Genomic DNA, 60,766 nt, shown 5'->3' with positions numbered 1-60,766 from the left:
GAATAGAATGGTGGTTGTGGAGAAGACAAAAAGGAGAAGATAGTCTCACATCAACTAGGCGTATCAACGGGCTATGGAGATGCCCATCAATAGATATCAATGTGAGTGAGTAGGGATTGCCATGCAACGGATGCACTAGAGCTATAATTATATGAAAGCTCAAAAAGAAACTAAGTGGGTGTGCATCCAACTTGCTTGCTCATGAAGACCTATGGCAATTTGAGGAAGCCCATCATTGGAATATACAAGCCAAGTTCTATAATGTAAAATTCCCACTAGTATATGAAAGTGATAACATGAGAGACTCTCTACTATGAAGATCATGGTGCTACTTTGAAGCACAAGTGTGGTAAGAGGATAGTAACATTGTCCCTTCTCTCTTTTTCTCTCATTATATATATATATATATATATATTTGGGCCTTTTCTCTTCTTTTTTATGGCCTCTTTTTATTTGGGCTTCTTTGGCCTCTTTTATTTATTTTTCATCTGGAGTCTCATCCCGACTTATGGGGGAATCATAGTCTCCATCATCCTTTCCTCACTGGGACAATGCTCTAATAATGATGATCATCACACTTTTATTTTTCTTACAACTCAACAATTACAACTCGATACTTAGAACAAAATATGACTCTATATGAATGCATCCGGCGGTGTACCGGGATATGCAATATGACAATGATGGAGTGTGTCATGATGAACTAGATGGTGGAAAGTTGCATGGCAATATATCTCGGAATGGCTATGGAAATGCCATAATAGGTAGGTATGGTGTCTGTTTTGAGGAAGGTATATGGTGGGTGTATGATATCGGCGAAAAGCGCGCGGTATTAGAGAGGCTAGCAAAGGTGGAAGGGTGAGAGTGTGTATAATCCATGGACTCAACATTAGTCATAAAGAACTCATATACTTATTGCAAAAATCTAGAAGTTATCAAAGCAAAGTGTTACGCGCATGCTCCTAGGAGGGTAGATTGGTAGGAAAAGACCATCGCTCGTCCCCGACCGCCACTCATAAGGAAGACAATAAATAAATAAATCATGCTCCGACTTCATCACATAACGGTTCACCATACGTGCATGCTACGGGAATCACAAACTTTAACACAAGTATTCTTTAAATTCACAACTACTCAACTAGCATGACTTTAATATTATCACCTCCACATTTCAAAACAATTATCATGCTTCAATCTTTTCTTAGTATTCAACACACTCAAAAGAAAGTTTCACAAATCTTGAATACCAAGCATATTATTATTAGGAAAATTACCATGCTATTAAGAGACTCTCAAAATAATTTATGTGAAGCATGAGAGATCAATAGTTTCTTTAAAACAAATCCACCACCGTGCTCTAAAAGATCTAAGTGAAGCACATAGGGCAAAATTATAACGCTCAAAAGATATAAGTGAAGCACATAGAGTATTCTATCAAATTTTAATTCATGTATGGCTCTCTCAAAAGGTGTGTACAGCAAGGATGATTGTGGCATACTAAGACACAAAGACACAAATAAGACAAGACGCTCCAAGCAAAACACATATCATGTTGGTGAATAAAAATATAGCTCCAAGTAAATTACCGATGGAAGTGGACGAAAGAGGGGATGCCTTCCAACAAGCGCTGTCGTTTAACGCCCCTAGCTAGGCATAAAAGCGAGGATAGATCTAGGTATTGCCATCTTTGGTAGGCAATCCATAAGTGGCTCTCATGATAGTTTCATATGGTAATTTTATTTTCTTTCTTGGAAAGTGTTCCATGCCCTTTTTTAATGGAAATTGAAATCTAATATTCCCTTCCTTCATATCAATAATCGCACCAACCATTCTAAGGAAAGGTCTACCAAGAATAATAGGGCAAGAAGGATTGCATTCTATATCAAGAACAATGAAATCTACGGGCACATAATTCCTATTTGCAACAATAAGAACATCATTAATCCTTCCCATAGGTTTCTTAATAGTGGAAGCCGCAAGATGCAAGTTTAGAGAGAAATCATCAAAATTAGGGAAATCTAGTAAATCCACAAAGTCTTGGGAATAGTAGAGACACTAGCACCCAAATCACACAAAGCATAGAACTCATGATCTTTAATTTTAATTTTAATAGTTGGTTCCCACTCATCATAGAGTTTTCTAGGGATAGAAACTTTCAACTCAAGTTTTTCTTGATAAGATTGCATCAAGGCATCAACAATATGTTCGGTGAAGGCTTTATTTTGACTATAAGCATGTGGAGAATTTAGGACAGATTGCAACAAGGAAATACAATCAATTAAAGAGCAACTTTCATAATTAAATTCCTTGAAATCCAATATAGTGGGTTTAGCAACATCTAGATTTTTATTTCTTTCAATCCAACTTTCATCAATTTCATCGTTAAGATCTAAATACTCCAAATTTTTAGAACGCCTTCTAGGTAAAGGGAGATCATATTCATTTTCATCAAGATTCATATTGCAAAACAAAGATTTAATAGGGGACACATCAATAACTTTTAGATCTTCATCTTGATTTTCATAGGAATTGGAGGAACACGCTTTAATAAAGTCATCTTTGGAAGCACGCATCCTAGTGGTTCTTTCCTTGCACTCATCAATGGAAATTCTCATGGCTTTGAGAGACTCATTGATATCATGCTTAGGAGGAATAGATCTAAGCTTTAAAGAATCAACCTCAAGAGAAAATCTATCAACGTTTCTAGCCAAATCATCAACTTTAAGCAATTTCTCCTCAAGCAAAGCATTAAAATACTTTTGTGAATTCATAAATTCTTTAACACTATTCTCAAATTCAGAGGACATCTTATTATAATATCCATAAGAGTTGTTGAAGGAATTCCCATAATTATTAGAAGGATTACTAGGATATGTCCTAGGATTAAAATTCCCTCTATAAGCGTTGTTACCAAAATTATTCCTACCAACAAAATTCACATCCATAGATTCATTGTTATTCTCAATCAAAGTAGACAAAGGCATATCATTAGGATCAGAAGAAACACTCTTAGTAGCAAATAATTTCATAAGTTCATCCATCTTTCCACTCAAAACATTGATTTCTTCTATCGCATGCAGTTTTTTATTAGAAGATCTTTCAGTATGCCATTGAGAATAATTAACCATAATATTATCTAGGAGTTTAGTAGCATCTCCTAAAGTGATTTCCATAAAAGTGCCTCCCGCGGCCGAATCTAAAAGATTTCTAGAAGCAAAATTCAATCCGGCATAATTTTTTTGTATAATCATCCACAAATTCAAACCATGAGTAGGGCAATTACGTATCATTAATTTCATTCTCTCCCAAGCTTGTGCAACATGTTCATGATCAAGTTGTTTAAAGTTCATAATATCGTTTCTAAGAGAGATGATCTTAGAGGGAGGAAAATACTTAGAGATAAAAGCATCATTGCACTTGTTCCATGAATCGATACTATTTTTAGGCAAAGACGAAAACCAAGCTTTAGCACGATCTCTAAGCGAAAATGGAAATAGCTTCAATTTAATGACATCATTATTGACATCCTTTTTCTTTTGCATATCACATAAATCAACGAAGCTATTCAGATGAGTAGCGGCATCTTCACTAGGAAGGCCGGTGAATTGATATTTCATAACAAGATTCAACAAAGCAGCATTAATTTCACAAGATTCAACATCGGTAAGAGGAGCAATCGGACTGCTAAGGAAATCATTATTATTGGTATTGGTGAAGTCACACAATTTAGTATTATCTTGAGCCGTCGCGACAAACAAGCAAACTAGCACACGAGCAAACAAAAAGCAAACGGGCAAAAGAGGCAAATAGAGAGGGAGGATAGAGAGAGAGAGAGAGGGCGAATAAAACGGCAAGGGTGAATTGGGGGGAGAGGAAAACGAGAGGCAAATGGCAAATAATGTAATGCGAGAGATAGGGATTGTGATGGGTACTTGGTATGTTGACTTTTTGCGTAGACTCCTCGGCAACGGCGCCAGAAATCCTTCTTGCTACGTCTTGAGCTTGCGTTGGTTTTCCCCGAAGAGGAACGGATGATGCAGCAGAGTAGTGTAAATCCCTCAGTTTTTGAGAACCAATGTATCAATCCAGTAGGAGGCCACGCTCAAGTCCCTCGTACCTGCACAAAACGATAGCTACTCGCAACCAACGCGATTAGGGGTTGTCAATCCCTTCACGGTCATTTACGAGAGTGAGATCTGATAGATATAATATTTTTGGTATTTTTGGTATAAATATGCATAGTAAAAAGTAAAAGCAAAGTAAAAAAGCAAGGCAAGATTAAAGTGATGGAGATTGATATGATGAAAATAGACCCGGGGGCCATAGGTTTCACTAGTGGCTTCTCTCAAGAGCATAAGTATTCTACAGTGGGTGAACAAATTACTATGGAGCAATTGACAGAATTGAGCATAGTTATGAGAATATCTAGGCATGATCATGTATATAGGCATCACGTCCGTGACAAGTAGATCGAAACGATTCTGCATCTATTACTATTACTCCAATCATCGACCGCTATCCAACATGCATCTAGAGTATTAAGTTAAAAACAAAGTAACGCCTTAAGAAAGATGACATGATGTAGAGAGATAAATTCATGCAATATGAAATAAACCCCATCATGTTATCCTCGATGGCAACGATACAATACGTGCCTTGCTGCCCCTTCTGTCACTGGGTAAGGACACCGCAAGATCGAACCCAAAGCTAAGCACTTCTCCCATGGCAAGAACTACCAATCTAGTTGGCCAAACCAAACGGATAATTCGAAGAGACTTGCAAAGATAACCAATCATACATAAAAGAATTCAGAGAAGATTCAAATATTATTCATAGATAGACTTGATCATAAACCCACAATTCATCGATCTCAACAAACACACCGCAAAAAGAAGGTTACATCGAATAGATCTCCACAAGAGAGGGGGAGAACTTTGTATTGAGATTCAAAGAGAGAGAAGAAGCTATCTAGCTACTAACTATGGACCCGAAGGTCTGAGGTAAACTACTCCCACTTCATCGGAGAGGCTATGATGATGTAGAAGCCCTCCGTGATGACGGCCCTCTTCCGGCGGAGCTCCGGAACAGGCCCCAAGATGGGATCTCGTGGATACAGAAATTTGCGGCGGTGGAATTAGGTTTTTGGCTCCTGTTCTGATCGTTTGGGAGTACGTGTGTATATATAGGAGGAAGAAGTACGCCGAAGGAGCATCGAGGGGCCCATGAGGCAGGGGGCGTGCCCCCACCCTCGTGACCGCCTCTTTTGTTCCTTGGAGCAGGTTCCAAGTCTCCTGGATCATGTTCAGTGAGAAAATCACGTTCCCAAAGATTTTATTCCGTTTGGACTCCGTTTGATATTCCGTTTCTTCGAAACACTGAAATAGGTAAAAACAACAATTCTGGGCTGGGCCTCCGGTTAATAGGTTAGTCCCAAAAATAATATAAAAGTGGAAAATAAAGCCCAATATAGTCCAAAACAGTAGATAATATAGAATGGAGCAATCAAAAATTATAGATACGTTGGAGACGTATCAAACACCGAACAGAGCATCAGGGGCTACTATCTATGCGGTAATATTTTTTCTATATTTCAAAAACTTACCTCAAAGCCTGTTAGAAGGCCGGCACAGGCTTCAGTCAGTCCGCTCTTGGCGGACTGAACCTTCTGGACCACCGCACTCATAATAGTGCGGTGCTCTTCGTGGATGGAAGCGCTGCGAAGCGCTCCCAGTAGATTGTCCGGTGCCTCTGGATGGACAGAGGTCACCGGCACAGGCGTCTTGCCCCTTTTGGAAGGAGGCCGCCTGCCCGAGTCCAGAACCACTGGGGGTTCCGGCGCGGTTTTCGGTTGAGGGCCGAACTCGGAGCCCTCGGGAGTCTTGCTCCCGGAGTCCAGAAGGTCGCCTTAAGGCGCCTCCGGGACTGTCTCCCCTCGACCCGGTGCCTCTTGAGACGGAAGGAGAGTTGAGGGAGTCCTTGATTAGGGGGTGGCGGTCAGAAGTGGATCGCTATCCATATCCGACGAGCCCAGGGAGCCGTCCGACGATACGTCGATACGGGCTCGTGGCGGTTTGCATATTCATAATTTGGCGTTAGGAGAGGTAGTGCGACAAAGGTATGCTATGAGTTACTCTGGCATCCGAACACTTACGACTTCGCCAGGGGCTTGGCCCTGAGCAGCCACTTGTCTTCGCCTTCGGCGGCGTTGGTGGAATAGTCTGGAAGGAGAGTTGAGGGAGTCCTGGATTAGGGGGTGTCCGGACAGCCGGACTATATCCTTTGGCCGGACTGTTGGATTATGAAGATACAAGATTGAAGACTCCGTCCCGTGTCCGGAAGGGACTTCCCTTGGCGTGGAAGGCAAGCTTGGCGATACGGATATGCAGATCTCCTACCATTGTAACCGACTTTGTGTAACTCTAACCCTCTCCGGTGTCTATATAAACTGGAGGGTTTTAGTCTGTTGGACAACGTACACATCAACAATCATACCATAGGCTAGCTTCTAGGGTTTAGCCTCTTCGATCTCGTGGTAGATCTACTCTTGTACTACCCATATCATAAATATTAATCAAGCAGGACGTAGGGTTTTACCTCCATCGAGAGGGCCCGAACCTGGGTAAAACTTCGTGTCCCTTGTCTCCTGTTACCATCCGGCCTAGACGCACAGTTCGGGACCCCCTACCCGAGATCCGCTGGTTTTGACACCGACATTGGTGCTTTCATTGAGAGTTCCTCTGTGTCGTCGCCATCAGGAAGGATGCCTCGCCCCGTCTTTAAAGATGGCACCGTTGCTAAGGGAGCTTTGGCTGTCGGCCAAACCCTCCGGCTAGGTGGTTTTCTTATGACCTCCTGTTTGGCTTCTGCGCCGACGATGACCTCTCGAGCCATCGAAAACAATCTTCATGTCAGCTCGGAACTCGCCGAGCAGTTAGATCCAATGGAGCTCTCCTCCATAAACGAGCTCTTGGATCGCTTCGCCGCCCTGGGAGTCGCCACGGATTACGACCAGATTGGGCCTAAACCCGATCTGAGAGAGATTAACTCTCCCCAAGTCACCCATCACGTTGCCGTGGTAGAGGGACAGTGCGGCGACCCTTCATCTATCTTAAGGACTCGCTACATCCGGATTCCCGATCCCTCCAAGCCGGATACCCGCGGAGGGGAGGATATCACTCAAGACCTGAATTTAGAGTCAGGCGATGGGCTGGATTCATTGGACAACATCTAGGAATCCAATTTTTCGAGTTCGGAGATTCCTCGGCCTCTGAGCCTTAGATGGGGTGAGGCTTCGGATTTAATTCCACCCACCCACCCCAACATAAGCGATCTATCCAAAATCAGGCAAGAACCCGATGAAACAGTACATCATTACTGGGCCAGATTCCTCCTGGTTAAGAACAGGCTAAGGGACCGCCGCGAGGAAGACACAATCTCAATCTTCTGCAATAATTGCACGGATAAGGGAATACTCAACACCATAAGTCGCCGCGATATTACACGCTTCGCTGACTTGGCGTCCATTGTACGAAAGTACTGTGCGATGGAAAGCGCCTGGAAAACCGAAATAAAATTTTGGGACAATCCGGCCCTGAATACAAACCCAGTCCAGAATAAAAGGGTGCATCATCACCAGTCACCCGGGTCAAGCATTAAAAAGCAAAAACCCTCTACAGGGCATGGAACCGTACTAGAAGGATGGCTTAATGGACCCTGTAAAATTCATAGTACAGAGGACGCCACACCAACTCACAGCCTCAGAGCATGTTGGATACTCCGGCAAGTGGCCAAAATTGGCAAAAATCTCCTAATTCCGGAGGCCACAGAAAGCCACCCCAGAGACACCAATATGGTATTAACAGTCTTCGAGACTTTCGCATCAAATAATATGTGAAAAATGACACTTCGTAGCCTTGCCGAAGTCTACCAAGTAGCAACAATAAACCCATGGAGTGACATGGCTATTACCTTTAACGCCAGTGATGAACCTAAATCCCGAACAGCCCGAGCACCAGCCGCATTGGTCCTCAGTCCAATAGTGGACGGCTTTCGTCTTACCAAGGTACTCATGGACGGCGGCAGCGGATTGAACCTCATTTATGAGGAGACCCTTCAAAAAATGGAAATAGACTGGAACCGCATTGAGCGAAGCAGAACAACCTTTAGAGGAATAATCCCCAGTCGGGAAGCGCCCTGTACAGGAAAAATCACACTAGATGTGGTGTTCGGCACACCGGATAATTACAGGTTCGAAGAGGTCACATTCTAGGTGGCTCCGTTCAGCAGCGGTTATCACGCTCTGCTAGGGCAGGAAGCGTTTACAATCTTCCAAGCAATACCCATTACGGGTACATGAAGCTCAAGATGCCCGGGCCTAAGGGGATCATCACTCTCGCTAGTGATCCGGACATAGCACTCCGCGCCGAAAACAAGACAGCCGCACTGGCCCTCGAGGCACTATCCGAAGCCCTAGCGGCTGAGGAGCTAACTGCGCTGCGCTCTACGGTGAATAGGGACGATGTGGTACTCGACAAAAGATCCAAGTCCACCTCCTTTAAACCGACGGACGAAATAGTCAAATTCCAAGTCCATCCAATGGACCCCAATAAAACAGCTTCCATCGGGGCACAGTTAAACCCTGATGTCGACGCCGCATTGCGAGAGTTCCTACGAGAGAACTGGGACATTTTCGCCTGGCACCCTTCAGACATGCCAGGAATCCCACGCAGGCTGGCCGAGAACAGCTTAAATATCCAATCAGGATTCAAACCTGTCAAACAGGCTCTTCGGCGTTTTTCTGAACCTAAGAGATAGGCCATCGGAGAGGAGCTAGCAAAGCTATTGGAGGCCGGATTCATCAAAGATATAAAACATCCGGACTGGCTAGCAAACCTGGTGATGGTACCAAAGAAGGACAAATCTTGGCGCCTGTGTGTTGATTTTAAAGTCCTTAACAAGGCTTGCCCAAAGGATCCCATCCCCCTCCCCCGCATCGATCAAATTATCGACGCTACCGCAAGACACGATTCGTTGTGTTTCCTCGACGCATATTCTGGCTACCATCAAATCAAGATGGCAGAACCAGACCAAGCCACAACGGCATTTATCACACCATACGGGCCCTTCTGCTTCAACACAATGCCCTTCGGGCTCAAAAACGCCGGCGCAACATATCAGCGCATGATTCAGACATGTCTGGCAAGCCAGATCGGCAAAACAGTGGAGGCATATGTAGATGATGTGGTCGTCAAAACAAGACATGTTGATTCTCTAGTAGACGACTTGAGGCTCACATTTGATAACCTCCGAACATACGACATCAAGCTCAACCCGGAAAAATGCGTTTTCGGCGTTCCAGCCGGAAAGCTCTTGGGCTTCATAGTATCCGGTAGAGGAATTGAAGCAAATCTGGCCAAGATCCGAGCTCTGTCACAACTGGATATCCCAAAGGACCTCAAACAAATACAAAAGTTAACCGGATGCGTGGCGGCTCTAAGCCACTTTATCTCCCGCTTGGGAGAAAAGGCCCTACCCCTTTACCGCCTCCTTCGACGCACCGAACACTTCAAATGGACGGATGCAACCACGGCCGGACTCAACGAAATAAAAGCCATACTGGCAACAAACCCAGTCCTGGCCGCACCAAACATTGGCGAACAAATGCTATTATGCATTGCAGCAACACATCAGGTTGTAAGCGCAGTGCTCGTTGTCGAACGAGAAGCGGACGGATACAAATTCCCCCTTCAAAAGCCGGTCTATTACGTGTCCATTGTCCTCACTCCCTGCAAATCACGGTACCCACATTATCAAAATATTGCGTACGCGGTATTCATGGCATCCCGGAAGCTACGACACTACTTTCAAGAGTGTTCAATAACAGTAGCCTCGGAAGTACCACTTAACGATATTATAAACAACCGTGACGCAACAGGCCGGATTGCAAAATGGGCCATTGAGCTCCTCCTGTTCGACATAACTTATAAGCCACGATGAGCCATCAAGTCGCAAGTCTTGGCCGACTTTGTCGCAGAATGGACGGAGGCCGAACTCCCTAAAGAATACGGCACATATTCAAATTGGATCATGCATTTCGACGGCTCCAAGATGTTGGCCGGACTGGGGGCTGGCGTCATTTTGACGTCCCCCACAGGAGACACAGTTCAATACGTACTACAGATTATGTACACAGACTCCAACAATGCAGCCGAATATGAGGCCCTTTTACATGGTCTCCGGATGGCAGTATCCATGGGCATCCAACGCCTAGAGGTGCGCGGGGACTCGAACCTCGCAATATCCCAAATCAATGGAGACTTCGATGCCAAGGATCCAAAAATGGCAGCTTACCGCAACGCCGTCCTAAAAATGTCAGCTCGGTTCGAGGGGCTTGAATTTCACCATATAGCCCGGGAAGATACTCAGGCGGCAGATGTCCTGGCATGCATCGGCGAAAAACGCGATGTAGTCTCCCCCAACATCTTCTTGGAAAGGCTGTTCAAGCCATCCGTAGTATGGGAAGGGGAGCCGAACAATAACAGCCCGGACCCAACCGCACTGCCCGACACCGAACATTCTGACACAATCGGAGGCTCTGCCAATGAAATAACACCTTCAGCCCACGTAATAATGGCCGTCATCGCCCCGTGGACAGAACCATTCCTCGCCTACCTTACTAGGCAGGAACTCCCCGAGGACCAAAATGAGGCACGCTGCATAGTGCGGCGATCCAAAGCCTACAGAGTCCATGAGGGAGAGCTTTATAAGAAAAGCACTACCGGAGTCCTTCAAAGGTTCATCTCCGAAGAGGAGGGACGGAACCTCCTGGCTAAAATTCATGCCGGACTCGGCGGTCATCATGCTGCAGCCCGGTCCCTTGTAAGCAAGGCCTTCCGTACAGGCTTTTATTGGCCGACGGCCCGGGCAGACGCTCAGGACTTAGTCCAACGATGCATCGGTTGCCAGCTCTTTGCAAACCAAAGCCATATGCCACCCACCGCCCTCCAAACTATCCCCATTACTTGGCCCTTCGCGGTCTGGGGGCTTGACATGGTTGGACCCCTTAAAGGCGGAACCCACAAGCAAAAATATTTACTGGTCATGGTGGATAAGTTCACCAAATGGATAGAAGCCAAGCCTGTTAAGACGGCCGAATTCGGACCGGTGATAGACTTTATATCCGAGGTTGTACACCGTTACGGCGTCCCCCACAACATCATCACTGATAACGGCACGAACTTCACGGCCAACGAGGTAAAACTCTGGTGCAAAAACATGGGCATCAAGCTCGATTATTCTTCCGTCTATCACCCACAAACTAACGGCCAGGTCGAACGTGCAAATGGTCTTATCATGAGCGGCATCAAACCCAGATTAGTGCGGTCCCTCAAGGAATCTAACACGCACTGGGTAGAGGAGCTCGACTCCGTACTCTGGGGGCTGCGGACCACACCGAATCACACCACCGAATACACACCATTCTTTATGGTGTACGGCGCAGAGGCAGTTTTGCCTTGCGACATAATTCATGACTCACCTCGAGTGCGCATGTACGAAGAAAGAGAAGCCGAGCTCGATCGGCAGGACAGCTTGGACGCATTGGAGGAGAAGCGTGACGTGGCAAAAGCCCGTTCCGCATTCTATGAACAACAGGCTCGAAGATACCAAAGCAGAGAAGTACGGGCCAAAAATTACAACGTTGGTGAATTAGTTCTACGACTACCGGGCAAGAAAAAGGACAAACTCGAGCCCAAGTGGGAAGGTCCCTTCATAATTGACCAAGTCCTGACTGGTGGAGCGTACCGCCTGCGGGATGCATCGGATAACCGACTCGAGCCAAACCCATGGAACGCAGCCCGTCTCCGAAGATTCTATGCCTAGCGCTGGACTCTGTGTTCGTCTCCTTCCTCTGTCCATTTTTTATATATTTTCTATCTTACATTTCTCTTCTTCTCTCTCTCTCTCTTATAGCCTCTAAAGGCTCATAAAGTGACGCGCTATCCGCGCACATTAAACCTGGGGGCTTCTTTAAACAGAAGCTTATTCATACGGGCTTCATGCCCAACACATGTGTCACACTTCCGCATGTACCTTTTATTCACCATTATATGCATCGATATGACTTAAGTTTTGGCCAAGCTGGGTTGCCTGGCTCCTGTGCTTACCCCTACATTCCCGATTGTTCGGCTAGGTGGTAAAGGGAGCACCTCTGCGATTGTTACTGCCGGGTCAGCCGGACGTGTACCTCAGACTGGGTGAAGCCGAAAGCTAGCGTTCTTAAGGGAATATTTGGTTGGTGAACTAAAGATGATCTTTTTTTATTTTTATCTATACGCCCCCAGATGTTTTTCCTGCGTTTCTTTTCGTAGCATGGACATCCACCTTAGGGCATGCCTCCCAGGGAAAGGAACCCCTAACGGAACTATTCTCCCTGGAAGATGTTTCTTACTAACCATGTAATATAACATAACTAGTCGGGCACTTGTCTGTTCAAGCCCTAATGACCCCTACGCCTAGTCTCCATGCATTCCCCGGTTCCTATATAACCGCACGGGAATTCGGACACACTCCGGACCGTCAGGTCCCGAGGCTGAAGTGAAAAGGTCGGCCATGACAAATGATCTACAATCCGGCTAGAAGGCATTATAAATGTCAATTAAATTACATAGTCATTTTGACTGATTGTATTCCTCTTCAATACCATCTAACAGTCTGTCTAATTTACAGTCCTGCTGGGAATACTTTGCGGCCAACTCTACTTGGCCGTATACTAATCTTACAGGGATCTCCTTCCCATCAGGCCCTACAGGACCGACCTCAGCCATGTGGTTGGGGTCAGCCTTTGCGTACCGCGTCTTCACCATGGCCCAGGCCTCCCTGGCGCCTTGACGGCAGGCTGATATCTTCCACAATCGGAAGCGCCGCCGTGCTCCCTTTAGCTTCTCCGCAAGCTCTCCAAGACCTTCGGGCATGGAGACGGATGGCCACAGGGCCTGGGTGACGCCTTGCATCACCTGCCGAACTCGATCGAGCAGTTGCGAGAGCTCGGGAAGAAGGTCACCCGTAGAACCGGGCATCTCCTCTGCAGGACGACCTGTTAGCACACCTACAGACATTGCTCTGTTAGTTGACTTCCCCGCCGAACTTTCTTTCAAAGGTTCGTTCAAGCACTTACTAAATATGCCGCGCCGAAGCCGCTGATTCTCCTTCACGGAGTCTGACAGCTGGGCACGAACATCTTTTAGCTCGACGCCCAGCTTGGTGTTGGCATCTTGGAGATCGTTCTTCTCCCGCCTCACCTTTGTCAGCACCTTCTCACTAGCCTTTAGCTGGCGTAGGAGGTGTTGCCTTTCCGGATTCAATCCGACGCCATCTGCAATTTCCTTTGTCAAATTCGCACCAATGCCGCGCTTCGCAAAATACTTATCTTTCGAAGTGTATATTACCAGAGGGGGTCTCCTTGGGCTCCCCTGCCGCGGCTAGTGCGGCCTCAAGTTGGGCTTTGCACTCTTCCAGCTCCTTGGACAGTAGGGAATTCTTAAATCAGTTATTCTAACCGTTTCAAGTCTCGGGGGCTACTGGTATATACATATAATTACCAGAATTTTCTTACCCGTATGTCTTTTACATACTGCTCCGTGGCTCTGGCTAGACCATTTTGAGCGGCACGGAGGTACGCATCTCCCGAGTTGAAGGAATCTAATGCCCCTTGGGAGAAGCAAGCGTCACGAAGAATTGTCCGGCGACGCCTGTGGTTCATGGCACTCTCCACCTCAGAGTTGGTGGCAGACAACCCGTCCACATCCTCCGTCGGAGGAGCGTCTGGCGCGCGCCTTGCGTTCGCCTCCGCCTCCGGACCAGGCTTTGGAGCCTGGCTGGTGGAGGCCCGATTGGCAGCCTCTCCGGATATAGTCCGGCGAGGTCTCTTTGTCCTGAAAAGAGCGCGAGTGTCAATATGCCTCCAAGGTATAACACCTGGGATAAGGGGGCGCGCCATACCTTTGCGCTGACGCCTCGGTCCGGACTGCACTTCTTTTCTGCCCGCGGGGCCCTACGGCCCCTCGTTGGCTTGTCGCCACAGGTTCGGCCTTCCGCCTTAAAAACCTCCCCTGTAAAGTTCGGTTGCAATCAGGAAACTGAACACGAGTGGGCGGACACCTATTCGGGGTATTGGGACTTCGATCTTAGGTACCTGGGGGGTCAGGATTAGCCCTGGGTAATCGGCCGTAATGGCCACCAAGGCGTTGTCCTTGCTCAATTGATGGAACACTCCATCAATCAGCTCCACAGATATGTCCGGATCCTCTTGAGAGGCCGGGTCGAGGGACCGTCCTGGGTCCTCGGGTTGTGGAGGAGGGCTGCTTATTTCCTTAACAGCCCGGCGCAGTTCCTGCGTTGAAGTCGTCAGACTGAATATTTAACAATGGGAATATAAAACGGATGGACAAGTAAATACGGCCGCTTACCCAACTTGGGGGATTGTGCATGGAGAATCCACCCTGAGGGTTGACGCGGAGAAATTCCTCCTCTTCTCCCTTATACAAAGTGGACAAGATCTTTAGTAGAGCGGCAGCTGAATCCGGCCCCTTACGGCCTTAGCGGATGGCGTCGTCCTCCCCGTTGAAGTCCCACATGGGGTGGCTTCTATACTGAAGCGGCTGCACCCCCCGCATAATGCATTCGGCCATAACCCCGATCATGGTTTGTCCGGAATGGGCTAACAATCTTATTCGGCCCATCGGGTAAATGATGTCCCTGTCACCTCCCCTTTGAGGGCTCCGTGGGCGCCAGCTTAGGCGCTTCTTTAAGGGAGCACTGTTGAATTCAGGGAGGCCGATCCAGACAGGATCCGGCAGCGGGACGTCTTCTATATAAAACCATTCCGAGGGCCAGTCTTCGGACGCCTTCTTTGGGGTTCCGGACAGATATCCGGTCCCGGCGATGCGCCACACTTCGGCTCCGCCCACTTGATACATTGACCCCTTCTTAGAACGGGGCACGAGGCAAAATAGCTCCTTCCACAGTCCGAAATGAGCTTCAACACCCAAGAACAGCTCGCAGAGGGCTACAAAGCCCGCGATATGCAATACTGAGGCAGGTGTGAGATTATGTAGCTGGAGGCCGTAGAACTCCAGCAGCCCCCGGAGAAATGGATGGATTGGAAATCCGAGCCCCCTTATTAGGTAAGGGATGAGGCACAGCCGCTCTCCTTTGGAGGGATTAGGGGCATTCTCTGCTTGCTCTCCACCATTGTAGACGGCAAGACCGGCTCGAACCGGGACCATATAGGCCGGGGGGAGAAATCCCTTGGTCTGGAGCGTCACTAGCTCGCTATGCGGGATGGAACATCTCTCCCAATATCCAGGCTTAGGGCTGGAAGGGCGAGGGGAGGAGTTGCGACGGCTGGCCATGGTGGAATGGACCTTTGTCGGATGCGCTCTGATGAACACTCGCAGAGGGGAGAAGGTGTGGATTGGATCTAAATCCTCGTCCCCTTAAATAGGGCAGCTCATTTACGCGGCTAGAGGTGTGAATGTAAAAACACTCAGACTTTTCATATTCGTTTGACACGTGGGAAGCGGCCATTATTGGGTGTAGAAGCCAAGGAGCGCAAACATCTACAAGAAACCGGACTTAATTCAACAGGTAGACGGAATTTGGAGGAGAACCCGCCTTGCAATGCCGAAGACAATCTGCGCCAGACTCATCGTCATTGAAGCCTGGTTCGGGGGCTACTGAGGGAGTCCTGGATTAGGGGGTGTCCGGACAGCCGGACTATATCCTTTGCCCGGACTGTTGGATTATGAAGATACAAGATTGAAGACTCTGTCCCGTGTCCGGAAGGGACTTCCCTTGGCGTGGAAGGCAAGCTTGGCGATACGGATATGCAGATCTCCTACCATTGTAACCGACTTTGTTTAACCCTAACCCTCTCCGGTGTCTATATAAACCGGAGGGTTTTAGTCCGTAGGACAACGTACACATCAACAATCATACCATAGGCTAGCTTCTAGGGTTTAGCCTCTTCGATCTCGTGGTAGATCTACTCTTGTACTACCCATATCATCAATATTAATCAAGCAGGACGTAGGGTTTTACCTCCATCGAGAGGGCCCGAACCTGGGTAAAACTTCGTGTCCCTTGCCTCCTGTTACCATCCGGCCTAGACGCACAGTTCGGGACCCCCTACCCGAGATCCGCCGGTTTTGACACCGACAAGAGTCCTTCCCTTCTTGGACCCTTCGTCCCCCCTGGTTGGGACGGCCTTCCTTTTCTTGTATCCCCCGACTGGAGGGGGAGCATCTTCATCCTCCTCCTCGTCTTCGGGGGAGGAGTGCGTCGCGGAGTTATCGGACGATGAGTCCGATAACACCTGGCGTCGGGAACTCTTCCGGGTTCCCTTGGCCTTCTTGGTCTTCTCCGGCACGTTGTAAGGAGCCGGAGTCAGCATCTCCATCAGGAGAGCGTCCGCAGTGTCTTCGGGCAGAGGGGCCGGACAGTTAATCTGCCCCGACGTCTCCACCCAGTCCTGTCAAAGGCATGGAGCTCAGACCCCGCACGTGGTTAAGCTAGGGGAAATAAATATCCTACCAGATGTATGGAACTCACCGAATGCGCTCGGCGCTTCGTGCTTAGCCCACAGTCCTCGGTGAGAGAGGGAGGGACCTCGGCGCCCTTGAACAACACCTTCCAGACGTCCTCGTGCGTTGTGTCAAAGAGCTCGCTCAGAGTCTGGTGCTGGGCCGGGTCGAACTCCCACACGTTGAAGTCCCGTTGTTGGCACGGGAGGATCTGGCGGATGAGCATGACCTGGACTATGTTGACAAGCTTGAGCTTCTTGCCTGCCATATTCCGGATACATTTCTGGGGTCCGTCCAGCTCTACCGATGAACCCCAGGACAGGCCCTTCTCTTTCTAGGAGGTGAGCCGCGTGGGGATTCCGGATCGAAACTTGGGGGCAGCCACCCATTTGGTGTCGCGCGGCTCGGTGATGTAGAACCACGCCGATTGCCACCCCTTTATGGTCTCCACGAAGGAGCCTTCAAGCCATATAACGTTGGGCATCTTGCCCACCATGGCGCCGCCGCATTCTGCTTGTTGGCCACCCACCACCTTCGGCTTGATATTGAAGGTCTTTAACCACAGGCCGAAGTGGGGCCGGATGTGGAGGAAAGCCTCACACACGACGATGAACGCTGAAATGTTGACGACGAAGTTTGGGGCCAGATCATGGAAGTCCAGCCCATTGTAGAACATGAGACCACGGACGAATGGATGGAGGGGAAACCCCAGTCCGCGGAGGAAGTGGTGGAGGAAAACTACCCTCTCGTGAGTTTCAGGGGTAGGAACGATCTGCCCCGCAGCGGGCAGTCGATGCGCGATATTCATGGCCAAGTATCCGGCTCCGCGCAGCTTCTTGACGTGTCCCTCCGTGACGGAGGAAGCCATCCATTTGCCTCCCGCTCCGGACATGATTGGAGAAGGTTGAGGGGAAGGATGTGGGCTTGGGCGTTGGAGCTCGAGTGCGCAAGAGTGGATGAGCAAGGAGGAAGAAGGAGCGGGTAGAAAAAGGTTAAACCTTGTCCCTTTATAAGGGCGGCCGAAACTATGTGCCCCCACTAGCCTGGTAAAACTCGCTTATCCCCCAAGCATCATAATCAATGGCGCGGTTGGGTTACCCACGCCCGTATTGATGAGAATCCCATAATAAGGGGGACACGATCTCTGCTTTGACAAGACGTGTCAAAAAACTGCCTCGTGTTATGTGCGGGGCTAGTTAAAGGAAACGGTTTGAATAATCACCGGGCCATGGCATAATGTCATGTTGCCAAAACATGTCGGTAGATTAGATTTGTGGAAATATTATTCTCTCTATGGTGGTATGTGGAACTTATTTTGAAGGGTCGGACACTATCCTTGTATTTAAATTCTTCCGTGGTGTATTCGGAGGAGGAACCCGCCTTGCAATGCCGAAGACAATACTGCGCGCCGGACTCATCGTCATTGAAGTCTGGTTCAGGGGCTACTGAGGGAGTCCTGGATTAGGGGGTCTCCGGACAGCCGGACTATATCCTTTGGCCGGACTGTTGGACTATGAAGATACAAGATTGAAAACTTCGTCTCGTGTCTGGATAGGACTCTACTTGGCTTGGAAGGCAAGCTAGGCAGTATGGATATGTATATCTCCTCCTTTGTAACTGACCTTGTGTAACCCTAACCCTTTCCGGTGTCTATATAAACCGGAGGGTTTTAGTCTGTAGGACAACATACAATCATACCATAGGCTAGCTTCTAGGGTTTAGCCTCTCCGATGTCGTGGTAGATCAACTCTTGTAATACTCATATCATTAAGAATAAATCAAGCATGACATAGGGTTTTACCTTCATCAAGAGGGCCCGAACCTGGGTAAAATATCGTGTCACCTGCCTCTTGTTACCATCCGCCTTAGACGCACAGTTTGGGACCCCCTACCCGAGATCCGCCGCTTTTGACACCGACAGCCAGTATGCGACCGAGGGCCAGAAACTATTCGCCACCTACTTGAGTGCCCTGTGGCGGTCGAGGTGTGGAGACTTCTTGGACTGCTTGATGTGATCAGACAAGCATTAGAGATGGACAAATCTGGTAAGGTTATCTTGGAGGTTCTTCTTAATTTGCCAGAGAATCATGTTCATGTTCTAGGACTGCCGAAGCTAAGAGAAACGTTGGCCACATGTTGTTGGTATTTGTGGTGAGAAAGAAGGAAACACACACATGGGGCTGTACCTCAAACTGCATCTCAGATCAGTCTATCAGTACGAGCAATGGTGGTAAATTTTATATCTACATGTGCACCAAAAGGCATGGGTTCATGTCGATGGCTGGACAAGACCAAGGGCTGATTATGTCAAGTTAAATGTGGACGCGGGATATGATCCAGATTCGCTCGAAGGCTCGGTCGGATCCGTCATCAGAGACCACAATGGCAAGTTTGTAGCTGCTCCAAATGAGAAGCTAGATATCTGCTATGATGCCTTTATCGCGGAAGCTATCGCAGTAAGGTTTGGCTTGAATCTTGCCCGCATTGCTGGGTGTAGCAAGATCGAAGTGAACTCGGATAGCTTGGAGGTCATTCAATGCTGAAGGATGGTTATTCATCCTTGGTGGCCAGCGCCATCTTCGGCGACTGTTATTACATGTCCCTAGATTTCAAGTATATTTTGTGTGAACATTAATTGCTATAGAGAGAGTAGCCCATGAATTAGCTAGGCTAGCAAAAATTTCTCCTCCAGATGTATGGCTGGGTGCACCCCCTAGGGCTGTTATCCCATTGATTGTTTCTGATGCTATTATTGTAGCGAGTTAATAAAGGAGGAGGATATTGGCAAAAAAATCCAAGCTAGTCTTTCCTAATTTTTTTTGGAAAAGGAGGATAACCCCTGCCTCTGTATCAATCGATGCATGCGGCTATATTATTAAATAAAATCGTAACAAAGTCTTAAGGTCCAGAGAAGCTCATAATCTGAGCATAAGTCAAAAAATAAAGAGGAAAAGTGCCACATCCAACGATAAAGAACAGATTACGATACCTACACACCTAGCCTATTATTAGCTTGTCATCCAAATCGGCTGAAGATAGGCTAGCAAAAATTTCTCCTCCAGATGTATGGCTGGGTGCACCCCCTAGGGCTGTTATCCCATTGATTGTTTCTGATGCTATTATTGTAGCGAGTTAATAAAGGAGGAGGATATTGGCAAAAAAATCCAAGCTAGTCTTTCCTAATTTTTTTTGGAAAAGGAGGATAACCCCTGCCTCTGTATCAATCGATGCATGCGGCTATATTATTAAATAAAATCGTAACAAAGTCTTAAGGTCCAGAGAAGCTCATAATCTGAGCATAAGTCAAAAAATAAAGAGGAAAAGTGCCACATCCAACGATAAAGAACAGATTACGATACCTACACACCTAGCCTATTATTAGCTTGTCATCCAAATCGGCTGAAGATAGGCTGTGCTACCGTCTCCCAGCGGTTTCTCCCAATAACCAAAAGCTCCCTGAAGCCTGCATGAGTGAGCAGCGACCACATATGGATCTAGCTAAACCAACACGTGGAGAAGAACTCGCCATCTTAGAAGCCATGTGTACATAAAAAATTCGAGAGCCAAACCATCTCATGAACAAAAACTTCTACCATCTTCACAATGACGGTGGAGGAAACATCAATGCGACACACACACAGAGAGAGAGAGAGAGAGCATGACTCGCTAGAGAATGATATGTCGCATCAGGGAGACACTCAAGGGGAGAAAAGAAGGCCACGGCCACGTCACTGCCGCAAAAAGATTGTCATCAACATCATCGGGTGCCCATGTTAGAATACATTGTAACATGTATATATGGTATAACTATAAACCGTATATACGCCTGGTACGCCCGGTAGGCTAGCGTGTTGCGTGGTGTTGTAACCGGTAGTTGTGGTTGGTTAGGATTCATCCTCATCTTGTGTTTCTTTCTTTCCAACATAACCTAACTACCAAATCTTGTAAACCTCTTTGCCTATATAACATGCAACGCGTCCCTGCCAGAGGCATACGCTTCATCCAATCTTTCATGGTATTCAGAGCCAACTTCCTCTCCAACATCCAAACCTAGTCATGGCTAGCTCCAGCTCCGCCGCCACCGCCGCCTTTGCCCTCATTCCCATCGCTGACAAGCTGCACCGGGGCAACTACCTGGTCTGGCGCGCACAAGCCCTAGCCACCATCCGTGGAGCACAGCTGGTCGATCTCCTCAGCCCTGATCACCCGTTCCCGGAGCCCAAGCTCGCCGATAAAGACGGCAAGCCGACAGATGCGCCAAACCCGGAGTATCTTGTCACCATGGTGCAAGACTCACAGGTACTCAGCTTCATCTTCAACTCGATCTCGCCACCTGTGATGATCCAAGTCGCCCACTGCACCAAGGCCGCCGCAGCATGGACCACCATCAGGGAGATGTTCCTCTCCCAGACACAGGCCAACATCGTCAACATGCGGATCGCCTTCTCCACCACCAAAAAGGGCACCGCGACCATCGCCGACTACATTGGGCGCATGAAAGCGCTGGGTGACGAGATGGCTTCAGCAGGCAAGCCGCTCGACGATGATGACATGGTCTCCTACATCCTTGCCGGACTAGACTACGACTACATCTCGTTTGTCTCGTCCATCTGCACCGCAAGGACTGAACCAATCAAGGTAGCTGGACTTTACTCTCAGTTGATCGGTTTTGAAGCGTCTTGCTATGTTCGAAGGTGGAAACCACTCCTCCCAGTCCTCCACCAACACTATCTCTCGTGGCCGCGGTGGAGGTGGCCGCGGTAACGGTGGCCACGGCAATGGAGGAGGTGGCCACGGCAACAGAGGCCGTGGCAATGGAGGTGGTGGTCGTGGCAATGGAGGCCGCGGCAACGGCAACAGCAACGGAGGAGCCGATGATCTTCCTGAGGTCGTCTGCCAGATCTGCAAGAGACCGAAGCACACCGCCCTCGAATGCTACCGGCGCTTCGACATCTCCTACACCAAGAACGAGAAGAGCGCCGGATCTTCCACAACCTCGTCCTATGGAGTAGATACCAACTGGTATCTGGACACTGGCGCCACCGATCACATCACCAGCGAACTCGACAAGTTGACCGTCCACAACAAGTACCACGACAACGATCAAGTCCACACTGCAAATGGAGATAGTATGGAAATTAGTCATATTGGTCACACTACCGTTCGTACCCGTACTCGTGATCTTCATCTTAAGAACATATTGCATGTACCCGATGCCGCCAAAAACCTTATCTCCGCCCATCGCTTATCCACTGATAATCATACTTTCCTTGAAGTTCACCCAACTTTTTTTCTCGTCAAGGAACAGGGAACGAGGAAAACTCTTCTACGCGGCAGGTGTAGACAAGGTCTCTACCCCGTATCATCGGCTCCCTTTAGCTCAAGCAAGCAAGCGTTTGGTGCCAATAAACTGCATGTTGAAAGGTGGCACAGTCGGCTAGGGCATCCGTCATCTACCATAGTGCGTCATGTTCTTAGCCAGAATAATATTCCCTTTTCTAGTAGCGAGTTGAATAAAGAAGGAGTGTGTGATGCATGCCAAATGGGCAAAAGTCACCAACTTCCTTATCCTAGTTCAAACAGTGTGTCTAAAGCTCCTTTAGAGCAATTTTTCTCCGATGTATGGGGGCCTGCCCGTGATTCTATCAATAAGAAAAACTATTATGTGTCTTTCATCTATGATTACAACAAATTCACGTGGATATATCTCCTTAAGCACCGATCCGAAGTTTTTAAAGTCTTTCATGAATTTCAAACCCTTGTTGAAAGGTTGTTCAATAAGAAAATAATCACTATGCAAACAGACTGGGGTGGCGAGTATGAACGTCTAAATTCCTTTTTTCGTCAATTAGGAATCACTCACCATGTCTCATGTCCCCATGCTCATCAGCAAAACGGATCAGCAGAAAGAAAACATCGACATATTGTTGATGTAGGGCTCTCTCTCTTAGCCCATGCCTCCATGCCCTTGAAGTTTTGGGATGAGGCTTTCCTCTCTGCTACATATCTGATAAATCGCACCCCTAGCAAAGTGATTAATTTTGAAACTCCTCTGACACGTTTGTTTCAAGAACAACCCAATTATCATTCTCTTCAGGTCTTTGGATGTGCATGTTGGCCGAATCTTTGCCCTTATAATTCCAAAAGGTTAGAATTTCGTTCCAAACAGTGCGTGTTTCTTGGCTACAACAATCTTCACAAAGGTTTTAAATGTCTAGATGTTGCTGCTCGACGAGTATACATATCCCGTGATGTTATTTCCGATGAGACAGTTTTTCCCTTTGCAAATCTAAATCCTAATGCAGGCACCCCTCTCCTGTCAGAAGTCCTTTTACTTCCTGAGTCTACACCTTTTGATCATGGGGACGAACCTGTAGTTGATCAACAGGCTAATTTTCGCCCTAATCCTGTTGCTAACAGTGGAGAAAATCCAATTTTTGTGCATGATTTTATGCAGCCAGAACAAGACGAAACTGTTGCAGAACACGAGGAGGATTCAGGTGCTGCGGGCAGCGATCCCGAGCCTGCAGCGTCAGCAGGCGCAGGCGACACAGGTGGACCAGGGGGCGAATCTGCCTCGATTGCGCAGACGCCACCGCGGGAACGACGCGTGGCGCGCGCTGGGCCGCCCGCTGAATCTCCCGACAGCGCGTCGTCAGGTGGGCCAATCGGCTCCCCTCTCGCGGGCCGCCAGGTGGGCCAACCAAGCGAGGGAGACGTGCGCACAGGCTCCCACGTCGATCTGCCCCGACAGGATGAGATATCCTTTGTTGCTGGCGACAGATCCGCTACGGGATCGCGCGCTGACATGGGATCGCGTGCGGATCCTCCCTCCTCCGGCGGATTTTCTGTGCCGCATGCACCTGCAGCTCCTGATGTGCCAACCCGGCGAACACGGTCACAACATGGCATTTTAAAACCTCAAATTCGTACAGATGGCACAATTAGGTATGACAAGTTCAAACCTCGTTTTGGTGGTCCGACGACTACTGGTGAACCTCATAACTTGCAAGAAGCTTTGAATGATACAAATTGGAACAGGGCCATGAATGATGAGTATGATGCTCTTATTAAAAATAAGACTTGGCACTTAGTCCCACCAATAAAAAAATATCATTGATTGTAGGTGGGTCTATATGATTAAAAGAAAGGCAGATGGTCAAATTGGCAGATACAAGGCAAGGCTAGTAGCAAAAGGTTTCAAACAGAGATACGGTATAGATTATGAAGATACCTTTAGTCCTATTGTTAAAGCAGCTAATGTCAGACTTGTTCTTTCTGTTGCAGTATCCAGTAACTGGAGCCTCAGGAAATTGGATGTTCAGAATGTGTTCCTCCATGGCGTTCTAGAGGAAGAAGTCTATATGAGACAACCACCTGGCTATGAAATTAGAGGCAAGGAAAATCATCTCTGCAAACTTGACAAAGCGTTGTATGGTCTAAAACAGGCACCTCGGGCATGGTACTCCAGGTTGTGTGACAAATTTCAAACACTTAGTTTTAAACCATCAAGAGGGGATACCTCTCTGTTCTTTTTTAGAAGAGGAAAGACTATTATGTTTATGTTAGTCTATGTTGATGATATAATTGTTGCTAGCTCATCACAAGATGCAGCTGTAGCTTTGTTGGCAGATTTGAGAAGAGATTTTGCCTTGAAGGATCTAGGAGATCTACATTATTTCTTGGGAATTGAAGTTAAGAAGGTAAAAGATGGCATCCTTCTGACCCAAGAAAAATATGTCATGGATATATTGAAACATGCATGTCTGACAAACTGCAAGATTTCAAACATGCCTCTCTCAACTTCTGAAAAGCTGTCAAAGGAACAAGGAGAACCTTTGGGGGCGAAGAATCAACAAGGTATAGAAGTATGGTAGGTGCTTTGCAATATTTGACATTGACAAGACCGGATATTTGTTTCCCAGTGAACAAAGTTTGTCAGTATTTGCATTCTCCTACCTCTCAACACATGACAGCAGTTAAAAGGATTTTGAGATATCTCAAAGGTACTATGAGTACATGCCTAAAATTCACTAAGTCAGCTTGCAACATTGTTAGTGCCTTCTCAGATGCTGATTGGGCAGGATGTCCTGATGACAGGAGATCAACAGGAGGTTTCTGTGTGTTCTTTGGTCCCAACCTGATTTCTTGGAGTGCACGTAAGCAAGCTACTGTTTCAAGGTCAAGTACTGAGGCAGAGTATAAATCATTAGCCAATGCAACTGCTGAGATTATTTGGGTCCAAACTCTTCTGCGTGAACTTGGAGTTGCTCATTCGCCAGTTGCTCGTCTTTGGTGTGACAACATTGGTGCCACATATTTGTCAGCAAATCCAGTGTTTCACGCAAGAACTAAACATATAGAAGTTGACTATCATTTTGTTCGAGAGAGAGTAGCTGAAGAAGAATACTATTGCCGAGACACCAACATGAAGACATGTGAAACGACCACCTAGATTCGTAGGATCCGAGGCGGTGTAGACACTGCCTCCCAAATCAAGCTCCATTAACCAAGAGAGCCGCTTCTTTGATGAGAGATCGTTAGAAAACTTATTTGCCACCCACCAACACCACCACCCGAGATGAAGCCATGGACTAACAAAGCCTCCTAGACCACTGAACTCACAATGAAACAGCTTTCTCGGTTTCTCCTCCCTCCCGCCACCGCTGGAGCAACCATCGGAGGTGAGGAAGTCCCTATGACATTGGAATCTGAGATGCCCTGCTTGCTCCTCGTTGGATCTGATGTAACATCTAGGGTTTCACAGGAGGAGGCTATTATATATTAGCCTTAATTCTAGTCGATGAACACAGGGGGCAGTGGCAACCACGCCAACACCTTTGTTGGCATGAAAGGTCCAACGAATCAAACAGCCTTTCTTGAGAAACGATTAGGGTAGCAATGAATCAAACACTAATAGCATGAAAGGTCCAACAAAGACCAGCTTAATCAAGCTCTCCTCGCTAGGCAAGCTTGGCGACCCATAGCATTCCCCGACAGTCTATATGCGAGGGTTATGAAGGCTACATATTACACCGGGGTTGATCTGCTAGACACAACACGTGCGAGGGTTAAAAAGGCTAAACATTACACTGGGGTTGATCTGCTAGGCATAACATTTATTTGAAATGCATCTCGGCATCATGCATGGTTTGGAGTTTCTCAAGAAAGGGTGTTTATGGCGTATTTGTGACAGCCTGTCCGCAATGTTTGTTTATGGAGGGACAACTGGACCCCGAGTAGAAATCTGAAAATTAACAAAACCCCGACAAAATCTCGTATTCGATGGGTGGCCTACTTAATAGACCATGACACCCATACTTGAAAGGAGGACAAGGTCAAACAATTTTGAGCTCTTTTACAGTGCCCATGAATTAATATAAGCCGTCTATTTCTGGCAATCCAATGGCCAGTATGCTCCGGTACTCCATCTTTTGTTCCACGGAGTACTGAGTCGATGAGTCACGGAGTACCCTAATCTAAGGGGCAAAGCAGTAATCGCATCAAAATCATTTTATGGTTATTTATCTTGAGGGTATTTTGATATTCCCCCCTGTAACATCTGGTTCGTACAAATGCCGCGCTGCACTCGTTTCCGTCCACGAACGCCGCCGCCACTGCGATCTGCTTCGCCTGCGACCGCCGCCGTGCTTGTGTCCTCCACAATCAGGTCGGAAACTCGCACGTTCTAATCCCTGAACATAATGGATGGATTTGTGAAGCCCAGTAGTGCATCCTCGAGCTGGAGGAATGCAGCGGATGGATACACTGTCCCAGGCTTTTCACCAGACGATGCACCAGCGGAGAATCAACGGAGACATCGAGGGCAAGAGCCGAGCGTGCAGCCGACGGTGCGATTGCCACGGGCGACGACAACAATTCTGCTGGACTGAAGAGAAATTTTCAATCTGGCTGGCGGCGGCGGCACCTACTAGCCTCACGGCTGGGATGCAGGATCGATCGACAACTTTTTTCTATGAAACTGAATGATCGGGCCTCTATCGTAAAAGGTCTAACTTACCCTTCATCATGGACGGCTAGATCTGTTTGGTACTCCGGTTAATGCCATGGGAGTACCAGGGTACTGTAAAAGAGCTCCAATTTTTCATGCCTCAAGACGCAGAAGATATCCTTAGTATTCAGAAAACTTCCTAACTATGATGAGAAAGACAACATACCTACATTGCTAGGCAATAAAAGGATGACTTGTTTACTGCGCGAAGCGCGTGCAAATTAGCTATGGATGCAAAGCCACACTAAGAGATAAAATTCCATTATAAAATAACCAGATTTCAAGTACCTTCGATGGCCACTTATCTCCATATATAACTCTTCATATTAATGATCCCACATAATCTAAACAGTAACTGCTCCACCTCAAGGCCTTCATAACCAACTCCTAGTATAAAGATGAGCTACTATCAAACAGACAATCCATCTATCTAACAAGTGGTGAAGGAAGCACGCCCATAACTGAAATCTAGCAAGTGTCCTGATCGTATTGCGACCGATTTACCCTCCTGACTGACAATTAGCATAATGCCACACCGATGATGAGCACGTGAGATCACTAGAAGAATGAAACCAGTAGCCACAACCCAGAGAAAGATGATGCAGCTTGCAACACCCACGTCATGAACGCCAGGGTGACCGAAAGCGCGAACTGCCGGCAGGCCAGACGTGAGTATGCCCCGCAGAGGTTCACATCCCACATGAAGAAAATTGTGAGGCTCGCGGAGGCACAGGCTCCTGAGAACATGAGAGTCGCCAAGGCCTGCAATGCATTCACAATTGATGTGGTCACTCAGATAGGCCTTTGCTAGCTGAAGATGCCAATAACTGGTCGATTAAAAATAATGATTTCACAGGGTATTTGCACTGTTCTAACAGAAAAAATAAGCTTTGATAAGCTCTACCGTGGGTTAACCAAAAAGTCACGCAAAACATATTGGTTGTTAAAATTTCTTGCTCAAAGTCGGCTAAGTTCGATGGAGCGCCTGTGCCAACATTTAGCCGACCTTATTCTCTTAGAGGGAGGCAGAACAAGAACTTAGCCAATAGAGAATTATGAGTTGCATTTATCCTGAATTTTTTATCATAAGAACTAATGATAAAAAATCTGGGTTCAATTGCTCCAGTGCTTGCCTTTAGTTAATTCAGAGGAAGCTGCATCGAAGATAGGGGAGACAAAGTGAACGACTTACCCAGTCAATGACAACAAAGAACAATAGATCATGTGGGGTGTGAAGATCCTTTTTATTCCTGAGAGCAAAGATATCCTTACAAGCAAGGCACAAACTCCACACAACCTGCAGCTCCAACGCAAAACCCATGTACCTGAAATAAAGTGAGACCATAATACACTCGTTAGATGATGTCAACAAAACACAATTGAGTTCCGGCCCAAGAAATTCTGCAGAGTAGTCAAGAAATAAGGACCTATTCAGTTCATAGTCTCGATGGCATGAACTTGATGTGAAAAATATAAATCGTCGCCACACACCAGCACAGGTACAGCAGTCAAGACATGTCACATGTTGACACATAAAACTTAACTTTTAACAATTCTAATAAAATATTATCACTGGAGGAAAACTGCAGGTAAATGAAAATCATATGGTTTCGTTACACATACCCACGCAAAAGCACATACACAAAGAAAACATGTCCGATATTCCAGTTCCATTTTTGAACAAATATGGTGTTGTTCACAGAAAACATTAACAGAGGATAACAGAACACTCCAGTTTTTCTTATGAAAAAGAACACCCAAGTTCGAGTAAACTCCTGCAAACAAGCATGAACTCTGTAAATATGTACGATATCAAGTTTGTAGTCCTCCTGCAAACAAGCATGAACTCTGTAATGGAACGAAACCCACTGCAACAACCATCTTAGAACTCCAATATAAGGAAGTGACGTAATGAAGTCTCATTTCATTTCCTCTGTTCCGGTGAGGCCGTATATTTACTAGTACAAGTTGGCTGGGTGACAGGACAAATACCAGTTAAGTACTAATTTTGAGAGCATTGAAGGTAGTCATGGAGATATGTTTCGAAGTTTATGAAATGAGAGTATTGAATTTTTAAGCCTAGAAACTGTTGGGGCGAGCTCAGCTTGCAAGCCTGTGCAAAATGTGAATCCTTGTAAGCAATGGACCAGTCCTCTGCGTGTCTCTTATCTTATTCTTGGAACCAGAATTTTCTCTTGAAAGAAAGAGTAAAACTCACCCAGCCTAAGACACAAACTGAAACTTAGCTAATGCTCGACCGGCAATCCCAAGACACTGGAAAGCTATGGAGCTCCAATTGAATTGAGCCGTAGGGGAGGAATGCCATTTCAACGATTCCAACAAAAAAGCGGCCTTGTCCTCCAAACCCAGATCAAACATAACAGAGACACTCACATAGCTTGCTACTTGAGGGATGACCATGGATTTGCAAGAAAACACAGAGAGGGGGACGGCATTCAAGGAAGGATTAGTAGCGGGGAAGAAAGAAGTAGAGTACCATTTGCGGCGGAATGAAATTAGCAGTAGGGGGGGTGGGGTGGGGAGGGGAGGGAGTACGCGTAGGCGCTGTAGTTGGAGAAGCCGAAGGCGGAGACCATGGTGAAGGTGGACGCGGCGGCGAAGGCGCACTGCGACAGCCGCAGCGCCATGCCGCTCCATGTCCCCGGGCTCCCCGCTACGCGCTTCATCCCCTGCCTGCCTGCCTGAGCTCTGCTCTGCTTGCTGCGGAGAGGCCGATGGAGTCCTCGCTAGCTCGCCGGGCAGGATCTGTGGCGCTTGCTGTGTGCGCTTAGCTCGTGTGTGGGGTGGGGAGGGTGATGGCTGTGAGCAGGAGCCGGGGAGGGGGTGCCTGGCTTGTGTGAGATGAGACGAGATGGGAAAGGTGATGGGGACTGGGAGAGGGGGCGCCTGGCTTGTGTGTGACGAGATGGTAAAACTGATACTATGAGATGGTGGTGGGGTACCGCTGCCTGCCTGGTGTTTTTTGAGATGCAGAGTGAAATGCAAATGGAACGCAAGTAATAACTGAGCTGAGCATCCACCATGTGGTGTTGGGTACCTCTGCTAGCTATAGCATCACGAAATTTCGTGGTAGCTTCCTTCCTTGACCACGTCATTTGAGGGTACGTGCATTTCCGTGCACGCGGTTTCTCACATGTTCACCATTTACTCTTCGTCCCAGCGTTAGTCCTCTCTCCTTGAACACTTCCTAAACTTCTGGGTGAAAAGCTCGGTCATTGCCCAGTCACAAATTTATCATCCCCTCTTATATTCAACCTAAATGTCGGGGCTGACTAGCACCCTCCAAACTCAACCTATACATGGGGTGGATATAGGGCAGTTCGGACGTGGCCGCCACATCGGATCGGCTCACCCTGACCCCAAAAATATCCCTCTCTGATGACCTTTGGCCTTCTCTGATATACTATGTATTAGATCCAAATTCAGCAACTTCGGATCCGTCGACTAGGATCTGCGAGGACGTAGAGTTAGCCGAGTGAATGGCTCTCCATGGGTCCCTCGAGTTTTTTAAATATGGCGGTAATTTTTTTGTTTATTATAAAACGTCAAAACTACACAAAATATATAGAAGCACTAAATATTGAAATTAAAAAAAAACGCGCGTCGCGCCAGTGCTTACTGGGCCAGCCCAGCGCACGTCGCCCTAGCTCCAGCACAGCGCGCCTTCGCCCCAACGCTTACTAGGGCCAGCCTAGCGCACATCGTCCAGGCTCCCGCCGCAAAACGCATGCGGTTTAGGGGTTGTTTGGATTGTGACTATGTTTGTCTTATGTTGCCACATTACATTTTGCTACACTTGCCTAACTTGAGTTGCTTAAATTGTTAGCCACACTTTGGCTTGCTTAAAAAAATCTTGTCACATTTTTTGTGTCTATAACATGTGGGGTTCATTTCTCATAAAAAAAATTCTTGCCTTAAATGTGGCTAGAACCAAACACACAGGCCATACCATAGAAAAAAGATCTGGTTTCCTTTCCCTCATCAACCTGCCGCTGTCGTTCTTTTATTTAACGAAAGAATCTTTCCGTCCGTATTGAGCAACTCAAATTCCTAGAAAGCCCTTGGTGCACCCACCCAGTGAGTAACTACTAATGCAGTGAGTAACTATACACTTAACTTGGTTAAATTTATCTAAGATGAGATATGACAAAGTGTGACAATTTGTGGCTGGAAACTAAACATCCCCTTAGTACCACCTCGTGCGGCGCGTTGACCAGCTTAAATACCTGGCGTGCGCACACCATCAAGCTCCTCTCTTACTTATGGCTGCAATGCCAACTTAGCCACCCTATGGGGCCCGGTTTCCGCCATTGCGCACGCCAAAAGCCCGTCTATTGTCGCATGTGTGGGCTTGATTTCGGATGGCCCGACTAGGATACACCGGTGGCCTGGGCGACCACTTTTTTTTAAAAAAAAAACTGTAGAATGAAAACTGAATGTTAAACATGGCCGCTAATGTGGATTGCACATGTTACAGCATAGAACAACGTGGAATATGCCTCATATAACAGACACATAAAACGTGGTACTCAAAATTCTTTATGTTGCTACATAAAAAGACATGAACAATTGTGAGAATCAACCGATAAAACCAAACAACATAATTAACTAAAACAAACAAAAATGCATATTCTAGATTTTGACTGCATGGTGGCCTTGTTATGACGTTTTCTCTTCATATGCTACATAAACGATTGCTTCTCTGGTCGAATGCTTTTGGTCTACTATTTTTAGTCGCCAGAGGGTCCTCCTCCTTTTAGCGACATTTTGTCTTCTACTTAGGTGCTCGCTTGATGAAAACTTTTACTGGATCACCAACCAAAACATGATCTCGGTTAGGCTGACATGTGTCTTTATTCACGAAGCTTCGGCGGCCATCTTCTTCGTTCCCGACCCTGTTTACTCGATATTATATCGTACAGATACTCCTTCATCTTATCAAATAAGAATGGATCATTGCATGCCACATGAAATGCTTCAACTAATCCCTACTAGCAGATTCTGTCAAACAGAAGATGAAACAAATTTGTCTATACGAGTTCCCTACTGATGAAACAGAAGTTTAGTCAAATAGAATATTAGAGTGATGGATCAGTAGATTACAGGTGAGGATGCTTGACTGTCAAAATTAAAATTTGAGTACTATATCACTGTGAAACGAAGATCTACTTGAAAACATTGTGTGAAGATCCTAGGTATCACTGTGATGGTGCTTTCCCTTCTTGGAGTCTTTGCATTTCCAGGTAATTTCAAGAACTTGAGTTGTCCCATTGCTTTGTTTCGATGTTCACTAGCTGTCAAATTTAGTTAATCAGACCTTCCATTGATTCATCATTTTGTGCAGTCCCCTGATTCGGATTACAGGTCAGGTGCAAATGAGGACTACACCATTGTCTCTGACTACAACCAGAAGCATTATCCCATCAGGTTTGTTGTGAGACACGTCAAGAGCGTATTTTACGACTGCTTGTACTAAGATCTGCTTTTACTTTCATAATTTTCCAGCTTGGAACTAAGATATGCTTGTACTGTCATACTCCTTGCAATTTGTAAAACTGAGAAGTGTATTTTCCATTTTGAAACTAAGATCGGGAGTACTTTTTAGTTTGTAAAATTGACAAATGTATTTTCCATTTTGAAACTGACATTTGCTTGTACTGTCATACAATAATTCCAGATTGTAAAACTAAGAAGTGTACTTTCCATTTTGAAACTGAGATCGGCTTGTAGTACTGTCATAATTTTCAATTTGTAAAATTGGAGTACTGCAGAAGTGTATTTTCTATTTTGAAACTGAAATTTACTATCTATCCACTGTCAAAACTAAAAATTTGAAACAAAAGCTTTGTCAATGAGATGCTTTGACTAAAATAAAATAAGGTTTGTCACTGCCAAAACTGTCTAAATGGCCATCAAGCAGTGAAATTTGGCCAATGTGTTTATGGTTGCATGGTCTCACGGATTAATGGGAGTATATCATCATCTAGACCATATTGTACAAATATTGCAACTTGTGCTCATTTTTACAATTCTCATATTTACTTAACAGATTACCAAACCCCTTATTTGCAGTGCAAGTGTAAACTGAAATTTTAGTTGTAGATATGTAAACTGAAATTTTAGTTGGAGATATGTAAACCATAATTTCTTGTTTGACCAGATGCAGTAGTGATGTTTGCAAAATATACTCCATGTTTACTTGGAGTAGGCCCTGGTTAGCATATTGGAGTACTAGTGTAGTGGTGTAGTTAGCATCATGCAGTATTACGCGTGTGATCTTCTAAAGCTTCTTCATCTTGAGTTTCTTCATATTGAGCTTCTTCTTGAGATTCTACTTCCTCTTCAGGAATCCAATAATCTAGATCAAGAGCTTCGTCTTCTTTGTCTTGAGGAATCAAGTTCGGATAAAAGAGCTTCATCTTCTTCCTCTTGAGAAATCAGGTTCAAGTCCATAATGATTTGTTGTTGCTGCCGCTATCTACATTCAATGACAAAAGATGAATGTACATGTGGTTAGCACCATAACACAATAGGAAAGAGTATACACAAAAAAGAAAGGCTGCCATGGCAGCCAAAGTAGAAATGGCTGCCATGGTAGCCAAAGTAGAAATACTGCCATGGTATCCAAATCAGAAATAGCTGCCATGGCAGCCAAACAAGAAAGGATGCCATGGCAACCAAACCAAAAATGGCTTCCATGGCAACCAAACCAAAAATGGCTTCCATGGAAGCCAAACTTCAAAATGGAGATAGATGTGGTCAAACTTTACATTGCAGCAAGTATAACCAATGACAAAAGATAGTATAAATACAGTTAGTGAATTAAAATTCAAACTAGCTACTATGTAAACTCAGTTAACTCCATAATGATTTGTGCAAATAAGTCCATAACTCCATAAATATAGTATAAATTTAGCTAGTGAATTCAGTCAGTAGTATAAATTCAGTTAGTAAAAAATGGTGGTCCATTTGTTTTGGAGATGATCCTAAATCCAGCTAATTCATGGCGCAGAACAACAGTTTCACTGTGACAACGATCTTATCAACCCTTCCTTACAATTAATGGAGTAAATGATTTGGAATGGTTTTCATACAATTTCCAAATTCTCATTTATGACAAGGATTGACATACAACTTCCATGATGCTCTCATTGTATTTAATTTTTTTAGTGCTAATATACTTGTTGCAACAGATGGCAATTGCAAAGGTCGAAGTGGTACAAGCTCAGAAGGTGGGTTATTGGGTGAAGAGAGAATTATACTCTTATTTGTGTTTATTCACATGCAAGTTGCATTGCTCTTGTCTTTTTTGCATTACATATGTCCTGCTTCCATTCAAATGTCCTGGAATGGAAGCAGCAGCTTGAGGACTTGCTCAAATCAAATATCCTGGTTTTGTTGTCGTTGGGAAGAATACAAACACCTAAAATTCCATCTAAGCATTGTTTCAAAAAATGGAAATTTAACATGATCCCAGAATTTGACATGCTCAAATGTTTCAAATAATCACACACCTGATCATAAAATTGCATCAAATGGCCATACACTTGATCCAGTAGTATATAAGACTAGGACTTGTCTGAATCCACAAAAACCATTAAGGCATGAATATCAAATTGTTTTATTGTGGGAATTTCTAAATATTCTGATACAAATTGACATTTAACTTCGAATGATTTAGTCAACTTCTGATTTGTGAATCCAAAACTAACTCGATATTCTGATAACATCTGTTCTAGCCAACTTCAAAATATTCAATGCGCAAACTAACTCCATCAAAATGATTCAACTAAACATAGAGTATACAATGAAATTGATAGCAACAACTCAGCTAACTGAATTTCAATTTTATTTAGAATTGGATTTTGTTCACTGAATTTTCATCAATATGCAATGTATGTTCACTAAATTTTCATCAATAAAACTTGCATACTTCATGTGTATTCACTGAATTTTCATCAATATGCAGTGTATGTTCACTGAACATTTGCATAACAGTTCATGTTAAGATTTTGGGAAGTTGACAGTGTATCAACTTCACTGAACATCAATATGCAGTATGTGTTCACTGAACATTTTGTATCAACCTTTTGTTTTTATCTCTAAACTCGATTTTGATTTTGACCCTGACAATGAATTTTGATTGCAATCCAATTAAACTCTCTGTATCGATTGTTAATTTCGATTGCAACCCAATTTTGCATGATCAGAGGCGGGCAAACACTAGTGCAGAACCGGGCTATAACACCGGTTCGTAAGGCCCTTTAGTGCCGGTTCGGTAACCGGCACTAAGGTGTGGGGACTAAAGCCCCCCGCCCTTTAGTACCAGTTCCGCACGAACCGGCACTAAAGGGCAACCACGTGGCACGAGCCAGCTCCGGGGGCGCGTAGGACATCAGTACCGGTTGGTAACACCAACCGGTACTAAATGTTTGGGTGTGTTTTGATTTTATTTTTTATTTTTACTTTAATTTTGTGTTTTCAATTTAATTTAGTGATTTTTTAACATTATAATGAGTTGTTAAATCATTAGGTGAAAGTACCGCGGATTAGTTTGACTGGATGCATGTGGATCCTAGCTAAGTCATCAAGTATATGCCATATCCATATTATACTTGATCACCTAATTAAGTGATCGAGGTAATATGGATATGGCATATACTTGATCACTTAGCTAGAATCCATCTAGTTGAAACTAATCCGCGGTTTCTTTCATAAATGATATAATAACTCATCATCATCATCATCATCATCATCATCATATTAATATAAAAACTCTTGCATCATATATATCATCACGAACAACAGTTTTCATAGCTAGCTAAAAATCATCATATATAGTCGTCTCATTACCACTACTTAATCATCATATAGTCATTACCGCCATCTAATCACCACCAACACTAGCTTAAAGAAGAAACATTCACTTGTACCAGAAGCAAAGATATCATCGAGCTTAACATGGTAATGATATTATAAGCGTTCATAACACCACAAAAGCAAATCACTCTTTGAGATTAAGTTCAGGACGAAGAACACGGACATGAGAGGAAAAGTACTAAGAGCATGAACTAGCTAATAACTCCTGCTGCTCTCTCTCAGGTAAAATAGCATAGAACATGTATAGCTTTCCTGATTCATCATATTGGAGCATGCCGATGAACCTGTCTCCTAATCGTGGGTTGCGCTTCTGATTGCTGCCCCCTAGTACTTCTTCGCGATCGTTCACAATTTTGCTCCAGTCTTTTACTATTAAGCATTCCTCGCTATTAGAAAACCTGAATGCACTAAAGTGCATTGTAGGATATCTTGGCCGTAAGCTAACAATATTCATGGTATCTTTAGTCTCGATCCAATCAGGCATAGCATTCATCGGGAGTCCCTGTTGAAGAACATCGTATAGTAACATACTTAGCAATGAAGTTTAGCTTAAAAAATAATGTATGCAAAAGATGCACTGAGGAGAAATAGTAGAAATCTTACCATCTTTCCTAAATATATGTGACCGTAGTTCAGTACGCACGTTTTGAGTACTAACATTTGTAAGTGCAGGAAAAAAATTTGTCTTGACAGCATCAAGATCCTCAAGCCATGAAACATAATGACTTGTCTCCTTGCAGTTTAGTTCAGCCCCGGGACAGTGGACGGTCCTGTCTACCAAGCGTCGGACATGTTTGCTTGATTCGAAATAAGCTGTCAATAAAAATTACTTGTCAACTATTTTCGAATAAACAATATCGAAGACATAAATATGGTTGAGAAACTCACATAATGGTAGAACTGGAGGCGTCTGCACATCGACCCAGATGTCTCTATTACCTTCAATATCATCTTCCGGACGAATATCAAAGGTGATAACCATATCAGGCTCAAATGCATAAGCCTTGCATAGTGCTTGCCAAGTTTTGCATTCAAAATAGGTGTATGTGTCTGCATTGTATAATTTGACGTTGAAGGTATAACCATGCTCGGTCTTCAAGTAAACTTTTTTTACCTCCATAGTTTTGTTAGGACTGAAACCTATCTTATCCAAGACAAAAATTCTTGCATGGCAGGGGATACGCTAGTAGAATAGCGAAAAATTAAAATTAAAAGTTGAAGCAAATGAAGCATAAGTCATGCTTAATTACGAAAAAAGACTTGTCGTTCTGACTTACTGTATCCACTTCGAAGTTCTCATCCAGATTGATGCTGAAGCGCCTATCATCAACTAGAAAATTTCTGCCGCACAGACCGCGCTGGTCTTCGCAGTATTCACACATAATGAAATCGTGTTCATCGTCAGACGACATTCCTATGTTCATAGGTGAAACATTAAACACTTATTAGTTCTATTAATTCAACTAATTCAATTAAGCACTTACGAAAAATATACCTAAATAAAGTAGCTCAACTAATTCAACTAACTAGCTCAACTAATTCAACTAAACTAGTTCTATTACTTTTCTTACTAAAAATAAGGTAGCTAGTTCTATATAGTAAAATGTTAATTAGATGATCAAATCTCTATATAATAAAGTAGGCAGTTCTATATAGTAATATTTTGATTAGATCATATACCTAAATTTTCTTATTAAAAATAAACTAGTTCTATTAATTCAACTAATTCAACTAAGAATTTACTAAAAATATAAGGTAGCTAGTTCTATATAGTAAAATGTTAATTAGATGATCAAATCTCTATATAATAAAGTAGGTAGTTCTGTATAGTAATATTTTGATTAGATCATCAAATCTCATATACCTAAATTTTCTTACTAAAAATAAACTAGTTCTATTAATTCAACAAATTCAACTAAGAATTTACTAAAAATAAACTAGTTCTATTAATTTTCATACTAAAATATATAAAGTAGCTATATATAGTAATATTTTAATTAGATCATCAAATCTCATATACCTAAATTTTCTTACTAAAAATAAACTAGTTCTATTAATTAAACTAGTTCAGCTAAGCATTTACTAAAAATAAACTAGTTATATTAATTCAACTAGTTCAAATAATTTCATATACCTAAATTTTCTTACTAAAAAAACTAGTTCTATTAATTTTCTTACTAAAATAAACTAGTTATATTAATTCAACTAGTTAAAAATCTCACATATATATATACACTATATATATACCTAATTCATATTTAGCTAGTTATCTTTCTTACTAAAAATATATATACCTAATTAATATTTAGCTAATTTATCTAACAATTGACATGACTATTTAACAACTTTTCTATCTGATTCATCTAACATTAATTAATATTCTAACATTCTTATCTACGTAATTCATCTAACATTAATCTAAACAACAGAAAAAAGAAAATAAGTAAAAAATGTGTGTTTGTGTGTGTGTGTGTGTCTGTGTGTGTGTATGTGTGTGTGTGTACGAGCGTTGGGCGATGGCCTACGGGCTGCGGCGCGAGACGGCGACACGACGGGGATGGCGACGACGGGCGGCGGGGGCGGCAGTGCGATCGAGACGGCGACGTAGTATGGGGCGGCGGCGGGGACGACGGCGCGCGGCGGGGATGGCGACGACGGGCGGCGAGGGCGGCGCGCGATGGGCGACGACGCGGCGACAGCGGCGACGACGATATCGGGCGATGAAGTTGGATAGAAGACGGGTGGTGGATGAAAACTGAATTTTTCGTAAGTATCATATATATAGGAGGGACCTTTAGTACCGGTTGGAGCCACCAACCGGTACTAAAGGCCAATTTTGGCCAGGTCAAGCGGCGGGAAGCGGACCCCTTTAGTACCGGTTTGTGCGTCAAACCGGTACTAAAGGCCTCCCATTAGTACCGGTTCGAGCCACGGACCGGTACTAAAAGGTTGCGCTGCCACCCGCGGTGCACAATTTTAGTCCCATCTCGCCGAGCGAAGGGTAGCCGCACTCGTTTATAAACCCAGCCGCGGCTGCTCCTTCGAACTCCTCTATATAGCAGGCTTCTGGGCCTAACTATGACGCGCTGCCCTGTAGTCCTGTCGGACCTTCTGGGCCTGAATTTGCACACCCTAGGTCTGGCAGGCCCACTAGGCAGTGCCCCAACATTTTTTATAGTTTTTTCTTTTCTGCATTATTTATTTTATTCTATTTATTTTTGAGTAATTTTTATATAGTTTTTTCTTTTCTGCATTATTTATTTTCTTCTATTTATTTTGAGTAATTTTTATGTAGTTTTTTCTTTTTTGCTTTATTTATTTTCTTCTATTTATTTCTGAGTAGTTTTTTCTGCTTTATTTATTTTCTTCTATTTATTTCTGAGTAGTTTTTTGTGCATTATTTATTATCTTCCGTTTATTTTTGAGTAATTTTTTATGTAGTTTTTTCTTTTTTGCTTTATTTATTTTCTTCTATTTATTTCTGAGTAGTTTTTTTCCATATTTAGTTTCTTTGTGACCCTCTCTACTATTTCGCACATGCTATGCGGGTGAAATGATGATACTATGGCAAGTTTCAACATTTTCAAAGTTCAGTTTGTAGTGTTTTTTAATTTCACGGTCATTTAACTCCCTAAACTATTCGGTAAATGACTGAAAAACAGCAAATGATGTCAGAACATGTTGTAAATTGATGACGTCGCTTTGAATGCTGCATACTGAACACAAAAGAAGTCGGGATTTCAAATAAGTTTAAAAAATATTGAAGTGCCCGTGTAACAGATGAGTTTTCGTCCGAAACCCTGATACTCCGAAAGAGATTGTCCAGTTTGTACATGAAGTGCTTCCAGTTTTTGCCGTGACCCTCTCTACTCTTTCGCACATGCTATGCGGGTGAAATGATGATACCATGCCAAGTTTCAACATTTTCAGAGTTCATTTTTGTAGTGATTTTCAATTTCACCGTTATTTAGCTCTCTAAACAAATCGGTAAATGACTGGAAAACAGCAAATGATGTCAGAACGTGTTGGAAATTGATGACGTCGCTTTGAATGTTGCATACTGAAAGCAAAAGAAGTCGGGATTTAAAATAAGTTTAAAAAACATTGAAGTGACAGTGTAACAGATGAGTTCTCGTCCGAAACCGTGATACTCCGAAAGAGATTGTCTAGTTTGTACACGAAGTGCGTCTAGTTTTTGCCGTGACCCTCTCTACTCTTTCGCACATGCTATGTGGGTGAAATGATGATACCATGCCAAGTTTCAACATTTTCCGAGTTTATTTTGTAGTGATTTTCAATTTCACCGTCATTTAGCTCTCTAAACAAATCGGGAAATGACTAAAAAACAGCAAATGATGTCAGAACGTGTTGGAAATTGATGACGTCGCTTTGAATGTTGCATACTGAATGCAAAAAAATTCTGGAGTTCAAATAAGTTTAAAAAACATTGAAGTGCCCGTGTAACAGATGAGTTCTCGTCTGAAACCCTGATACTCCGAAAGACATTGTCCAGTTTGTACACGAAGTGCGTCCAGTTTTGCCGTGACCCTCTCCACTCTTTCGCACATGCTATGCGGGTGAAATGATGATACCATGCCAAGTTTCAACATTTTCAGAGTTCATTTTGTAGTGATTTTCAATTTCACGGTCATTTAGCTCTCTAAACAAATCGGTAAATGACTGAAAAACAGCAAATGATGTCAGAACGTGTTGGAAATTGATGACGTTGCCTTGAATGCTGCATACTGAACACAAGAAGTCAGGATTTCCAATAAGTTATTAAAAATAAAAAAGAGGTGCAATGCTGGTTAATTAGCTTCAAGCCTTTCGGAATAGTGTAGACCGCACTGCACATAGCTCCGTGCAATCTATGCTATTCCGAATGGCTTGAAGCTAAGCAACGTACAGGTGAGCATTGCACCTCTCCTTCATCGTCTCTGCACTCACGGCTTATAAACCGCTCCTACTGCCTCTCTCTTGGTGAGGTGGGACTAAAAATCAGCTTAATAATCTAGCACCGGTTCATGTCATGAACCGGTACAAAAGGTGTTCGTGGGGCCCCAGCCTAACCACAGCCCGACACAGCCTCATTAGTACCGGTTCGTGGCATGAACCGGTACTGAAGGTTGCCCACGAACCGGTACTAATGATGTCCGCCCGCCTAGCCATTGGAACCAGCACTAATGGACACATTAGTGCCGGCTCAAATTCAAACTGGCACTAATGTGTTTCACATTTGACCCTTTTTCTACTAGTGAAATTATACTAGAGGCGTCGACGTCACGCGGGGATCAGGGCCATTGGCGTCTCCCACCACCACCAGCAGAGGCATCACCCACCACTACAACAACAACAAGCTGGCGTCCGAAGTGGACCAGCGTAGCGGCGGTGGGTGGCGGAATCGGGGGAGATGTAGACCAGCGCAGTGTCCTAGGTGGCGGAGGACCCGCTCGTGGGTGGGCGACGGAGGTCCTCCTTGTGGGATCGTTCCTGGGCGGGCTCGTCGGCGGCGCGGGACCTGCTCCTGGGGACGGCTGGCTGTGGTGACACGGGCGACGGGCGGACGAGGAAGGAAGGAGACGGGGGCCTTTTTCCAGAGCTTTGAAAGTACAATGGGGTTTGTACAAAAAAACACTATACTGCACGCAATAAAAATTTCATGTCCAAGGGAGTACGATCTAAACTTTTCGCCGACGAATATATATTTCTTCTTTCTGAATTTACTAGAAAAAGGGTCCGTGCGGTTCCACGGAAGAAAATAAAATCATAATCTCCAGTAGACATGATCACATTTTGCTGCATCACAGAGATACTCTATCACTCTCAATTTCGTGAAATCATGAACATTCTTTCAAACTCATGAACATATTTGAAACTGTGAACATTTTTCAAATTCATGAAAACTTTTACAAAAAAATACAACTTTTCAAACGTTTTCTAAAATCAAGAACATGTTTTGAATTCATGAACATTTTATACTATTTGCAAAAAAAATTAAAATTATATATTTTTTTAACAATTTTCTTGAATCGGCAAACATTTCTAGAATGGACGAACATTATTTTGAAAATTGGTGGAGCAATTTTGAAATTCAAGATCATTTTTTGAATCTGCGAACATTTTGTGAATGAATAAATTATTTTCATAGTCAAAAAAAGTTTTTGAATTTTGAGGAAATTTTTTCATTCATGAACATTATTAGAATTGGCGACATTTTATTCAATGTCATTAATATTTTGTAATACATTAAAAAACTGTGAATACTTTTTTTGATTTTCCGAACATTGTTTTTCAAAATTTTGAACATTTTTTAATAAGAAACATTTTTGAAAATCATGAACATGTTTTGAATCTAGAAACATTTTATGATTTATTTCAAAATTCTCACTTTTTAAACAAAATCAGAACTTCTTTGAAGTCCCAAATATATTAAAGTAGAAAAAATGAAACGGAAAAGAAAAATAAAAAATAAAAAACGAAATTTAAAAAGCAGGTTGCCCGGACATGGGCCGGTCCAAATGGGCGCGCTGCGTGTTCTTCCAGCACGCAGGAGGTCCCTACTGCATGGGCCGGCTGAGGCGGGGATTCCCCCGTGTGAAACATTTTTTATCGCTTATAGGTGACATTGATGGGTAATATTTTGCAACTTTGAAGGCAATTTTCATGACATACCACAAGAAGCAATAGCCCCATTATTATTAGGTATATAGATATATATGAACCAGGTTGAAACTATAGAACAGGGCAAAGACTAAACTGAACTTCCTCCCGACATTGTCTTCAACTTTTTTTTTTGTTGAAGAGATATAAAATGCCATTGCACAACAAACAGAGCATTATTCAGGTACCCACATCATATATTACTCTTTCATATAAATGATCCCACATCACCTAAACAGTAACTGTTCCATCACAAGGCGTTCATAATCAACTCCTAGAATAAAGCTGAGCGACTATCAAACAGACAATCCATCTATCTAACAAGTGATGAAGGATGCGTGCCAATAACTGAAATCTGGCAAGTGTCCCAAGCACATTTCAACCGGTTTACCCTCCTGATTCCTGCGATTATGTGCACATGACTAGAAGAACGAAACCAGTAGCCAGAAGCCAGAGAAAGAAGATGCAGCTTGCAGCAACCACGTGATGAACGCCAGGACGACCGAAAGCGCGAACTGCCGGCAGGCCAGCTTCGAGTATGTCTCGCAGAAGTGCACATCCCACATGAAGAAAATTGTCAGGCTCGCGGAGGCACAGGCTCCTGAGAACATGAAAACCGCCACGACCTGCAATGCATTCACAATTGATGTTTTCACTCAGATAGACCTTTGCTAGCTCAAGATTCCAAGAACTGCTCAAGTAAAAAAATTGATTTCACAGGGTATCTGGACAGTGCTTGTGAGATGTAACAACTTTGGCTATGAGAAATGACAGCCATTAGTTCTAATAACAGGAAAAAAGAACCATTGATAAACTATACCGTTGGTTGACCAAAATGTCATGCAAAGCATATTGGTTGTTAGAATTTATTGCTCAAATGGACAATTCATCGGAAACTCTGAGCTCAATTAATTCAGAAGTACCTCACGGATAATAGAAGAGACAAAGTGAACGACTTACCCAGTCAACCATAACAATGATCAATAGATTATCCGGGGTGTGAAGATCCTTTTTATTCCTTAGAGCAAAGATATCCTTACAAGCAAGGCCCAAACTCCACATAATCTGCAGGATCAACGCTAGATTCATGTAGCTGAAATGAAGGGACACCAGAATACACTCGTTAGATGATGTTGACAAAACACACTTGAGTTCCTGCCCAAGCAGTTCTGAAGAGTAGTCAAGAAATTGAAGACTTTATGCAGCTCATAGTCTCAATGACATGAACTTGATGTGAAAAATATAAATAATTGGCACACACCAGCATACAGTCAAGACATGTATGTTGACCTATAAAACCTAACTTTTAACAATTCTAAAAAATATTATAATGCATGGGAGGAAAAACTGTGGGTTAAATGAAAAATGTATGGCTTCGTTACACATACACAAAAGGAAATATGTCCAATATTCTGATTCCCAATACCACGGGAAAATTAAAATGTTGCAGCTCGCATTTCAGGCAAAAATTGTATCTCTAGTCATTCACAGAAAACATTAAAAGAACGTAACAGAGCAATCGGCTCTTTTTATGAAAAAGAACACTCAAGTTCAAGTAAACTCCCCAGACTATCGACAATTGAACATAAACCTGTACGATGTCGAGTTTGTGGTCCTGTAAACAGGCATGAACTCTGCAATGGAACAAAATCTACTACATAAAACCGTCTTAAAACTTGAATAAGGAAGTCACCGAATGAAGTCTCTTGAGAAAAAAGAGTAATCGCCAGGTTTTTTTCACTTGAGAAAAAAGCATCACCCTGCTTGGAAGGCGTTAGATCTGCTTCATCTAAGTTCTATTAAATACGGGTTGATAATGATGCGATGCCTTTCTCAGGCAAGTGTGAGATTTCCCTTGTAAGTTTTAAGCCTAGAAAGTAGAAACTGTTGGGGCGAGCTCAGCTTGCAAGCCTGTGCTAAATTCACCCAACCAACTTGTCTCTACTTTATTCTCCAAAATTTCTCTTGAAATAAAGAGTAAGACTCACCCAACCTAAAGCTGAGCTAATGCTAATGCTCAACCGCCAGTACCAAGACACTGGAAAGACTCCAACCACTTGCGGCTTGGTTTCACTTCACACACCGGCCTTGTCCTCCAAACCCAGATCGAACGCAATGAATTTGCAAGAAAACACACGAGCGATGCTACTTGAGTGATGCTCCATGAATTTGCAAGAAAACACACAAAGGGCATTTTAAGGAAGAAAGAGAAATAGCATTTGCGGGGCGATGAAATTAGGGAGGGGAGGGAGTACAAGAAGGCGCTGTAGTTGGAGTAGCCGAAACCGGAGACCATGGAGAAGACGGAGGCGGCGGCAAAGACGCACTGCGACAGCCGCAGCGCCATGCCGCTCCATGTCCCCGGGCTCCCCACTACGCGCTTCATCCCCTGCTCTGCTCTGCTCGCTGCGGAGAGGTGAGGAGGAGAAGCCGATGGAGTCCTTCCTGGCGTGGATCTGTGGCAGTTGCTGTTCCGCTTAGCTCGTGTGGAGTGGGGAAGGTGATGGCTGTGAGCAGGAGCCGGAGAGGTGGGGTGCCTGGCTTGTGTGAGACGAGACGAGATGGGAAAGGTGATGGATGACCACGAACCAGGATGAGATGGGGGTGGCCGGGTGGGGGTACCTCTGCCTCGTGTTTTTTGAGATGCAGAGTGTGAAATGCAAATGGAACGCAGGTAATCACTCAGCGTCCACCATGTGGTCCGGGTACCTCTGCTCTGCTAGCACCTGGAAACTTCGTGGTAGATTCCTTGCTTGGCCACATCGTCCTCGAGTATACGTACATTTCTGCGCACGCCGTTCGTCACCTTTTACTCTTCGTCCTAACCGATACAAAGTCAAATGATGGATCTGGTTCTTTTACTCGTTTGTTGGCAAACGATGGATTCATCCGACCATGATTTTAATTGCAGAGAGCTTGATGACTACATATTCAAAGAGTTTGTTGATTTATCCGGTTTTTCAGACAATGATGACGACAAAGATGCTGAGATGATGATGGTGAACAGCATCCAGGAAGAAATGGGTAAGAAGCATGAGCACGTTCTTAACTTCAAGGGTTCAATAAATGGCATTGATAGCTCTTTGCCCCAAATAGGATAATTGGTGCAAAGGCTCTCTGCGAGACGACTACTTCAAACCCGGCCCGGTATTCCATGAGGCTTTTTTCGGTGTCATCTGTCATTTTTCTTGCGTCTAGTGGGCGTTGTCAAGAATTATGATCCCTACTCCATGCCAAGCAAAGATTGTTGCTCTCTATGCAGAAATGCGCGCCTTCTTTGGGGATACTTGCATATGGTAAAGCCACAGATGATGTTGATGAACGTCCGGATGGGAGAGAGTACATGCATTGACGCCATGGTGAAATTTGTCTACTCTGTGGTGAAGGTGTTCAAACCGGAGTAATTGAGAGAACAAAATGCCGAGGACATGGAGAAGTTAATGGCAATTTGAGGGGCAATGGAGGATCAGGAGCTCTCCGAGGCTGAATGGGAACTTCGTAGAACCCTTAAGGCTTAGCTGCTAGGCATTGTGGCTGTGGAAAGAATTAGGTGGCGCCAACGATCAAGAATTTCCAAGATCAAAGCAAGTGACGCTTCCTCTAAACTATTCCACCTGAGAGCGAATGGTAGAAGGAGAAAGAACGATATTCCAGTGCTTAGAGGACAGAATGGTGATGTTAATGAGCACAAACTCAAAGAGGAGCTCCTCTTCAAACACTTCAAGTCACTATTGGGTTCGGCGGCTGCAGAGAGGAGGGCGATCAATTGGGAATTACTACAGCATCCTTCAGCTGACCTACAACACTTGGAGATGCCTTTCTCAGAGGAGGAGATTAAGGTGGCTGTCTTCAACTTGCATAATGATACGTCTTCAACGTGTCTATAATTTTTGATTGTTCCATATTATATTATATTCTGTTTTGGACATTATTGGGCTTTATTATACACTTTTATATTACTTTTGGGACTAACCTATTAACCGGAGGCCCACCCCATAATTGTTGTTTTTTGCCTATTTCAGAGTTTCACAGAAAAAGAATATCAAACGGAGTCCAAACGGAAAGAAACCTTCGGGAACGTGATTTTTGGAACGAAACGTGATCCAGAGGACTTGGATCCTATGTCAAGAAAGCAACTAGGAAGGCACGAGGTAGGGGGCGCGCCTACCCCCCCCCCCCCAGGCCTATCACTTTCATATACTAGTTGGAATTTTTCATTATAGAACTTGGCTTGTATATTCCAATGATGGGCTTCTTCAAAATGCCCTAGGTATTCGTGAGCAAGCGAGTTGGATGCACACCCACTTAGTTCCTTTTGTTGAGCTTTCATATACTCATAGCTCTAGTGCATCCGTTGCATGGCAATCCCCACTCACTCACATTGATATCTATTAATGGGCATCTCCATAGCCCGTTGATACACCTAGTTTATGTGAGACTATCTTCTCCCTTTTTGTCTTCTCCACAACCACCATTCTATTCCACATATAGTGCTATGTCCATGGCTCACACTCATGTATTGCGTGAAGATTGAAAAAAGTTTGAGAACACCAAAATTATGAAACAATTGCTTGGCTTGTCATCGGGGTTGTGCATGATTTAAATACTTTGTGTGGTGACGATAGAGCATAGCCAGACTATATGATTTTGTAGGGATAACTTTCTTTGGCCATGTTATTTTGAGAAGACATAATTGCTTAGTTAGTATGCTTGAAGTATTATTATTTCCATGTCAATATTAAACTTTTGTCTTGAATCTTTCGGATCTGAATATTCATACCACAATTAAGAGAATTACATTGAAATTATGCCAAGTAGCATTCCACATCAAAAATTCTGTTTTTATCAGGACGAGCAGGAATTAAGCTTGGGGATGCTTGATACGTCTCCAACGTATCTATAATTTTTTATTGTTCCATGCTATATTATATTCTGTTTTGGAAATTATTGAGCTTTATTATACACTTTTCTATTATTTTTGGGACTAACCTATTAACCGGAGGCCCAGCCTAGAATTGCTGTTTTTTTACCTATTTCAGAGTTCGCAGAAAAAGAATATCAAACGGAGTCCAAACGGAAAGAAACCTTCGGGAACGTGATTTTTGGAACGAAACGTAATCCAGAGGACTTGGATCCTACGTCAAGAAAGCAACCAGGAAGGCACGAGGTAGGGGGCGCGCCTACCCCCCCCCCCCAGGCGCGCCCTCCACCCTCGTGGGGCCCACGTTGCTCCACCGACGTACTTCTTCCTCCTATATATACCTACGTACCCCTAAACTACCAGATACGGAGCCAAAACCCTAATTCCACCGCCGCAACCTTCTGTACCCGTGAGATCCCATCTTGGGGCCTTTTCCGAAGCTCCGCCGGAGGGGGCATCGATCACGGAGGGCTTCTACATCAACACCATAGCCTCTCCGATGATGTGTGAGTAGTTTACCTTAGACCTTCGGGTCCATGGTTATTAGCTAGATGGCTTCTTCTCTCTTTTTGGATCTCAATACAATGTTATACCCCTCTCTTGTGGAGATCTATTCGATGTAATCTTCTTTTGTGGTGTGTTTGTTGAGACCGATGAATTGTGGGTTTATGATCAAGTTTATCTATGAACAATATTTGAATCTTCTCTGAATTCTTTTATGCATGATTGGTTATCTTTGCAAGTCTCTTCGAATTATCAGTTTGGTTTGGCCTACTAGATTGATCTTTCTGGCAATGGGAGAAGTGCTTAGTTTTGTGTTCAATCTTGCGGTGTCCTTTCCCAGTGACAGTAGGGGCAGCAAGGCACGTATTGTATTTTTGCCATCGAGGATAACAAGATGGGGTTTATATCATATTGCATGAGTTTATCCCTCTACATCATGTCATCTTACTTAAAGCGTTACTCTGTTCTTTTGAACTTAATACTCTAGATGCATGCTGGATAGCGGTCGATGTGTGGAGTAATAGTAGTAGATGCAGGCAGGAGTCGGTCTACTTGTCTCGGACGTGATGCCTATATACATGATCATACCTAGATATTCTCATAACTATGCTAAATTCTGTCAATTTCTCAACAGTAATTTGTTTACCCACCGTAATACTTATGCTCTCGAGAGAAGCCACTAGTGAAACCTATGGCCCCGGGGTCTATTTTCTATCATATTAATCTTCCATCAACAAGCTATTTCTTGCACCGTTTTTTATTTCACTTTATTTACTTTGCATCTTTATCATAAAAATACCAAAAATATTATCTTACCATATCTATCAGATCTCACTATCGTAAGTGACCGTGAAGGGATTGACAACCCCTTTATTGCGTTGGTTGCGAGGATTTTATTTGTTTTTGTAGGTGCGAGGGACTCGTGCGTGGCCTCCTACTGGATTGATACCTTGGTTCTCAAAAGCTGAGGGAAATACTTACGCTACTTTGCTGCATCACCCTTTCCTCTTCAAGGGAAAACCAACGCAGTGCTCAAGAGGTAGCACATGATGAAAAGCTCCAGGGCTGGAAGGTTTTATAGGGAAATTGTTCAAAAGATTCTGGTCATTAATCAAAGATGATTTGGTGGCTGTGGTGCACAAAAGTTTTTGTTTCGAGGATCCAACTGGAACCTTCTTAACTCCACTAACATAGTTCTGCTCCCCAAGACTGAGGCTGCAGTTTTGGCCAATGATTTCAGACCTATGAGCTTGTTGCACAAGTTTGCAAAGATTGAATTCAAATTGTTGGCAAATAGGTTGGGGCCAGAGTTGCAGCAACTTATTTCCTGCACCAGAGTGCTTTCATCCGTGGGAGATCGATTCAAAATAGTTTTGTTTATGTCAAAAATACTATGAAAGATGCTCACAAGAGAAATACTCCACTGGTCTCTTCCTGAAACTTGACTTCGCCAGGGCTTTTGACTCGGTTGGTTGGCATTATCTGCTAGATGTAATGGAGACTTATGGTTTTGGGCAGAGATGGAGAAACATTATTAGTCTATGGTTGGCCTCTTCATCTTCTCGGTTGCTTCTTAATGGGTGTCCTGGACATCCCTTTGCTCACAAAAAGGTCTGCAGCAAGGGGATCCACTATTTTTGATGCTTTTTATCGTTGCCATGGACCCTTTGCTGAGGATGTTTGAGTGTGCTACAAGCCATGGCATTCTAGCTCCTTTGCCTAGGAATGCAGTGAGGATGAGAACCAGCCTCTATGCAGATGATGCTGCAATTTTTGCCTTGCCAAATCGTTCTAAGCTTCTTGCTATTCTCAAGATTATTGAGGTCTTTGGTTCTATTTCTGGTCTCAAAATCAACCCGGCTAAATGTGTGGTCTACCCTATCCAATGACAACATGATAGAGTGGAGTCTTGTCTTGCAAGCTAGTACCTTGGGCACCCCCTTTCTTTCAAAATGTTGAGAAGGATTGATTTACAGCCACTCCTCGACAAGGGTGCTGGGAAATTATGCAGATGGAAAAATAAGCTTCTCAACCAGACAGGCCGCCTTGATCTGATCAACTCTGTCCTTACAACCACCATCACCTTTTTCCTAACTGCCTTTGCACCGAGTGGATGGTTCACTAAGATATTTGACAAAACGAGACGTAATTTCCTTTGGAATGCTGATGAGGAAGCCCAGAGTGGTAAATGTCTTATTAATTGGAATAGGATTTGCGCACCCAAGAATGTGGGTGGCCTGGGCATCAAAGATATCCATGCATTCGGCTGTGCCCTCCGCCTACGATGGCCTTGGTATGAATAGGATGTGGCTCAAAAACCATGGAAGGGAACTCTGGTGCCTTGTGAGCAGGCTGATTTGAACCTTTTTGAGGCATGCACAACCATTTCGTTGGGTGATGGGCGACTCGCAAATTTTTGGAATTACAGATGGCTTCATGGCCTTGGTCCTGAGGAGATTGCCCCGGATTTGTTCAAGATGTCCAGATCTAAGAACTTGACTGTCAATGAAGCACTGTCAAATGGCTCTTGGATGAGAGGCTTGAGGAGTATTAACACCTCAGATTTATTGGATTCCTTCATCAGCCAAGTCTGCTTACCACTTTCAGTTCCAAGGAACTTCCTTACAAGCTTGCCCTGATGTGTGAGTAGTTTACCTCAGACCTTCGGGTCCATAGTTATTAGCTAGATGGCTTCTTCTCTCTTTTTGGATCTCAATACAATGTTCTCCCCCTCTCTTGTGGAGATCTATTCGATGTAATCTTCTTTTTGCGGTGTGTTTGTTGAGACCGATGAATTGTGGGTTTATGATCAAGATTATCTATGAACAATATTTGAATCTTCTCTGAATTGTTTTATGTATGATTGGTTATCTTTGCAAGTCTCTTCGAATTATCAGTTTGGTTTGGCCTACTAGATTGATCTTTCTTGCAATGTGAGAAGTGCTTAGCTTTGTGTTCAATCTTGCGGTTTCCTTTCCCAGTGACAGTAGGGGAAGCAAGGCACGTATTGTATTGTTGCCATCGAGGATAACAAGATGGTTTTTTTTATCATATTGCATGAATTTATCCCTCTACATCATGTCATCTTGCTTAAGGCGTTACTCTGTTTTCATGAAGTTAATACTCTAGATGCATGCTGGATAGCGGTCGATGAGTGGAGTAATAGTAGTAGATGCAGGCAGGAGTTGGTCTACTTGTCTCGGACGTGATGCCTATATACATGATCCTACCTAGATATTCTCATAACCATGCTCAATTCTGTCAATTGCTCAACAATAATTCGTTCACCCACTGTAGAATACTTATGGTCTTGAGAGAAGCCACTAGTGAAACCTATGGCCCCCGGGTCTATCTTCATCATATTAATATTCCAATACTTAGTTATTTCCTTTGCTTTTTTACTTTGCTTTTATTTTACTTTGCATCTTTATCATAAAAATACCAATAATATTATCTTGTCATATCTATCTGATCTCACTTTCGTAAGTGACCGTGAAGGGATTGACAACCCCTTATCGCATTGGTTGCGAGGAGTTATTTGTTTTGTGCAGGTACGAGGGACTCGCGCATAGCCTCCTACTGGATTGATACCTTGGTTCTCAAAAACTAAGGGAAATACTTACGCTACTTTGCTGCATCATCCTTTCCTCTTCAAGGAAATCCAACGCAGTGCTCAAGAGGTAGCAAGAAGATTTCTGGCGCCGTTGCCGGGGAGGTTCTCGCAAGTCGAGATTTGACTCCCGACAACAAGCCATTTCTGGCGTCGTTGCCGGGGAGTCTACGCAAAAGTCAACATACCAAGTACCCATCACAACCCTTATCTCCCACATTACATTATTTGCCATTTGCCTCTCGTTTTCCTCTCCCCCACTTCATCCTTGCCGTTTTATTCGCCCTCTCTCTCTATCCTCCCTCTCTTTCTCTATTTGCCTCTTTTTGCCTGCTTGCTTTTTGTTTGCTTGTGTGTTGGATTGCTTGCTTGTCATGATGGCTCAAGATAACACTAAATTGTGTGACTTTACCAATACCAACAACGATGATTTTATTAGCACCCCGATTGCTCCTCTTACTGATGTTGAATCTTGTGAAATTAATGTCGCTTTGCTGAATCTTGTCATGAAAGATCCATTTTCCGGCCTTCCTAGTGAATATGCCTCTACCCATCTAAATAGCTTCATTGATTTGTGTGATATGCAAAAGAAGAAAGATGTGGACAACGATATTGTTAAGTTGAAACTATTTCCTTTCTCGCTCGGAGATCGTGCTAAAGCTTGGTTTTCATCTTTGCCTAAAAATAGTATTGATTCTTGGAACAAGTGTAAAGATGCTTATATCTCTAAGTATTTTCCTCCCGCTAAGATCATCTCCCTTAGAAACGATATTATGAATTTTAAGCAACTTGATCATGAACATGTTGCACAAGCTTGGGAGAGGATGAAATTAATGATATGTAATTGCCCTACTCATGGTTTGAATTTTTGGATGATTATACAAAAATTTTATGCCGGATTGAATTTTGCTTCTAGAAATCTTTTAGATTTGGCCGCGGGAGGCACTTTTATGGAAATCACTTTAGGAGAAGCTACTAAACTCCTAGATAATATTATGGTTAATTATTCTCAATGGCATACTGAAAGATCTACTAATAAAAAGGTGCATGCGATAGAAGAAATTAATGTTTTGAGTGGAAAGATGGATGAAGTTATGAAATTATTTGCTAGTAAAAGTATTTCTTCTGATCCTAATGATATGCCCTTGTCTACTTTGATTGAGAATAATAATGAATCTATGGATGTGAATTTTGTTGGTAGGAACAATTTTGGTAACAACGCGTATAGAGGAAATTTTAATCCTAGGCCTTATCCTAGTAATCCCTCTAATAATTATGGAAATTCCTACAACAATTCTTATGGAAATTATAATAAGATGCCCTCTGATTTTGAATCTAATATTAAAGAATTTATTACTTTGCAAAAGAATTTCAATGCTTTGATTGAAGAAAAATTGCTTAAGATTAATGAGTTGGCTAGGAACGTTGATAGAATTTCTCTTGATGTTGATTCTTTGAAACTTAGATCTATTCCTCCTAAGCATGATATCAATGAGTCTCTCAAAGCCATGAGAATTTCCATTGATGAGTGCAAAGAAAGAACCGCTAGGATGCGCGCTAAGAAAGATGCCTTTATAAGAGCGTGTTCTTCTAGTTCCTATGAAAATAAAGATGAAGATCTAAAAGTTATTGATGTGTCCCCTATTAAATCTTTGTTTTGCAATATGAATCTTGATAATGATGGGACTGAATATGATCCACCTTTACCTAGAAGGCGTTCCAAAAATTCGGAGTTTTTAGATCTTGATGCTAAATTTGATGAAAGTGGGATTGAATAAATTAAAACCCTAGATGTTGCTAAACCCACTATTTTGGATTTCAAGGAATTTAATTATGAAAATTGCCCTTTGATTGATTGTATTTCCTTGTTGTAATCCGTGCTAAATTCTCCTCATGCTTATAGTCAAAATAAAGCGTTTACTAAACATATCGTTGATGCCTTGATGCAATCTTATGAAGAAAAACTTGAGTTGGAAGTTTCTATCCTTAGAAAACTTTATGAAGAGTGGGAAACAACTATTAAAATTAAGATTAAAGATCATGAGTTCTATGCTTTATGTGATTTGGGTGCTAGTGTTTCCATGATTCCAAAGACTTTGTGTGATTTGTTAGGTTTCCGTGATTTTGATGATTGCTCTTTAAACTTGAACCTTGCGGATTCCACTATTAAGAAACCAATGGGAAGAATCAATGATGTTCTTATTGTCGCAAATAGGAATTATGTGCCCGTAGATTTTATTGTTCTTGACATAGATTGCAATCCTTCATGTCCTATTATCCTTGGTAGACCTTTCCTTAGAACGATTGGTGCAATTATTGATATGAAGGAAGGAAATATTAGATTCCAATTTCCGTCAAGGAAAGTGTCGGTGTCAAAACCGGCGGATCTCGGGTAGGGGGTCCCGAACTGTGCGTCTAAGGTCGATGGTAACAGGAGACAGAGGACACGATGTTTACCCAGGTTCGGGCCCTCTCGATGGAGGTAATACCCTACTTCCTGCTTGATTGATCTTGATGATATGAGTATTACAATAGTTGATCTACCACGAGATCGTAGAGGCTAAACCCTAGAAGCTAGCCTATGATTATGATTGTTGTATATGTTTCGACTAGCCTGGCCCTGGTTTATATAATGCACCAGAGGCCTAGGATAACAAGAGTCCTAGATGAATACGCCGGTGGGGGAGTAGTCCTTGTCTTGACCACCAAGTCTTGTGGAATCTTCCTTGTATGCGGCAGCTGTCCGAACTGGCCCATGAGTGTACGGCCATGGGGGTCCTCGGCCCAATCTAACTGACCAGGAGATGACGTGGTGAGTACCCCCTAGTCCAGGACACCGTCAGTAGCCCCCTGAACCAGTCTTCGAGTTGGGGACGCTCCTCAATTCTTCCGAATTGTTCTTTGTCTTCGGTCGTCGGTTGATGTCTACTACACAACCTTCTTCTTGTAGACGTTGTTGGGCCTCCAAGTGCAGAGGTTTGTAGGACATTAGCAAATTTCCCTCAAGTGGATGACCTAAGGTTTATCAATCCGTAGGAGGCGTAGGATGAAGATGGTCTCTCTCAAGCAACCCTGCAACCAAATAACAAAGAGTCTCTTGTGTCCCCAACACACCCAATACAATGGTAAATTGTATAGGTGCACTAGTTCGGCAAAGAGATGGTGATACACGTGGTATATGGATGATAGATATGAGTATTCGTAATCTGAAATTATAAAAACAGCAAGGTAGCAAGTGATAAAAGTGAGCGTAAACGGTATTGCAATGATAGGAAATAAGGCCTAGGGTTCATACTTTCACTAGTGTAAGTCCTCTCAACAATACTAGCATAATTGGATCATAAAAGTATCCCTCAACATGCAACAAAGAGTCACTCCAAAGTCACTAATAGCGGAGAACAAACGAAGAGATTATGGTAGGGTACGAAACCACCTCAAAGTTATTCTTTCCAATCAATCCGTTGGGCTATTCCTATAAGTGTCACAAACAGCCCTGGAGTTCGTACTAGAATAACACCTTAAGACACAAATCAATCAAAACCCTAATGTCACCTAGATACTCCAATGTCACCTCAAGTATCCGTGGGTATGATTATACGATATGCATCACACAATCTCAGATTCATCTATTCAACCAACACAAAGGACCTCAAAGAGTGCCCCAAAGTTCTACCGGAGAATCATGACAAAAACGTGTGCCAACCCCTATGCATAGGTTCATGAACCTGCAAGTTGGTCACCTTAACATACATCAAGTGGCATGCGGTATCCCATTGTCACCACAGATATCCATGGCAAGACATACATCAAGTGTTCTCAAACACTACTAGGGAAAAGCCTATACACAGAATTTTACCAGTAGCGCTGTACAAAATCAAGCGCTGCTGCTACTTAGTAGCAGCGCGCGTAAATAAACCGCGCTACTGCTATGACTTTAGTAGTAGCGCGTACTAGCGAAAAGCGCTGCTGCTACGTTTGAACTGGGCGCACACGGCTAGCCCAACCTAGCAGTAGCGCGTATAATGGCCCAGCGCTACTGCTAATCTCCTTAGCTGCAGCACGCTTACGTGTAAAGCGCTGCTGCTAACGGAAATAAAATAAAGTGAAAAAAGGGAAAAAAGGAGAAAGTAATAGCAGTAGCGGGTTTCAGTAAACGCTCTATAGCTAACTTAGCTATAGCGCGTTTCCGGAAACGCGCTATCGTTACGTTTCACTTAAACAGCGGTTTCCCCCCACCCCGCCCCCCGGCCACCAATTCTTCCCCAAATCGTCCCTCGCCCTCGCCGCCGTCTCCTCACCGCCGCCGCCCGAGGCCGCCCTCAGCCTCACAGCCGCCGCCCAAGGCCGCCCTCCACGTCACCGTCGGCGCCCTCCACCTCACCGCCGCCCGAGCCCGCCCAGGACCGCCCTTGCCCTTGCCCGAGCCCGCCCTCTCCGCCCCTGCCTCCGTCACCGAGCACCTCCCCGCCACCGTCTCTCCCCTCTCTGTAAGTCCCCCACCCCTCCCCCTCACTCATCTCTCTCTGTATTTTAGAGAAAAAATTAGATGTTAATTAGATGTTTTTCAGTTAGGGCACTAGAGTTTTGCTAGGTTAATTAGGTTAGTAGTGCTGCTAGTAGTATTGGTACAGTAGGTTAATTAGGTGATGTTAAATGAATAACCTAAATGAATGAAATTAGTAGTTAACTGAATTTTTTTTCCTTTCATCATTATAGAGCACTAAAGTTAACTGAATTTTGTTCTATTAGTAGTTAAATGAATTTTCTTCTACACTTTGTTTTTGAATTAGCTTGCGAAATTTGGACATGTGGTTGCTCGTGTATATTTGGACACTATTTGTAGAGAATGATTCTTAGTGGCCTATGTTTTGCCGGAATTTTGATTCATTTCTTTTCCGGCAAATTTTAGGTTCTCGATTTGTCCACTTTTTAGCAAAGCTCATGCCAAAATTTTCCGTGAATTTCGACATGACTTGTGCTACAAACTAGGACATATCGAGTGCCCGTGATTTGCCGCACCAGGAAGGAAGCAACATTCCTGCAAAACAACAGGCCTTTTTTATGTCATTATTCATTTTATTAGGTCTAGAATTAATTGACTAGATTTAATCATAGGAAACATGGCTAGCAACGATGAAGGACAGGGTTCTTGTGATTGCGACGACGCCTACCGGGCGGCAGATGAATTTTTTAGCCTTACCGATGATCAACCGATGTTATTGCTGGGCCCACTGGTGGCATCGGGGACTGAGACCGACACGCAGACCGGTGCTGAGACTGAGACCGGCGCTCAGACTCAGACCGACATCGAGGCCGGCGCTGAGACTGAGACCGGCGCTGCCTCGGGGAGCGGAGCCGGTGTAGAACCGAAAGCAAAGAGGCAACGGGTTCCTAACAAACTCAGGACTACTAGAGTGGTGGTCACGGAGGTGGACAACGACAATTTTGAGCCAACGGCGCCCGAGGAAGCGCGTCGATGCTACGACAATCAAATAGGCTGCATCGTTCTGACAACCGCCACCATCAACGATGATAAACTACAGAAGATAGAAAATATGAGGAGCTCCCTCCTAAAGAAGTTTCACTAGATATTCTTGTTCCTGGGCCGGAATGAGAAGGATTATAAAGATCCAGATGAGGACCCGGCAATGAAGAAGATAAACAAACACGCCATGACCAAGTTTAGCGACGCGTTGGCCGCCTGGAAAAATCGAGTGAAAGCAAGGATCATCGACAAGAAGGAACCCTACTCTGAGATTGTAAAGGATAATCCGACAATCACGGAAGAGCAGTTTCAAATATTCAAGGAGGCTTGCGAGGCCGAAGATGCCAAAAAAAAGTCTTAAGTACATGAAGGGGCTTCAAGAGAGGAACATTGGGAGCCACCACCTCGGAAGCCGTGGTTACAGCGGAAAGAGGTCCAAATGGGCCAAGGAGGACGCGGAAGCCGCGAGTCTGGGCATCCCAGCCCTTGGCGGAGTTCTATAACATCCAGCGCGAACTTGCCCAAATCATCATGAAGGAGGTCGTCGGAAAAACAGGGATGTTCTACGAAGAAGGACAAATGTCGCGGGAAGACGTCCGAACATGGATAGCCTCTCAGCGTCTCGACCTAAAGCCTTTCACTAGGCTCGGGGACTATCTCCCTGACTTGGATGGATGGAACGACATGTTGGAGTGATTGTCGATATATGACAATGTGTCCGTTTAGTCCATACTTTCTGTATGACAAAACTTTGAGTTATGCACGGTGAAACTTTATTTGTGATGTAATTAAACCGTCCTCCTCCTCGACTAGCGAAAATCACTCTAGTTAGGGCATTTTGGGGTACGATGAACTTTGTTATTTATGCTTATGATATGTTGTTTTTATTTTTGCCAAGTCTGTCTCTTTCTGTTGCTCAACTATATATGTTGCATATCATCGACTCATGTGATGATGCAGGTGCATAGATCATAGATGGCGAAGAAGTGCTATGCCAGGAGTATATATACGACAAGTGGCCGGAGTGTCAGGCCCTTCCGGTTTCCGAGCGACAGGCAGTAGTTAGTTTAGAGGTTCACGCTAATGCGAAAGAGGGATACGAACTCATGTTCTCAAAGTGATAGCTCTTCTCGCGTATATCATTGTTTAGATGGATGACGATGTATTTGCATATCATTCAAGACTTGTATCGCTATTTTCGAGATGATGACGAGAGACCACTTTGTGTTGGATGATGATTATGATGATGACATGATTTGATGAGACTAATTGTATGTATATGCTATGATTACATTTGTATGTGTGTGATATGCTAAATATTATTGTATAAATCCTATTAAAATACAAAACAAATACAAAACAAATATGCAGGAAAAAACTAATAAATTAACTAGTAGTAGCAAGGGGGGAAATTTAGCAGTAGCGCCGCATTGTCAGTAGCGCGTCCCAGCAAACAGCGCTGCAGATAATATCAGTAGCGCCCTTTCCCAAAGAGCGCTATAGCTATTCATGTATAGCAGTAGCATGGGACAACCGGCGCTACTGCTATACGTTAGCTGTAGCACCTTATTAGTAGTGCCGGTGGCCGCGCTACTGAGAGGCCCAAAACCCTTGCTGCTGGTAGGCTTTTCCCTAGTAGTGAAATCTTAAAAGACTCAATCCGATAAGATTACTTCAAAGGGGAAACTCGATTCATTACAAGAGAGAAGAGGGGGGAAGAAACATCATAGGATCCAAATATAATAGCAAAGCTCGCGATACATCAAGATCGTATCATCTCAAGAACACGAGAGAGAGAGAGAGAGATCAAACACATAGCTACTGGTACATACCCTCAGCCCCGAGGGAGAACTACTCCCTCCTCGTCATGGAGAGCACCGGGATGATGAAGATGGCCACCGGAGAAGGATTGCCCCCTCCGGCAGGGTGCCGGAACGGGTCTAGATTGGTTTTTGGTGTCTACGGAGGCTTCTGGCGGCGGAACTCCCGATCTATGTTGCGTTCTGGAAGTTTTAGGGTATGTGGATATATATGGGTGCAGGGAGGACGTCGGAGGAGCCACGGGGGCCCCACGAGACAAGGGGGCGCGCCCCCACCCTCGTGAGCACCTAGTGTCTTCCCTGACGTGGGGTCCAAGTCCATCAGGTGTGTTTCCTTCCAAAAATAACTTCTCCAGTTGATTTCGTTCCGTTTCGACCCCGTCTGATATTCCTTTTCTTCGAAACACTGAAATAGGCATAAAACAGCAAATCTGGGCTGGGCCTCCAGTTAATAGGTTAGTCCTAAAAGTAATATAAAAGTGGATAATAAAGCCCAATATTGCCCAAAACAGTAGATAATATAGCATGGAGCAATCAATTATAGATGCGTTGGAGACGTATCAAGCATCCCCAACCTTAATTCCTGCTCGTCCTCGAGTAGGTGAATGATAAAAAGATAATTTTTGATGTGGAATGCTAGTTGGCATAATTTCAATGTAATTCTTCTTAATTGTGGCATGAATATTCAGATCCATAAGATTCAAGACAAAAGTTCATATTGACATAGAAAATAATAATACTTCAAGCATACTAACAAAGCAATCATGTCTTCTCAAAATAACATGGCCAAAGAAAGTTATCCCTACAAAATCATATAGTCTGGCTATGCTCCATCTTCACCACACAAAATATTTAAATCATGCACAACCCCGATGACAAGCCAAGCAATTGTTTCATACTTTTGATGTTCTCAAACTTTTTCAATCTTCACGCAATACATGAGCGTGAGCCATGGACATAGCACTATAGGTGGAATAGAATGGTGGTCGTGGAGAAGACAAAAAGGGAGAAGATAGTCTCACATCAACTAGGCGTATCAACGGGCTATGGAGATGCCCATCAATAGATATCAATGTGAGTGAGTAGGGATTGCCATGCAACGGATGCACTAGAGCTATAAATGTATGAAAGCTCAACAAAAGAAACCAGTGGGTGTGCATCCAACTCGCTTGCTCACGAAGACCTAGGGTATTTTGAGGAAGCCTATCATTGGAATATACAAGCCAAGTTCTATAATGAAAGATTCCCACTAGTATATGAAAGTGACAACATATGAGACTCTCTATATGAAGAACATGGTGCTACTTTGAAGCACAATATATGAGACTCGCTATATCATGGTGCTACTTTGAAGCACAAGTGTGGAAAAAGTCTAGTAGCATTGCCCTTTTTTTGGGACTTCTTTTTTTCTTTGGCCTTTTTTGGGACAATGCTCTATTGAATGATGATCATCACACTTCTATTTATTTACAACTCGATGATACAACTCGATACTGGAAGAAAGTATGACTCTATATGAATGCCTCCGGCGGTGTACCGAGATATGCAATGAATCAAGAGTGACAAGTATGAAGAAATTATGAACGGTGGCTTTTCCACAAATACTATGTCAACTACATGATCATGCTAAGCAATATGACAATGATGAATGTGTCATGATGAACGGAATGGTGGAAAGTTGCATGGCAATATATCTCGGAATGGCTATGGAAATGCCATAATAGGTAGGTATGGTGGCTGTTTTGAGGAAGGTATATGGTGGGTTTATGGTACCGGCGAAAGTTGCGCGGTACTAGAGAGGCTAGCAATGATGGAAGGGTGAGAGTGCGTATAATCCATGGACTCAACATTAGTCATAAAGAACTCACATACTTATTGCAAAAATCTATTAGTCATCGAAACAAAGTACTACGCGCATGCTCCTAGGGAGATAGATTGGTAGGAAAAGACCATCGCTCGTCCCCGACCGCCACTCATAAGGAAGGCAATCAATAAACACCTCATGCTCTGACTTCGTTACATAACGGTTCACCACATGTGCATGCTACGGGAATCACAAACTTCAACACAAGTATTTATCAAATTCACAACTACTCAACTGGCATGACTCTAATATCACCATCTCCATATCTCAAAACAATTATCAAGTATCAAACTTCTCATAGTATTCAACACACTCATAAGAGAATTTTATTATTCTTGAATACCTAGCATATTAGGATTTTAAGCAAATTACCATGCTATTTAAGACTCTCAAAATAATATAAGTGAAG

General features: G+C 44.0%; 2 protein-coding genes and 1 pseudogene across 3 annotated transcripts; 1 reads left to right on the top strand and 2 right to left on the bottom strand.

Annotated features, from left to right (window-relative positions):
* Positions 1–21,113: 21,113 nt before the first annotated feature.
* On the top strand, positions 21,114–21,255 carry LOC125549684 (annotated as a pseudogene).
* Positions 21,256–26,837: 5,582 nt separating this feature from the next.
* Positions 26,838–29,569, bottom strand: LOC125549184 (CASP-like protein 5B3). The gene is made up of 3 exons (XM_048712654.1): positions 29,149–29,569; positions 27,785–27,917; positions 26,838–27,354 (listed from the first exon to the last, which is right to left on the bottom strand). Exons 1-3 carry the CDS (start codon positions 29,277–29,279, stop codon positions 27,151–27,153), a joined length of 468 nt encoding a protein of 155 aa, XP_048568611.1. The 5' UTR covers positions 29,280–29,569; the 3' UTR covers positions 26,838–27,150.
* A 12,760-nt stretch (positions 29,570–42,329) lies between these two features.
* Positions 42,330–44,785, bottom strand: LOC125549183 (CASP-like protein 5B3). 2 transcript variants are annotated; one of them, XM_048712653.1, is made up of 3 exons: positions 44,409–44,785; positions 43,114–43,218; positions 42,330–42,779 (listed from the first exon to the last, which is right to left on the bottom strand). In XM_048712653.1, the coding sequence occupies exons 1-3, from the start codon at positions 44,508–44,510 to the stop codon at positions 42,576–42,578; spliced, it is 411 nt and encodes a 136-aa protein (XP_048568610.1). In that variant the 5' UTR covers positions 44,511–44,785; the 3' UTR covers positions 42,330–42,575. The 2 variants fall into 2 exon arrangements, with proteins under 2 accessions (XP_048568610.1, XP_048568609.1); XM_048712652.1 differs by having other exon boundaries at positions 43,114–43,246; positions 44,409–44,780.
* Between the last annotated feature and the right edge of the window lie 15,981 nt (positions 44,786–60,766).

This window comes from Triticum urartu, chromosome 3 (genome assembly GCF_003073215.2).
Source record: "Triticum urartu cultivar G1812 chromosome 3, Tu2.1, whole genome shotgun sequence".
Taxonomy (NCBI): domain Eukaryota; kingdom Viridiplantae; phylum Streptophyta; class Magnoliopsida; order Poales; family Poaceae; genus Triticum; species Triticum urartu.
The sequence above is the reverse complement of the archived record's forward strand: the minus strand, read 5'-3'. Positions and strand labels throughout refer to the sequence as shown.

Excerpts from the sequence above, each read along its gene's own strand:
- LOC125549184 (XM_048712654.1), bottom strand. The coding sequence starts at position 29,279 with ATGAAGCGCGTAGCGGGGAGCCCGGGGACATGGAGCGGCATGGCGCTG. Across the intron at positions 27,918-29,148 it reads TCCAACTACAGCGCCTACGC|GTACATGGGTTTTGCGTTGG; the intron begins GTACTCCCTCCC and ends ACTTTATTTCAG. Across the intron at positions 27,355-27,784 it reads TCTTTGTTGTCATTGACTGG|GCCTTGGCGACTCTCATGTT; the intron begins GTAAGTCGTTCA and ends AATGCATTGCAG.
- LOC125549183 (XM_048712652.1), bottom strand. The coding sequence starts at position 44,539 with ATGAAGCGCGTAGTGGGGAGCCCGGGGACATGGAGCGGCATGGCGCTG. Across the intron at positions 43,247-44,408 it reads TCCAACTACAGCGCCTTCTT|CTACATGAATCTAGCGTTGA; the intron begins GTACTCCCTCCC and ends CCTTCATTTCAG. Across the intron at positions 42,780-43,113 it reads TCATTGTTATGGTTGACTGG|GTCGTGGCGGTTTTCATGTT; the intron begins GTAAGTCGTTCA and ends AATGCATTGCAG.